Source organism: Hippoglossus stenolepis, chromosome 3, assembly GCF_022539355.2.
Source record: "Hippoglossus stenolepis isolate QCI-W04-F060 chromosome 3, HSTE1.2, whole genome shotgun sequence".
Taxonomy (NCBI): domain Eukaryota; kingdom Metazoa; phylum Chordata; class Actinopteri; order Pleuronectiformes; family Pleuronectidae; genus Hippoglossus; species Hippoglossus stenolepis.
In genome coordinates, this window is record NC_061485.1 from 7,950,579 (window position 1) to 8,020,925 (window position 70,347).

The 70,347-nt window shown below is 40.8% G+C and overlaps 6 protein-coding genes and 1 long non-coding RNA gene across 15 annotated transcripts; 3 read left to right on the plus strand and 4 right to left on the minus strand.

Annotated features, from left to right (window-relative positions):
* Nucleotides 1-2,137: 2,137 nt before the first annotated feature.
* Nucleotides 2,138-35,064, minus strand: LOC118104830 (tubby-related protein 1). 7 transcript variants are annotated; one of them, XM_035152052.2, is made up of 17 exons: nt 34,965-35,064; nt 14,584-14,625; nt 14,358-14,450; nt 14,153-14,231; nt 13,518-13,575; nt 10,676-10,808; nt 10,434-10,550; nt 10,167-10,295; nt 6,534-6,653; nt 6,233-6,397; nt 6,069-6,151; nt 5,782-5,946; nt 5,460-5,572; nt 5,238-5,346; nt 5,014-5,112; nt 3,869-4,040; nt 2,138-3,149 (listed from the first exon to the last, which is right to left on the minus strand). In XM_035152052.2, exons 4-17 carry the CDS (start codon nt 14,197-14,199, stop codon nt 3,016-3,018), a joined length of 1,644 nt encoding a protein of 547 aa, XP_035007943.2. In that variant the 5' UTR covers nt 14,200-14,231; nt 14,358-14,450; nt 14,584-14,625; nt 34,965-35,064; the 3' UTR covers nt 2,138-3,015. The 7 variants fall into 7 exon arrangements, with proteins under 7 accessions (XP_035007943.2, XP_047195302.1, XP_035007942.2 ...); XM_047339346.1 differs by having other exon boundaries at nt 10,676-10,805; nt 14,153-14,236; XM_035152051.2 differs by having other exon boundaries at nt 14,153-14,236.
* Nucleotides 21,835-29,489, plus strand: LOC118104833. The gene is made up of 2 exons (XR_004695073.2): nt 21,835-22,301; nt 28,577-29,489. It is a non-coding gene; the product is annotated as an uncharacterized LOC118104833 (long non-coding RNA).
* On the minus strand, nt 30,858-33,175 carry LOC118104831 (adenosine receptor A1). The gene is made up of 2 exons (XM_035152056.2): nt 32,656-33,175; nt 30,858-32,034 (listed from the first exon to the last, which is right to left on the minus strand). Exons 1-2 carry the CDS (start codon nt 33,024-33,026, stop codon nt 31,377-31,379), a joined length of 1,029 nt encoding a protein of 342 aa, XP_035007947.1. The 5' UTR covers nt 33,027-33,175; the 3' UTR covers nt 30,858-31,376.
* LOC118104832 (adenosine receptor A1) lies at nt 33,314-43,183 on the plus strand. Of its 2 annotated transcripts, XM_047339349.1 has the most exons (4): nt 33,314-34,867; nt 34,988-38,767; nt 39,712-42,506; nt 42,627-43,183. In XM_047339349.1, the coding sequence occupies exons 2-3, from the start codon at nt 38,412-38,414 to the stop codon at nt 40,346-40,348; spliced, it is 993 nt and encodes a 330-aa protein (XP_047195305.1). In that variant the 5' UTR covers nt 33,314-34,867; nt 34,988-38,411; the 3' UTR covers nt 40,349-42,506; nt 42,627-43,183. The 2 variants fall into 2 exon arrangements, with proteins under 2 accessions (XP_047195305.1, XP_047195304.1); XM_047339348.1 differs by lacking the exons at nt 33,314-34,867; nt 34,988-38,767 and having other exon boundaries at nt 38,793-42,506; nt 42,608-43,183.
* Nucleotides 43,184-44,621: 1,438 nt separating this feature from the next.
* On the plus strand, nt 44,622-47,301 carry rplp2 (ribosomal protein, large P2). 2 transcript variants are annotated; one of them, XM_035153075.2, is made up of 6 exons: nt 44,671-44,774; nt 46,054-46,105; nt 46,206-46,329; nt 46,437-46,485; nt 46,576-46,692; nt 47,173-47,301. In XM_035153075.2, the coding sequence occupies exons 3-6, from the start codon at nt 46,207-46,209 to the stop codon at nt 47,247-47,249; spliced, it is 366 nt and encodes a 121-aa protein (XP_035008966.1). In that variant the 5' UTR covers nt 44,671-44,774; nt 46,054-46,105; nt 46,206; the 3' UTR covers nt 47,250-47,301. The 2 variants fall into 2 exon arrangements, with proteins under 2 accessions (XP_035008965.1, XP_035008966.1); XM_035153074.2 differs by lacking the exon at nt 46,054-46,105 and having other exon boundaries at nt 44,622-44,774.
* A 3,130-nt stretch (nt 47,302-50,431) lies between these two features.
* LOC118103018 lies at nt 50,432-55,306 on the minus strand. The gene is made up of 6 exons (XM_035149673.1): nt 55,028-55,306; nt 53,152-53,765; nt 52,915-53,025; nt 52,557-52,618; nt 51,378-51,638; nt 50,432-51,055 (listed from the first exon to the last, which is right to left on the minus strand). The coding sequence occupies exons 1-6, from the start codon at nt 55,039-55,041 to the stop codon at nt 51,017-51,019; spliced, it is 1,101 nt and encodes a 366-aa protein (XP_035005564.1). The 5' UTR covers nt 55,042-55,306; the 3' UTR covers nt 50,432-51,016.
* Nucleotides 55,307-60,345: 5,039 nt separating this feature from the next.
* On the minus strand, nt 60,346-64,945 carry LOC118104920 (potassium voltage-gated channel subfamily A member 10). Its single transcript, XM_035152217.2, has 2 exons — nt 64,665-64,945; nt 60,346-63,685 (listed from the first exon to the last, which is right to left on the minus strand). Exon 2 carries the CDS (start codon nt 63,526-63,528, stop codon nt 61,840-61,842), a length of 1,689 nt encoding a protein of 562 aa, XP_035008108.2. The 5' UTR covers nt 63,529-63,685; nt 64,665-64,945; the 3' UTR covers nt 60,346-61,839.
* Between the last annotated feature and the right edge of the window lie 5,402 nt (nt 64,946-70,347).

A 70,347-nucleotide genomic window follows, 5' to 3' on the forward strand; every position in this document is an offset into this window, starting at 1 on the left:
CATATATAGTCTGATGATATACAGTCTAGAGTCTATAGTCTGGTTATAGTCCATAGTCTGATCATATACAGTCTATAGTCTGATTATATATGGTCTATGATATACAGTCTATAGTCTGATTATATACAGTCTATAGTCTGATCACATGTGCATGTTTGAATTTAGTCCGGAGAAAACAGGCTGCAGCTCTGTGTGATGATACTTTACATGTTGTCTGCTTCACTTTACTAATAAAGTTTTCATGTGGTAAACAAAGAGAAGGATTTCAAGAGAATGTTACAAATGAGAGAAAGTATCCAGAATTCAGAAGTGTTTTGTTGTTGTAATGTGTTTTAGTTATGCTGAAGTTCAAAAGGTTACATTGTATTTATTCTCTTTACACTGTATATATTATTTTTACATTGTATATACTGTTAACACTGTAATAATTCTGTGTTAATTGTATATATTGTGTTTATATTGTATATATTTCTATTTCTTTGTGTTTATATTGCATGTTTATTTATTTTTTTACTGACGTTTCTTATTTTTACTATCCTCTGTCTTGGGAACAGCTCCTCCTGTTGGTCAAGAGCATGGTTGCAACTTTTCCACATCACATATATTCATCCACCACTGGGACACAGAAGCAGAACCACTTTACAAACAGAAAATGTGTGAAGAAGACTCTCACTGATTGTTTCGTGGATTTCAGAAAGACAACAGCAGCCTCAGCAGTTTATTGATCAGGAATCACATCAGAGAAGGAGACAGTGCAGGGGGAAGAGGAACTCACCTCTCAGCATCTGTCCAGAGGAGCTGCCAGCGTCAAGCTTCATTGAACCTGCGAGTTTGGACAACTGCCTGAGCAGGTTCAGGCAGAATTCACACCTCTCACTCGCTGTCGAGCCTCAAACAGGTTTGTCTTCCTGAGCGAAGCCTCTCTCGACATGTAAGGAAACGACCAGAGAAAAGGCGTGGGTGTCTCCCAAACTCGCAACTGGCCAGGATCTTTGTGATTGTCTGCCAGCTGCCTGTACGTAGATGATAATGTCAAAAACACAAACCTATAACAAATTATCAAACCCACAGTGAGGGATTTTTACAACTGGGGGGGGGAGACGACCCACTGACTGTCTGCAAAATACATTTTCTTTTTTTAAAGGTTTACTTTTTGGCAATTTGTTTTTATTTGATCTTGATATGTAATATAATATAAAGGACATTCAGGGGAATAGAGTGAGGGGGAGAGGGAAGTATAACGAATGTCCGTGGCCGGAACAAAAGCGGAGAACGTTGTGGTAATGTGGCATCTGTCTTTACCACTTGAACATCCAAATCCATTCATTTCTAGTATACTGTAGCATTTTAAACCACAGGCACTAAACAGCTACTGAGTAAGAAACAAGGAAAGTTTGAATTTACACAACTAGAATGGCCCTCAGTAGAACGCACACCTCCGCCAAGGCCCAACAGTCCTTCACATGATTGTCTAGTTCTTAGAAATAGGTAAAAAAAAAAAAGGTTTGATGAGCTTAATGATTTATTTGACATAAAGCATAGTCCTCAACTGTGGAAAATCAAGATCTGTGCAAAAATCTCTGAAAATCTCTATAGACTTAAAGAAAGTGAAAAAAGCTTTTCTCCATATCAAAAATATAAGGTTCTCTTTCCAGGCCCAGGCCTCCACCAAGTTTACTGGACATCCATGTTGTGGTTTTAATGTAATTCTGCTAACAAATGCACCAACAAACAAACTACAATGACCCTCAGCCAAAGCACAACACAAATTGTACACACTCAAAGATATACTAGTCCTCAAATGTTCAAGATCCATGAATTATCTATTGGGAAATCGGTGAAAATGTAAAAAAAAAAAAGAAAAACGATTAAAAAACGCCACTGAAAATTGTGCTAAAAACTGTGTAAAGAAATTCCTGGATTGAACCCCTGATCCGGAACTGCACCAAAATGTAAAAGGGTTTTCACTGAACTGCACCACATCCTGCCACCAATGTCCCTGGTCATCCATCCAGTTGTTTTTGTGTAATCCTGCTTACAAACACACAAACACACAAACAAACACACAAACAAACCAGCAAACAAACGGACAGTGGTGAAAAAATAACCTCCTTGGTGGAGAGAGTAAATGCTGATGGTGTTTTGAAGGAAATTTAATTCACATGCTTTATTTAATCACATTAACACAATAATCCTAACAATGCAACAAAGGCAGTGTTCAGGAAAATAAAAATATAAAAATCTACACGAGCAGAACTAGACATTCCTATTCAAGGTATTCAACTTCTACATATGTTACTCTAACAACATCTAGAACTGATTAAGTCACTAAAATAGGGACGGTCTGTTGTGTGTGACCACTGTCATGACATTAAATAGCTTCAAATGAATGAATCTTATTTTTGTCACTCGTTTAGATTTTTAATATCTCATATCTCGAGATTTGTGCCTTTAAGAAATTCTATATTCTCATTGTGATTAAAGTTTTTGCAGTGTGTTTGCATTTAAAAGTCACATTTGACACAAGAGTGTGACCTCTTGATATTGTAAATAAAGCCCAGTACAATTCAAAACAGCACAACAAAACCATATGATAACACTTTTTTAACATCTTTTAATAATGTTAGTAATCTTTGAAACACCTTCGCCATCAAGGTGCACCGGTAACTCCTTAAAAAAAATACTGTCCGGTCACAGAAGTCTTTTCAAATAGTGTAAAAACCTTGTGTGATTCGTTGAGTTACTGGGACAAAAAAAACAGGACTCTCCAGTGTCAAGATGGAACGATAAAACGAGGGCAATTTTTTTTGTTTCTTGCTCCTGCTGGGACTCACACGCCCAGAAAACATGACGGCACGGCAGCAGCCACATTCAAGGAACCATTCTTCATTATCAGTGCCCATCACAGGAAGTGTTGAAGGCAACGTCCACAGACATGGGGTTGGCCGGGTGTCAGCGTGGGCGTGTTGCACAGTGGTTTCAGTGTGTGAGTGTGTGTGTGTGTGATACTGGGAGTTATTCACAGGCAATTTTGCCGTCGAAGCTGGAGAGCGCAATGGCAAAGGCCTGCACAGCGCACAGCGGGTAGCTGAAGTCCAGTGTGAAAATGTCATCGGCTATCCGTCCAAACTGCATCACAATGTAGTCCACTGGAAAAGACAGGGAACAGTTTAGATAGACAGACATACACATGACCCCTGGATATATACATACGGCCTAATATATACTGTATATAACATGGTAAGATGGAGCAGCAGATTCTCCGGGTCACAACAACAGGAGAATGTCCGGAACATTCAAGTGAAGGGTGATGAAGAGCAGCAGGGGGCAAGACATAGAGTATAAAATCTACCGTGGATATCAAGTTATTGTTTTACGACACTACAGGACATTTAAAGAAAGAAAACCTAAATTAATGACCGTCATGGACACAAGGGACGATTAAGCTCCACTTTTACTGAGAGTTCTAATAAATCGTTCAAATGTGACGCCAAGACCACTCTCCTAACAAACATAGAATTAGCTCATTCACAACGTTTCTTATATACATGAATCATATTTCTTCAAAGCTGCATTTATATATTTTGAGCAAATGAAAGGAGACCTGCTCAAGATATTTATTGAAGTAATCTAAAAGGACAAATCTAAATCACAACATGCGTTTAAGTATTTAAATCACACTTGTGTTCAAAGTGAGAAATGTTGTTCAGGGCTCTTCCAACATCTCTCTCCATACTTCTCTCCATCTATTTCTCTTTCTCTCTGTATCGATCTCTCTCTCTCCATCTCTATCTATCTTTCTCTCTCTCTAGCCATCCATCCATCTACCCATCTATCTTCCCCCCACTCCCTCCCTCCCTCCACTCACAGTCTTTGCTGTGGACGATCTGGAAGTTCTTGATGGAGGCCTGGGTGACGCGGCCGTTGAAGTTGAGCACGTGAGACGCCGTTTCTTCGTTCCACACTGGCGTCTTGTTGTGAAGCTCGATCAGATTTTCCATCCTTCTATTCTGGTGTCTTATCAACAGGCCGTCAAATTCCTGTGAAGAAAACACAAGTCACTTAACACCGACAAAGAGCAACGCGATTTTACACACTGGCCTTGTGTTGCTCCTCATAATGAACACACAGCATTCCATAAATCAAGCTGTGGGCAGTATGGATATCATTGATGGAGTCATCTGATGGCCTCGGCCTCACGCACACCAACCGACAAGTCACAGTTAGTAAGTGTGTGTCTGATAATCCCAACAACACACACTTTGTCTGCTAAAAGAGGTTTATTCCTTTCTTTCTAAAGCACTGTACTCTTTACCTCTGCCAAGGAGGTCGGGTTTTTGCCCCTGACCATTCGTTTTTATTTCAGCAGGATTACGCACAAAATCTACTGAATGGATTTCCACAAAACTCGGAAGGATGGGACATGGGCCAAGAGTCCAGAGCAGATCCAGGAAGTATTTATCACTTTCTTAAACTTTGTGAGAGTGAGTGTTTATAGACATTTTCACCAGTTTCCAAATTCATGAATAAAAGCAGGCATATTTATGGAACAGATATGTTAAGCTGTTTTCAGACATGCAATGAACTCTGGATCTTCTCCGGAGGTTATCTGAAGGGGCTGCAAATGTCAGGGTGAGTTGCTCTGGACTTTCGCTGGAGTTTAACTGTAAACGTAGAAGATGCCAAAGAAGAATATTTCAACTTGGAAAGACAATGACGCCACGCCGCCACGCTGAGAGCCATTCGAGTTACATATTACCATGATATATCTGTGAAGAAGAGGAAGACTGGTGTTTGGAGTTATGTTCTGTTTGTTTGTTTGTGTGTGTATTAAGGACATGTGTTTTCTCTGTTACACTTAACCAACCCTATAATTTAACAAATTACAGTATGTGTCGCTCCTCATGTTCTAGTCTGTTCTATTACATGACACATTCATTTTGCTGTCTGTTCTATTCAAGGCACTATGAATACAAAGATACAAATAGAGCAACAAAACAAAAGTTATCTTACATTTCTTGGTCGGAGCGGTACTCGCTCATTGTCCTTGTTCATTCCTGGAACGATGATCGACATCCTTCTGGGTCCTTTCATGCCTAAAACATTTGTTTCCTGAATACAGAAATGAGTAAAATTATACATATATCAATACATTTATGTGTGTGTGTATATGTACATATATGTATATATAATATACGTACAGTACATGATTAAGAGGGAGCCGTTAGACGACTTACATAGATGATTCCTGCTAACTCCTGCCGTGCGTTGGACATGTCGGGAAGAGCTCTCTCTGGATTCAGAGCGTTGTCGAACACCGTGAACTTAGTCCCCATTAAATTGGACCTGAGAAATGTATAAAAGAAAACTCACAGCAATGAGATTAGTAGAGCAGATAATACACTTTTTCCAGGCAGCATTTGAATGAATTAAATTGTTTTTTCCAAAGCACTGTGTACCTCAGCTTTCCAACAAAATTATCTCCACCTCTTGATAAATCTGTGGTGTCGATGGAAATGAGGTAATTTGAAGTTGCACATTTCTTTCTTTTCCTGCCGGCCAACAGGAACGTCTGCAAAGAAACAGACAAGGAGACATTTCAGAATAATAAAACAAAGAAAATGAAATTATTTACACACGTCCCTAAAGCTGTGAGACATCAAATAATAATAGGACTACTGACAGGAGTGCTCTCTGGGTGATATTTACATGAGACCTGCTCATTTGCATCACGATAAAACATGCAAACTGTCAAACTCGTAACACAGATCACTTCCTGACCTTTTTTTCATTGTCTAGATGAAGGTAGTACAGAGGGTAGAGGCTCTTGTCCATCCCTCTCTGGTCTCGAGTCACGCGGCATTTGATGGTCACGCCCTGCGGAGCCGGCAGCATCACGAAATTCTCCAGGTTGTCGAACTCGATCTCAGGCGACGGAGATCTCTCCTGATCGAGAAGCAGAAATAGGTTAACGTGGATTAAAACCCCCGATGTTTTCAGCGTGGTCCATTTGATTTTAAATTATTTGACTGCCTGTAAATAAATGGATCTATTTTGTGGGAATTCACCTTTTTCTTCTTCCCTTTGCCCTTTTTCTTCTTGGATTTTTCTTCTTTTCCAGAGTCAGAATCCTCACTCTCCTCTGCCTTTGCTGAAACACACAACAGACATGTTGTTTACTTGTCGGTGACTCAAACAGAGGAACAGAGGACTACATAACTTATAAACTTGCCTTTCTTCTTTGTCTTCTTGTTTTTGTCCTTGTCTTTGTCCTTGTCTTTGTCCTTGTCCTTGTCTCCTGATGTTTGAAACAGGGACGTAGACCCAGCAGTGGATTTCTTCTTCGATTTGGTCGACTTTGTCTCTTCTTCGCTGTCGTCACTGTCCGATTTAGCAGCTGCTCGATGGGACGAGGCGTAAAAGATTTTCCGTTTTAGTTAAACTTAGAGTCAACATTTTGTCATTTCAGCACCACACTACATGTAAAGTCTCACATCCAGTAAAATGGGATGACTGAAACTGTTTAGCATCACCTTTCTTCTTGCTTTTTGTTTCCTTCTCTCCGTTTATCTGGAACATTGAAGCTGGCTCCTTCTTCTTCTCCTTCTCCTTCGACTTGGACTTCTTTTCTTTTCCATCGGAATCTTTGTCGTCTGAAAATTATGACAAAAGCAACATTTTGTAAAACATGTTATCAATTCTTTGATGCCAAAAGACTGGAGAATCATGTGCGTGAATCTCCCTCCTTCATGTACTGTACTCGACACGGAAAATGTGTCTTAATTGTAGTGAGCAAGCTAAGGTTGACATTTGAAATCTGCTCTTACTGTTTCTTGTAGCTCAGATTCTGAGCAGTTAAGATGGTGAGAAGGATTTTGGCTTCACCAGGACTTGCCTCTACTCTGGCTGTTAGGTCAGGGTCGTACTTTTTTAGTGTAAGTGATTAAGACCAAGAACTTCCCTCTTTTTTCTCCTCTGTCCTCATACAATGGATTCAAGCTAAAACCTAGAGTTCCTAACTCGGAAGACGTCCTGGAGAAAAGAGGCCAAATTCCTCACTCAGATCTAGTGGCGCAAGTGCTGTGTCCTCAGACCTGGATTACACTCAGAATACTGTCAGCGCTCACTCTTAAAACTTGTCCCAACACGTCCTCACACCTCGACTTGCTGACTGATTGCTGCTGCACGCCGTTTCTGCCGCCTGTATAGTTCCAGCATCAATGAACGGTGGGGATTGAAAGCACATGGTTAAATATCTGCTGAGGTAAGCACTTCATCAGAAGAGCTCTGGTGAATATTGATTTGACCAGTTAGGTTAAATGTCTTCTTCAAACCCTGTAACATCTAAGGTTTAATCTATGTCTACATATGACCGTATTCAAACGATATACGACAGATGAATGATGGTCTGGGTTGGTTACTTGGAGGCAACATGTTTTTAAACACAACATGGACAAAAAGTATTTTCCCCTTTTAAGTTTATATCTTGAATTGCTGCCAGTTCTTGTCATTAATTTATAGTATCAGTTATTTCTGTCCACTCCAGTTTCAGCCCTGTTTCAGTGTAGTCACCAACTCCAGAGGGAAACATCTGGCTCTTCAGCTGCCAAGTGCCCTGACATTTGGTCTGTTTTCTTCTTTCAGAGCTTTTTAGCTCAAAATAACTACTTGCTGGAAAACGACAACGATAAAAGTGAAACGCAACACTAACGTTGCATTTGGAAAACCAAACAATTAGCTGAAAGACTAAATAACGTAACTAAATAGTCATGTGATCCATTTTTAATACAAACATAGTGATTATATCCGTTTTAGGAACAAACCAAAGTGTCTTTTGGTTAATGAATATTATAAAAGAAATTTAAAAAGGTGTTCATGGTTCTCATGGTGCTCACAACTCTGGTTCCCAAACCAGACACACTTGAAATTCCTTTTCCTAACATGTTTGTTTGTTCCTGTTCGTACACAAACCTATTTACCCAGTTTCTAAATTGTTACCGTCACCAAGGAGGTTATGTTTTCATGTGAGTCTGTTAGTTGGCAGGATTATGCAGAAACTACAGGACAGATTATCATGAAACCTGGTGGAAAGATGTGGGTCAGGGAAGAGAGTTCAAGACAGCTCGACAACCAATGAAATGTTAACTGAACCCAGACTTAATATACGTGGGGTCATTCAGACACAAAATCTTACTGTAAAATTTACAATTCTATAAATTGCATCAGTATAGTACAGCAGACAGCTTCCAACAGTAGCTATAAAAATATACAGCTTAAATCAGGCTTCTGCTTGAACTTAATCTATTGTATTTCCATGGTTACTTTAAACAGAACAGCTGTCTTTCCTTCACATTACTCAAGGAGCTCGAGCCACAAACACAAGTTAGTGCAGGTATTTCTAAAATGACTGAAGGCCGATCAAAGGAAGAGAGGAAGGTTAAGTTAAGCTCACAGGCAGGAGTTCTGCAGATGATACAACCAACGCTCCGGGCTACATTATACAATCATTTCAACCGGGAAGAGATAACTAGCTCAATTTCCAGTAAAAAAGGTCCATCTCTACTGATACTTATCTCGAGATAGCAAAAACTTTTAACTGCACACTGTAACATTCTTGAGAAGAAGGTGTGTCGGAATATTAATTTTATTCCAAAGAAAGGATTTGAGAGCTCAGTGCCGAACATGCTTTGCCGAATAACTGAAATATCTGCAGTTGTATCGATGGTAGAACTGGTTTGGTGAATTTAACGGTGAGCGTGCTAACACGACTTGGGTCTGTAAATGCTAACGCTGCTGATGGAAATAAGACATAATGTTTACCTTAGTTTTAATCTAGCGTGTTAGCATGCTTATATTTGCAAATATTATTATTATTAAAGTATTGCAATAAAATACTTGGCTTAAGAAGGGTGTGAGATTAAAAAAGGGATCAACAAAGTAAATACTATTCTGTCTGTACCAAACGTCTTATTTCTGAGATGTTTTGCTAAATGCTACAAATGCCAACATTAGAACGTGTGCTGCCATCTTGCACTTTTGACGTCATTTAGAACCATATTCTGCACAGCAGTGATCGTCAGGTGGAGCCGCGGTATCACGGACTCATAGCGTATATACACTCTTGACCTATTTTGTCTCAGCTGCCAATCATGATGTTTCATCCGATTTTTAAAGCATCTAATAACTAATTAAAACCAAATTCAGCAGAAAATGAAAGCTTGAAATGACAGAAATCATCTTTGATGTCATCATCGCTGACTTTTTAGTTTGGGCAATGTCCAAACTACCCAAGTGAAGGCGTTGGGGTTTATGACCTACAGCCACTAAGATAACTGGCCCAAGATTGGCTTCATTTTTGTGTAGTTGTCATGTCGTCCATCTTGTATACTGTCTATACATGCAGCTATGGGGGCACACAACTGTCTTTCTACCAAAACCTCCACTCAACTGTTAAAATGAACTCCAAGTGACTTCTATAACTAATAACTGAACCTGAATACACGCCCCCTTATACATCTCTTTCATTTCAGTTTTCAAGGGGCTAAAATATCCGCGTTCACGTTCCCACGTACACGCCCTACACACTGCACACACTGCCCACACACTCTTGCCCAAGGCTACGCGAGGGGCGCACGGTAGCATCGCTTCTTCTTTGAAGATGACGTTGAATGATGACGCTTCGAGACGAATTTTGAACGTTGGGGCTTACTGACACTTGGATGACACCACAGGAGCAGAATGGAGGAATGTTTGAAGACGCCATTTACTTCAATTGTATTGGATTTGGCTGCAACTCTGTTTACCCCTGAAACTTGTCAGTATTGTCAACAGGTTCAAAAACCCAGTTAATCAGTGTTTTCTAATTATTTTGTCTGCAGGATTAAGCAAAAACTACTGAACAGATTTCCACGAATTTTTGTGGAAGAATGGGACAAGGGCCAAGAAAGAATCCAAGATAAATGTTTTTGTTTACATTTTCCACATTCATCACTAAAGGGCAAGTTACTCACTTAAACCTTTTATTCTGTTGCCTCTGCGACCAAGTGAGTGTTTCCGCTCTCTCACCATTACACAACAAATCATCTAATCCTCTCAACAACAGTAGTCTGGTCTCGTAACTGTTGTGTAATAGTTTCAGAAAAGTGTTTTCCTGCTTCTTGTCATACCTTTAGATTTAGATTTCTTGTCTTTGGTGGAACTTGCTGACGGAGAGCTGTCCTTCGTCGTCTTTTTCTTAGTTTTCTTCTTGGGGGTGTCCTCTCCGTCATTATCATCATCGTCATCTGTGCCTGATCCTGTGAAAGATGGCAAACTTTTTTAAATCAAAAATATTTCTGGTCTTTTCAGGGAAAATTGCCTAAATACTGTATATTTGTATCCATTTGGTTTAATTAAGGTCTTTTTACACCAGTTTCAATGTGAACACGACTCACCTTTCTTCTTTTTTGGTACACTTTTAACTTTCTTTTTTGGTTCCTTCTCTTTCACTTTGTCCTTTTCTGGGTCGTCCTTGTCTTTTTCTGGTTTCTTTTTCTTCACCTTTTTTCCGTCTATAATGTTGATAAGGAAACATCGATGTAACCAACGTGGTTAGATTATAGTACATGTTAAATGTCGTGATTATATATAACATGTTAAACACTCAAAATATCAGCCTTTATTCAGTGTCTCTCACTTTGGATGGCTGGATTGTCCTCTTCTGAAGCATCCTCATTTTTCTTGGTCTTTGTTTTCTTGGGTTTGGCTTCGGTTCCGTTCGACTTGGCATCTGTTGGGACGTTGGCCTCTTCTCTTTTCTTTTTTGGCTTCTATGAAAGACTTGTGAAACAATGCGAGGAGAAGAAAGAAAAGCTGACCTTCAATTTGGGGAAAACATTTTGTTTTGGAGGATAAACTAACTCTTAATTGATAATAAAAACTCACCATTGCAAAGACAGATGTGAAGGGCGGCGTGGGGGGGAAAAAAATGATAACGTTACCTTTGTAGAATTTAATTATGTGAAACCATTATGAAATAGCATCTCTTCATTCTATGTTCCATCATTCACATTAGTTTTTAAGATAAATACTCGTACTCCAATAACAAAAGCAAACATTAATATATTTAGCTTCTGGCAAGGTTGTACTTTAAGCTATAAATGCCCGCTTGTATTTTTTACAAGTAAACTGACATGTTTAGTTACAGCTGGTCAGTGAAGTACCACGACACGAGGTGATTACAGGGATAACTTTCTAGAACTGATTAATCTATTCATATTTTTAATAATACAGTTTTCATAATAGAAAAAAAGAAATAAACAAGTTCTGTGACCATTTTACATAACTTGCTCAGGCCTCCTCCTGAGTACCACGAAATGCTAATATATAAACAACATGGTTGCAAATCGCAAACACAGACATAAGACTTCAAGTCAATGACTTTATGAGGGTTAAAAAAAATGTACTGAACAAAAAGGAAAACTGCTGAGATGCCTGAGGAGAATATAATGCGACCCAGTAGTATTTAAATGTCAGTCTGTATGAAATATGTCCATATAAACTGTATTTTTTCCCAAAATGTAATTATAACTCCAGTTTGCGGTTCTTTCTTCATGGCCTGTAACACTGTCTTCCATCAGACCTGTCTAGACACACACTTAAGATAAAGTGTAAAGGGGGTTCAGACCTGTGACCCTTCACCCTCCCACACTACATCTACCCACCGATGCACTGGTCCGTGTGATGATTTCAATATACGATCATTTCTACTTGTATACAGTCATCTGTGATATAATGAAGTAAATGTGCTTCTTGAGGTTGCGGAGTAAGCGGTGGAGCGTTACAGTCCCATGCTACAGAAGGAGGTCAGTGTGATGGCGGCCAGCAGAGACAGTAAAGGTAATCCTATTACACGTAGATCCTACAACGATGGAGGTCTATTTGTGTCCACAGACAATCCACAAGTCAGAGTAATGGCAGATTTGGTGTTTGTCAAACTGGAATCAGTTGAATAAAAGTAGAGAAGGCCAGTATAATTAACAGGCTATAAGTTGCAATAATACTTCAACCTATGACAATGGCAAGTTATTTTTTAGTATTAAACTTCTTCGACAACAACAAATTGAAAACAGTAGATACCACTTGTGAAAGTGGCCTCAGACTTGAGGTGTGTGCATGAGAATATATGACTTGAGTATTTGTTTTTAAAATACTGTATCTGAAACTCTGCTAGTGACCCTTTTTAATTTGCTTTTTTAAAATACTGGAGGAGCTGACAGCATCATTCTGGGTAATTGTAGCTACAAAGAGGATTTAGATTTAATGAATCATCTTCAACATGGCATAAAAACAACACAAATGTTAATGTTCCTTCTGCATTTGGTGATGTCAGATTTGCTTGACCCCAGAAAATGATAATTGCTCAAATATATGATAATACATGATAAAAGAGGAAAAAAGCCTTAAAGGCCTTTAAGAAGGAAACAGCACAAAAATGGAAATGCTGTTGCAGGTGTCACCACAGTAGCACTGCTGAATGGTGGCTGGATTACATCAATCTCTCCTGCGTGCTTTTGCAGATGCGTTGCTCAGCATATGAGCTCCATACATTTAGACATCATCAACTGAGATGCAAGTCAATGGAGGATGAGAAGGAGAAGCTACAGTGGAGCTGCCTACAGAGATGATTTCCTGTTGAATGTCTGTAGAATGTCTCTGGTGGATAACCTGTCTTACTCTAAATGGAAAACCTCCCATGCTGGCATTTGTAACAGTTACCTCACATATGGGTCAGAGATTATTATCCACGTAATCGTTTTTCAGAATGTCTTCAGATTTAACTTTTAATGACCAAAGGATTCTATATCACAAATACAAATTTGAGATTTAAAGAAATTGATTGATAATGAGCACGCAATGAATGCACTGCACCTGATTGGAAACTCTGCATATGTTGAATATTGTTGTATGAAAAAGGCAAAGGGTGAATTGTCTTTAGTCATCCTTTAGGTCTCACTCTCAAAATATCATTAAATGCCATAACAGGCATCTAAATTAACACTGAGATGTGTTAAAACTCAATACAAAACATCCAGGACACCACAACGCGACTGTTTTACCTTCTCTGCAGACATTGTGTGGCCTTCGACTTCAGCTCTACCACTTCTCCTTTTTCACAGGTTAGAAAATTAAAAAAATACAGGCGTCTCACTGGAGATAATGAAAGAGCGAGAAAGCCCTGTAGTCACTGCGTCTCCATCAGCAGAAAGTTGTTAATAGGATTTATGTGTAAAGCCATCTGCTCTGTGGAAACACGTCAACGGGAGAAACCAACAAAGGCTCAGGAGGAGGGAGGAGAAGACTTGTTTATCACTATGTGTTGTCCTCACACCTAGAACGCAATGTGAGTTCTTGAGCTACAACAAAGCCGTCAACCAACAAGATGTTAGTCCATATTCACTTCCTTCACACATAAGAAGCGTCTGTGCTCCTCATTTCGGACGTCAACTGAGGGAGAGAGATTTTGTATTTCACTTTACCTGAACCTGCTGCTGCTGAAGGGAAGAATCAGAATCTGAATCTTCATCTTCCTGACTCCTGGGGCAAAATAAATTAGAAACATGTGATTACCCAAATGATGAGGATAACAACAACAACAAGACATTTTGAATGTGAGCCTCTTGCTTGCTGCCAGTCCAAGAGAGAGACATTAATAAAAACCTGCATGTTTATAACATCATCCAGGTTGGGGATTGAGAGACAAATTAGTTTTGTTTGACAGTCACACAAGGATATGGAATTAAATATTATAAAAATATGTATTATAAAATATGATTATCCATCGTGCCCAATTTTCGACAACCAGCAGCAATGACTGTGTAAAAAGCTTCTGATCTTCCCCTTCCCACAGGCAGAGAGCTCTGTGGAGTCATTTCTACATTAATAGGTCACACAGGGTATGGGAATCAGGCCCGAGCAGTTCTGCCTGACAGCGGCAACAAAGCTTTTCCTTGCTACTTATTGGTTTAGCACCACTTGGTTAGTTCCGAGGAAAGTGGGTGTGAAAGCAGGAATAACCATTCAGAAAACCACAGGGCCTCAGGTGGAAGGCACACGGAGGGTTGATGACACACATAGAAACAAATGCTTGCATGACAAATGTCTGTTGACGTACCTGTCCCGTGTCCAGGCCTCTTTGACGATGTGATTGTGGAATGGCATGGCTGGTGTGGAAAAAAGGTTACATCCCCATTCTGGTCTTAATGAACAAACAAAAGAAAGAGAGGATTCTGGCTGATGTATAACCAACACATTAAAACCATTTATGTAAAGGTACTTCATTGTGAACGTATAAAACATGCATGAACACAGTGTCTCACCAGACGGGGGTCTCGCCAGACAGGGGTCTCGTCAGGCAGCAGTCGGATTGACTCCATCCAGCTTGTGAATGCCCATAAGTCTCCATACACATCCTGCAGCCCAGAGACACAGTCACATGACACGACTTCTAAGAGGATTTTTAACAAAACAGGTCCCCCCCATCGACTCCCACACAACCAGGAAGCCCTGACCCTTCAAATAGGATTACTCTAATTAGCCACTCACCATCTGTGAGCATTTCCAGGGTTTCCAATGGAGAGAGTTTTCCTTAAAAAAAAAATGGTTCAGGTTAAAATATACTGTCATTATATTATATATATATAAATAACTGTCATTGCTGCGTCCTTCATCTCTGTCAGACTTTTTCTTTTGTACAAATACTGTAAAGATTGTATCCATGTATGTTAGAAACTGTCTTTTCTCATGATTATTGTAATTTTCTTCTGATACACGCTGCATCTATTGCACTTCTGTCCATCCTGGGAGAGGGATCCCTCACATGCGACTCTCTCCGAAGTTTCTACGTTGTTTTTTTCACTGCTTAAAAGGTTATTTTTGTAGTTTTCCTTACTCTTGCTGAGGGTTAAGGGCAGAGGATGTCCCACCTTGTTAAGCTCTATGAGGCTGATTATGGTTTGTGAAAAAGGGTACAAATAAAATTAGATTGATTGATCGATTTGATCAATAATCTACAGGAAAGTAAAACAGCTTCAGGCCAAACAAATACCATTAAAAACCACAATTCAAATTAAAAAAAGAGCCTAAAATTGGAGCAGGTGGTTCATGACAGGAACATCTTGCAATAGACAAGCTGAAGGAAAACAAAGGTGCGAAGGTAGAAAAGTGATAAAGGAGGGTTCTTCCCTTTAACAGCTACAGTTATGATGTCTTAAACATATAGTTTTACTCATTGGCCTGTGTTTGATCTGTGAACCAGGACGATGCTGAAAACATGTGAACTTCTCTAAATCAACGAGTCATAAGTGTCAATATGGTGAGTTAAGAGTGTGATTTCCTCACTCGGCCACCAGATGCTGCTGTTCCCCAAGAGACAAAACGCACGACGCAGGACAGCAGCTGTGAGGCACCAGGGGGCACATGGAAGTACTGAACGGTAATTTCATTTTACGCATATATGAAAAATGACTGACCAGGCCTCAGTAGCAGCGTTGGAAATGTATAATTATCCATGGGAATGGTGGTTTTCTATCTGAGTCCTGCGCCGGCTCAAAGAGTCTCAGAGCAGAGGGGAGGAGACTGATCACAGCTGAGGTGAACAGTAACACATGTGGCAGAAAATAAAGTAAGAAGTAAGGCGTCTGGTAGTTTTAAAAGGCCAGGCCCTTTGTCTCTCTGCATCGCTGTGCTGCTCACGCTGTCCAGTCTGCTGACTGATGAAAAGGGTCTAGACTAATGGCTTTGCTGGCATTTCTGCAAACGCTTGACAGTGACATTGCAGTTGGCAGGCGGCCTAAGGAAGGCCAGCGACCTCAAGGGAGCAGCAGTGAAGCCATCAAGATCTTAAAGAGACAGACACTGCAGAGCCTTTCTCACCGCACGCTGCGTTTCCAAATCATTTTCACGTCAGTTGTGTTTTATTGCCGCAAGCAAGAAAGTAAACAGAGCCGAGGCAGCGAGAGGCGGCGCAAGAGAGTGCCCCGTAGCAGAGAGGCTGTAAAACCAGCCCTTACTATACCGACAACTGTAACAACAAGCCGGAATGAAATGAAAACACGTTAATCAAAGTTGTGGCCAAACAGGGACCATTCAAAGCAGTTGTGCAAACACGAAGCCAAGAAGAATTATGTTAAATACACAAAAGGTACAGCTTCCAGTGGCAGTGACCGGTGTTTGAGGAGGGGCTCCGATGATGATATTTTAGTTCCCCCGTGGGTTTAGTGCTGAAACAGCACGTCGGTGAGGACGTGAACTCAGTGGCACTGTACAGGCCGGTGAATCATCAACTCAGAGAGGGCCCATATCTCAGGAAGGACAAACAATGAAGAAGAAACAGGAAAATCTGGGTTAAATGAGTCTATCCCCAAAGGAGGAACTGTAACAGGAATGCGGAGGGTTAAAAAAAAAAAAAAGGACAATGGCAGGAGGTCTCGTCCATTTATTACAAATGGAAAGATGCTATTCAGGGAGCGGAGGGTTGTGGGGTTGTAGATAGAAAGAACCTCACAGTCTCAACACTGAGTCCAAAAAGTCACACTGCCCCGTATGCCAATTTTAGAACTAGTTTATAAAAAGAACAAATAAATGACTGTCAATCCAGAGAGGAACTTTGGTCATATTGGGATCAAGCTCATGATCAAATTAAATCCACATCCATGAAAAACGGAAAGATCTGTATTTTCCCCCTCCAGAGCTGTGGAGTTGAATCCTGATTCAAATCTCAGTTTCTCAGAACTCTGAACCCGAGGCCCCCGCTTACAGAGAAAAAATAAATAAATAAAGTCATTACAGAATGAATGTATGAATGAAAGCTTTATTTCCCCTCTGGGAATATGCTTTGCACAAAGAGCATAACAAAATATATTTCTCATAAATGTCCGACAATGACATCATATAGAAAATAAGCATGTAAAAAGCTTAATTTAAGGGGATTAATAAAAGGACCATTATTGATAGTTCAACAAAGGTTTAAAATTCTATGTAGCTGAATGGGATGAATGATGTGATGCCTCTTTTAATCTTCACCCCAAAGATAAGATCTCACTTTCAGACTACAGAGGATCATTGGCTCTGTAGTAATCTTGTGAGTAAATTGATGGTGTGCTGGTCTGTCATATAAGTTATACTTAAATTATTCAGTCAGATAGTTACACAAAACTGACCAATTTTGTCTTGCTTTGCAAAGAGAAGCCCCCCCATCAAAAGGTCATTGTCAGCCTAGATCAGTCCACCTTAAAACTTTTACTTTTCCTTAAAGCTAGGGTGGGTAATCTTGGAAAAGCTAGCAAGAGCAGGCTACAGGTACAAGTAAAGTTACTTGTATGCTTTCAACGGTTGTGTTGTTTATAGTCACAGGTAGCAGAGTAGCTCTTCTAAAATTCATGATCAATTTAAAACCAGTGACTTGTCTTCACACCAGTTATCAAAGTGGTAAATCTCAGATCTATAACCCGTCTCATCGTCAGTTGAAAGGCCGTCGCTGCAGTTATCCTGGTGGATTCTGTTTTACCATATGAACAGCATAGGTGAGAAGACACAACCCTGTGGTGCCCCAGGCAGATGAAAGATAATTGTTCTCCACACATGTGATATAAACACATGTTCTGTTGCCTGTTGGGAAAGAAGCCGTGAATCCATCTTGTGAAGATATGATTTAAACCCAACTGCTTTATCAGATCTGCCTGGACAATATTAAAGGCAGATGATAAATCAGCAGACAGTTGGGGTTGAGATGGTCTATCAGACTCATCACGTGCATAAAGCAATGGAAGCCATTGGCAAACTGTGACGTTTGTCCAGAGCTCGTCTATAGTGAGTTGAAGCCAACCATTGTTTTGACTCCACGCCTCCCTATCGTTGTCCTCAAGTAGCTCCCTGCGTGCTCGGTTTACTGCGTGTCTGAATTAGTTCTCCTGTGCATCTGACATCTGACATTTAAAGCAAGTTCCAAGAAGCTTTTTATATCAGCAGCAACTGATTTAGTTTAGTATTTGCATATGTTTTTAGTTGTTTGCTGGGGATCACATGAAATACGAGGATATTAATATAACATGTGAACACTCTAGTGTGCTTGTCTATATCTGGCCTTTGAAACCTCTCCCAGTCTCTACATCAAAATAAATAGTTCAGATAACACACTCATCATTCCACACTGTCACTGATATTGATTTATGTTTTCAGCTTTACATTTTTGTCAGCAGGATGGCGGTAAAAACACAGGATCGTTGTCACATCCACATATCTGATTTGAAGATGGCGTCAATGATGCCGAAGCACAGATCCATGTTTTTGTTCAAACCTGGCTCAGTATTGAAAATTCCAAAATTAACTAATTAGCTAAAGCTAATGCTAACAATGCAAACAATGGTATGAACACATCTTTAAACAATTATTACATTATAAACAAACGTTAACATGATAGCATAGCAATGTTAGTAGAGTAGGTGATGCAGCAGCACTTGTGTTAGTGGCCTATCTGAAATGTGTTATTGCTTAAGTTTTAAAGTCTGTATAAAACAATGATGTGAAATAAACCTTCAAAAACCCGTAACTACATTTCAAAGGTTCTCTATGTAAACACAAAATTATTTTTATCTGGACTAGTTGAACTCGTAACTGTTGCTTCCGGGTGTTTGGCCCTCACGTCATTAATAGAAGTAATAATCCCTGGTATTATGGGCTAATTGATAAAGCAATGTGACCTGGACCCAGATAGTTGGTGAGTGTGTCAATTAATTACAAAATCTTTAATTTAAGTTAATTTGTAACATTTGTACTAAAATTGAGACTTGCCCCTTTTGAGTTGTTGAGCCTCCCAACTAATGTAGCTAGCAGCAAAGTTTACGACTAGTTTCATGGCCTAGACTGAAAGTCATGCTTCTACTATCACATTTGTAGTTTATAGCTATAACATCTGACCCACAAAAAAATTTTTTTAATACTTTTTAATAACTTTTAAGGCCTTTGCTGAGGGAAATTAATTCAATACAATTCAATGCTTTAACTCGGTGTATCTTATGACAACTTAATTTTCTCCTCCAGACTCCAGGATCTCAGATACCAGGTGTCTGTTCCTCTCAACACAAAGTTATCTCTGTATTTGTAGCGATAACCCGAGACAGTTTGGTGGGTTTGTTAGTTCGGTGAGAAGATAAGAGACAATGCTGAAACAAAAGTTCCCCGTGGAGGCTCAAGCAGCGACGTGCCAAATCTAATAAGGAGCAAATTGAAAACGCTCCTTCGCTCACAAGCCTCTCTGGTATCTCTTGTTGATAAATTCCTCCCAGCTAGATAACCGGGAGTCATATTATGACTACACAGCCCATTGTGCATTACTTGGCCTCAGTGACCCATAGAAGAGAAGAAGTGGGAGGTAAGTTATTTGAAATACACAATGATATACATGATGTACAGTCAGTAGGTGAGGACATTGATGCTTTATTATGAGGAGACTCCAAAATGGAATCGCAAATTAGAGGGGGGGGGGGAGTTCTTAGACTGTAGGGGCTGTATGTAAGAATGCAAATGTCAGAGTTAGTTGCTCCAGATATTTTCTGTAACTTTTCCTCCCAGCTCCATTATAAAAAACGAAATATGATACAGAGACACGTAGAAGAAGCTGAAGACGACGTCAACTTGGACAGACCATAAGATTCAAGAGCTTTTAAAGAAAAGAGTCAGCACCAGCGTTGATGCTCCTACATGCTCTACCCTTGCCTGAATGTTCAAGGTGTTTTCCTGTTGTTGAGAATGTGTGAGACCCACAAATCCGACTCCTGTTGCTTTCTTGATATGCGAAAGACTCAGGTTTCCGGATATTTTTCACAGTTCATGTCTGAAAACGGATATAGCGACTGGGGGAACAAACTTTTGTATGATATTCAGTGTTTCTGGCAGCTACCTGCATATCGCTGCTTACTGTAAATCCCAAAGACAACTGTGCTTTTAAAACCTCTGAGAAGAAGCAGTTGTTTCTCATTCACTTTTACAGCTCAGAGTCGGTTGTGTGATCTTTGACATGTTTCCCATCGCGGCGCCAGCTGTGTGAGGGGTCAGTGTGTTTCTAGAGCCCAGACAACAGTTCGGATAAATCCAGTCAGGAAGGTGAGAAGTTTTAGATAATTCTTGACTTGACTCCAGTTTGTATGAGGTGAAAAATTTTAAAATGAGTCCTGTCAAGATTGAATACATACGGAACAGCAGATTAGGAAAAACAGAAGTGGAAAAGAGAACTGTGAGAACAAGAGCTCACCCTTGGAAAATGACAATAGTGTTAGTAAAGGTTAAATTGCTATGTGACTCTAACATTGAGTGTATTAACATTTAATGCTCTTCCGTGTAGAAGTTGCATTGAAAAACAAGGTAAAAGAAAAAAATTTGGACGACTTCAAAATATCAAGAATGAAAGAATGTGAGACGTTAGACGAGAATCCCCGAGCAACTCAGAGCAGAAATAAAGGCAAAGCAGCCGGGAACCTTGTGTGAATTGTAACACAAGCAGCGCTGAGCCTCGTGAGAGTTTGACACACATCTGAAATGGAGGACAGAGGATCCAGGAAACAGTGCTGCAGCTTGCATTTCCTATTCTCTGGGCGTCTGTGATTGAGAGCTGCTGCCCCGGAGCGATCCAGACGACCGCGAATCTCTAACAGAAGAGCAGATGTCTTCATGACTGAGCTGGCACAAGCTGGCATCGCCCTGGGAGCAGAGAGTTAAAAAGTCCTGAGAGCGGTCACTGTCCCCCAAGAGAGGGAGAGAGAGAAAGAGAGAGGGGGGGAGTGAATGGGTGAGAGTGCAAAGAGCCAGCACTCCCCTTGCAGACTTGTCCCCTCCGTTTTTTCTGAAACAGGCAGTGCTCTTGAACCGGTGCCAGTGGAGGCTGGCCCAAGCCCCTTGCAGCTGAAACTTTTACAAGCTCGATGTTTGCGAGCAGGAAGAGAGGGACACAAAGTGAGATTTGTAAAAAGGGAGTTTGCAGCTCCCCTCGTCTTCTCTCCTCTCGTTCGACCCGCCTGAGATGCCAGCACAGTGATTCACGTTCGATACCCTCGTTGAAATCCTTGAAGAATATGCAGAGCATGTTTTGGAGAGAGGACTGCATGAGGAGGGAAACGGTTTGAACTGTATGTGAGGATATAATTGCTTCTTAAAAAAAAAAGAAAGAGTCAGTGACATCACACAGGAAGCTGTCTTGGATATTGCCTGAGGAAAGAAACTGATGAGTGTCCACGGCACTCGGTGACATACTTGTCCTGTGTCCTTTTCAGCACTTGTACATTGGATTAGATTGTTCCTGGACTCTTTGCCCTCATTTCCTCTTCTGCCCTCCTTACACTGTGTGTGACTTGAATATATATTGTGGTGAACATCCTAATCCAATTGTCTGTTATTTTGACAGCAAACGTCGGTTTATATTCGCTACTAAAGTCAAATTTAATCACAACCCCGGTGGATTTTGCATTTTTCGTCTGTCTGCTGTGCAACAAACCAGAGTGAAAACACAGGCAGGTGCAGAACAACTAAAAGACGTCCGGAATGACGACCGCAAATGTGAACCGTGAGGCATGTACTACCTGGGAATGTTGCCAACTGCTGACAAAAGGCTTTACTGCCTGGCTCTGAGAGGAGCTGTAAACTCATTTGCTCCGAAAGGCTGAAGCAATATCTGACAGTGACTTGTTTGGCCAACTGTAGATAAACCTATCAAACCTTTTGGCTTCGTGACAAGACAACATGTAAGTACTCACTTCTGAATACTTTACCCTCTCTCTCTCTCTCTTTCCCTCTTCCCTCCCAGCCCTCCAGTCAAGTGAGTGTCTATTTGATGGCACATAATCTACACTTCACGTGACTGCATTTCTTGAGTGTAGTCAACTCTGTGACTTCACCTCAACACCCAACTCTCTCTACTTCTATGCACACTCCCATGTGGATTCTGTATTTCTAATGGGAGTGTGGAGGCAACATTTTTTTTGACTTCATGATTTCTTTTCCTGTCTCCCTTTCTCCTCGCTGTCTCTCCTTCTTGGCAGCGGGGCAAAAGTGGGCAGGCAGAGAGGAGGGCATGGCCCAGAAACTGCTCTCAAGCCCCAGCCCCTGTTCGAGTGGGGTTCCTTGCTGGTATACTACTCAGCCTTTCCCTCGTCTTGCAGGCGAAAGAAAGGGATGTGGATGCATTCTTGTCTCCTTTCTAACCCGCCGTTTTTTTTGTTTCCACCATGGCCTTCTTTTACGGGCCTGACCTGAACTAGAAAAGTAACCTCCAGGTATTTCCGATTTTTGATTCTGCTTCTGTTTGGGCCTTGATACACGTCTGTGTACTCGAGGTTCCCTTTATTTGTGCTTGTTGCAATTGTTAACTTCTTTTACTGTTACACGTGGTGCAGATGTCTGCTCTGCTTGCACCGAACTCGATGCTTAGTTCTCCAGCGTTTTCGCTCGATTCTTGGGTTGAATACATTAAGAAATAATGACCGAATCGTCTGTATATTGTCTGTTTACGTAGCAGTGTTCGATAAAACTCGTGTCCTAGCTACAAATAACTTTTATGGTTGTGTGACTGTCTCATGAAGTAAATCAAGGTATAACTTGGGGTCAGGGCCTAAAGACACTGCAACTCCAGTGGCTCGAACAAATAAATGTCACCGCATCGACTGAGATTATTACCTTCAACCCTCAAACAGGGAACTCTGCGATAAGTCATTTAGCTCTTTTTATAACATATGTTTTGGTTTCTGTTTTTTCCAGATTTAGCTGCGAGACATCTGCAACCAGGTGCGACGTAAAATCTCCCCAAAGCTGTAGTGTGGCTTAACAGAATTTAAATATATATTTCAAATGGTGGAATAAGCATCTTAGAGTCATCTTAGAGTAAACTTAGTGTCCGTGTCATGCAAAACCGTGTTCCTCCTGAATTGTTTCTTGAATCCTGCTGTTTGATAGATGTGTTCAGAAACCAGTATGAACCAGATCTGTTTGTTGCAAGCATTGTTCTATACATGAAGGGGCTTGCGGCGTAAGATTGCTGGGTCTCGGTTTCAGATCGAGCTCGTTCGGTTCGTTTTGGGGTTTTTACAACCGTAAGAGGCACGGAGATTACAGAAACATTAACATTAAAATTAATTACATACATAAAAGCGACGGCTCTTTACCCCGAACGAATCGATCTCTCATAGAAAAACGCGTTCATTGCACACGGACACAGATGGACACATGCTGCGTGGTTAGCACTTCTTTGTGGTTTTGTTCGCGTGTAGTTAAGTGAGCTTTGGGGTTTGTGTAGTGAGTGTGTGATAGCGCCAGAGGAAGGCATACTGTACTGTACAGAAAGGGTGAATGGAGAAAAAAAGGGGGAGGGATTAGGGGGGGATGGGCAGGCAGGGAAACTGAACTTATTTCCTCCTCCCCCCCCACCCCCCTAAGTTCTCCTCAGATGAACTTGCTGTGCTGCTTGATGACATGTTGTTTGGAAAGCCATATCCTCTGCTATTTGCGTTGCTCTCCTCCCATGGTTAGAGTGACTCCGTGGTTACCAGGATCAAAGTCTCTCTTTTTTCTTTCTGTCGGCTGTTGATTTTATCAGGTCGCGCTGCATACACACATTCCGCTCTTCCTGTTTGTTCGCAAAAAAATGACTAGTGGGCTACAAAGTGCATTTGATGCGACTCTTTTGTCAACGCCATATCCCGTTGAAAACCAAATCAGTAAATGTTAATAAAAAAAGCTCTTTGTAAAAGCTATAAGAGAAAGACATCTTCAGAATATAACATCTGGATGGTCCAGATGTTCCACCAGTGTTTTTAACCTATGTGGGGATATTAGATTGGCAGGTTTCCCCGAGACAGGATAGAGCCACGTATGACACGAGCTCACTGAGTAAACTTTCACACGCTCTGCTGAGATCATCACACTTTCAGGCACTCACTGTATTAGCATTAAGTAACGCTGTCTAAAACAAACGAGAAGAAGAAGTTGTGAATGTTAGAATGTTATTGTTGCTATAAGATCCACCTGTTGTACTGTATATGACGTGCAGGCCCAAAGAGGAAATTACACAGCCCACACCAAACTTTTCACCACAAACTGCAGTTATCTCGCGCCATCACTGTTAGAACATCATGACATAAACCTACATCATCATTCAAATATATAAATAAAAAGTAAGATGTTAGCACCAGCCTCTGCATGCCAGCAACAACAGCAAATATTTTAGCACAGAATTAGATTAGATTTCAATTATCCCTCAGATGAAGTATTTATTGTTACAAAAATGTACTTAAAATAACGTAATAAAATAACGTTTAAACTAATAACCAGTGTGATTTAAAAATACTGTACTGTTGTACTTTCTGATACATTAGAAATTATTATTGATATAATAACATAACAAAAACAATAAAATAACAGCTATTAGCCTCAATACAATAATATAGGTGCACTAGCAGCAAAATTGTGCTGTATTGCTCATAAACACACAGAGGAGACAACTTATGCAGTTGAGTAGTAGCACCATTGCCAACAAATGTAGTTCAGCAATTCGAAAACCGGTTATGTATTGTTTCTTAAACGTGTCCTATAAGGGGTAGTAGCACGTGTGTTATCAGAGTCACATGGTAACTAAATAAAACACCACATGTACTTCCTGTGTAGACACATACTTTTTTAGATGTATGCTTCTTCTTCAATTTGTGGTTTGACCTTAAACTGCAGAACCAGTCTATTTAAAGATAATAAGAACCACTTATTGAGTTATGTAGCGCAGTGGGTCCCAGCCCCGGGTCTGGACACCCACAAGGGGTTGTGAGAACAACTCATTTTTTATTTATCCTTTATTTAAACAGGAAGATCAGATACAATATCTCGTCTGCAAGGGAGTCCTGGTACTAACGGGGTCGCAAGATGAGATAAAACTAAAATCGGGACTTATGGATCTTTCTTTAAAAATACTGCATACCAGTTCATACCAGTAAAATTACCAAAAACTAATAATCAAAGTAGAAGTTAGTCTTTAAGTTGACTTCACTCAGTCAAGCATACAGCCTGGGTTTTCAATAAGATGACAAACATATTGCTACCACTAGTCTAGACTAAAATACAACTTCTAACATTACAGATATGACAATATTTTGTAAGTGCTGGGCTGATATTTGAAAAGAAAGTGTAAGCATCAAAACAGGAAAATGGCAAAAACAAAGAAGGAACTTAAAACTAAAGAAATGACTCAGTGGAGCTCAGTGTCCATTGATTTTAAGTTTTCTTGCAACATTGGGTTTCTGCAAAAAATCCCCCCCCAAAAAATGGAACAAACTGTACTCATTCAGCAGTTAAAACACCTGACTTTACAGGAAAAATAACAATATGACAGCAATAAAATTATATATCAGAGCTCTCGTCATTGAAGTTACTGCCGATGTTGATCGGTCAATCAAGGACAGCTAAGTCACTTGATGCTTCACTGAAATTACACATCTTTCTGAAATGAGGATCTAAATAAAACCGTTACTGCCAGATGTAGATGTGTGTGTGTGTGTGTGTGGTTCCAGGTGGACGTAAGCTACCTGCTGAGCTGAGCTTATGAAACCGGATACATCACAGCTGATGAGATTCAACTGGAACCTCAGCCTCAAACAAAACGTAACCACTGGTCCGGCATATGGACAAAGTCTGCTTATGGAACAATGGACCTTTTCTCTGGACGTGTGAACACGTAGCTCATGTAGCACAAACACTGCACCGAGCATCTGTTAGCAACCGAACCCGACTGCGCAATGTCATACCCCCTTTTTTATTACATGGCATCCTCTCATTGCATTGGCTGCCAACACTCTCCTCCCCCCCCCTCAGTGGTGGATTCTGCCATGCAGCATCCACGACATCACCCCCTTTTTTTGTCTCATTCAGATTCAGCTTGGCACGCAGACAATGCCGATTTTCTTGGCACCAAATATTGGGAGAGCACCGCGTAAGAGAACCGCCCTCAGTCTTTTCCCTCACAACCGTCCCCAAAATTCCGCCGATCATCATGGATCACCGCCAACTTGTGATGGGTATATTTTTTTTTTGTGCCTTCATCTACTAGATTTTCATTTTGTCTTGAATAATGTTTTAACAACGTAAGATGAAGAAAGCAGCCAAGGGGGCGTTTCTATGTGAATTAACTGTGAATGAACAGTGTGAGCGATATGTTCATTGGCATGTTGTTTGTTCCAGAACCGGTTATTGTTGTTTATGGTGCTCTTCAACACAGCGGCCATTTTCCTATCACCAGCATCTGGGGGAGCATCCTGTGAAAGTCAAACCATTGGTTTCAGGTTTAAAGAAAAATGAATGCTGTTATTCTTGATTGGGATGTTAAGTAAATATAGTTTCTGTTAAAAAAGGTTGATGCACAATTACTTACAGGATATTTAGAGACAATCAAGGTAAGAATTTAAAAGAAAAAAAATCTAAATGTACCTGTTTGCAAACGTCTTCTTTCTAAAGTGATGGAAGAAGTTTAGATTGTTTACCTTCTCCAAGGAGGTTTTACTTTTATTGGCATAAAGTTTGTTTTAGCAGATTACCATGAAACCTGGTGGCAGGATGTGGTCTGGTTTAGGGAAGAACCCATAACATTTTAGTGCGGATACGGATGTATTAATAAATGGACTGTTGGGCATTTGACGGAGGTATGACTCAGTTTAAAATTGGACTGACCATTTAGAATGTAATGAAAGAATGTGAACACAAATGATGCAGTGTGGTGTTGTGTTCTGGCTAAATAGACCAGAGATTGAACTAAAAACTTGAAAAGCAGCTTTTCACCTGTTTTGCTTTTGTTCGTAACCTAAAGCTTTAAGTCACAGTTTGTGTCCAAGTGGCTACAAATTCCGTTTGTAGTTCACGCAACTTTGCGCAAATAAAAAGTTGAATGCCGTCCTGCTTTTGCTCCGTCCGCTCTGCGTTGGCCAGCCAGTTAGAGGAGTTTGATACCATTTACCATCTGATCAATTCAACATCTCAATTAAGGCCTCCCGCTCCCTGATGCCATGGTGCCTTTTCATTCTGCCCCGGTGAGCCCAGCCTGGCACCACCGCCGCACAGTCTGCCAAAACATTTCAATCACTGTCAGCATTAATTAGACCAAAGAGGAACTCAGAATGTTAATGAACTGCCCAGCCGCTTTTCAACCACCGTGGTTCACATGCTAATTTATGCAAAGCGCCCTCGCCTTTGCATGGGTTGACCATCGTCGTCTACAATAACAGTGTCTGGGCTCGGTCGGCTCAGCCAATGTGCAGGTCTGTCGGGGCCCAGACGACTCGGCCCAGCTTGTGTCCCAGACTCTGGCTGGCACAGTAAACAGTCTCCTTTTTTTCAACTGACATGAGGTGGCTTTTTACACTGAGCAAAAAGGGCAATTTTCTGAAGTCAATCCTTCAACTTCTCTACTAAAACATCTGAAGCACAATCAGAGAGCAGGAGCAGGATTCCTTGGTCTACCTTTTTGAATCAGCAGCTCCCATCTCTCGGAGTTGATTTGCGAACAAGCAATTCCGTTTAAAACTAGAGTGGCACCACCACCAAGGCTCAACAGCCCTTGTACCACATGTTGGGTACTGGTGCCAAACATCTCACTAAAATGGCCGAGGTTCTGCCATTTTCCATTCTCTTCCTTTGCACTAGTTTCTGGTCGAAGAGTCGGACGGGACCAAACGGAGACAAAAGGACGTTGGTGTAAACTGAACAACCTTTTTTCTGCCCGTTAGGAAGAAGGCACTGATTCTCGGCTCAGCTGCTGTTCATTATGTGCCAACTGTGACTCACATTTTCTGTTGTTAAAGAAATCTATTTTGACATTAATGTAGAAAAGTTGCATTTGTGTTGTACATCGCCAGTGTGCGCTAATGTCCATCACACACCTAACACTGACCGATGTAAGATATATGATGGAGCAAGCCTTTTTTTTCATTCTACAATGTGATGGAGTCTCTGAAGGGTTGGGGTTATTTGTTCCTGGAAGGTAAATCCTTCTGAAACTGTTACCTGACCACCTAACTCCATAATAGCGATTGTCATTTGAATAATGTGGTTTGATCATATGTACACGTGCATGTTTTAACTGATGTTCCTCGACCAAAAGGGTCTGTTTTCATCTGCATATGCAAAACAAATACCAACTCGAAGCACCTTTCTAGTTTTGTTTGAGATTGTAAAAGTTTACTGAAATGCAACGCAAATGCTCGAACTCTGATAAGAAATCCTTCGAAAGTCTACTTGGCAGGTTTTCTGTGATGTACTGCTTCTAAACACAATCGGAATTTTACTAGATGTAGTAAATCTTACGATCTTGCCTCTACGCAGAATAAAGATTACACTTTTCAATCGTTCTTTTGGATACTGATCATTTTCTCTCTCTTCATTTTCTCTCACAGTTTGACTGATGAGTTTCCACTGCTGCCTGCATACATCTCTGTCCTTAAGGCTGAGGTAGTAGATTGAATAGTTGTGGGGTTTGTGTCCTCCCTCTGAGATAACTATGCAATCTACTGTCTTTCCTAAGGAGACAGGCTGAGCTGCTGTGATGCACACGAGGAGCTCCATGGATGAAGGAACCCAAGGGCCAAGTACTCAACTCTGCTTTGTCTGCAATCTATTCAGGGGAGACTTTATTTCAAAGGTGCAGTTTGGGAACATGTTCTGAATTAAGCACGTATTGAGTGAGAACTCGTGTTTAAAGATGCTGTGCTTGAAGTTGAGCCTAGCAAGGTGAGGTAGTAGGTTGTATAGTTTGTGGGATGGAGTCAATCCTACTCAGGCGTTAACTATACAGTCAATTACCTTCCTTGAGAGGTACAATGAGTGCTTGGGCGGAAGCTACTGCTCTTATGGAGAAGGAGCCACTCTGATGCCATCTTGTGGCTAAAGACTATCATCACCCTGGAAATGATCTATTGTGTGTGTACGAGGAGATGTTTTCTGAAAACAACCTGAAGATGAACTCCTTTTGGTCTAAGAGTAATTCAGACTAGAAGTAGATCCTGAGAGATGTTAGAAGACCAGAAAACACAAACACCGGCTCACGGTCTGTAATCTTTTGTGAAAACAGAACAATAAAGAACATATTTAATGGCCGTTTCAATTTTCTCAACAATAAATCAAAAACAATCCAATAACTATGGAGTCGACTGATAGAATAAAGTCTACATGGTTGATGTTTGCAGTCTCGCAATCATTTGTCAAATCCAACACATTCAATAATCTGCAACAACTGCACTAATCCCAAATACGAAGGTAGTTGTATAACTGCTGAATTAAATCACCGACATAAGGTGAAGTACAACTGAATTTGTTAGTTTTTTTGCAATAAAAATATCACACGCCGACAGTATTTGGTGCCTCAAACAAAAGCCAATGTTTTCATTTGTTTCACATATGAATTAAGATGCAGTTTATAAAATATCAATTTGAAATCAGTCTGAATTCCATTTCATTTCTTTCTTACACTCTGGTCAAACACCAATTGTTGCAGTCATAAGGAGGAAGTTAACGAATATGTTGGTCTAACATTGAGGTCAATTCTACCACTTCTCTTTATTTACCTCTTCTCTTCCTTCCGTTTTAAAAGTAGCTCTCAGCGGCTTTAGGAATTGCTCTTGAGAGAAAAACCTATTTTGCAACTTTTAGCGCACATCTGAAGAATTTCGAACAGTAATATAGGGTGTTGTGTTAAATGCAGCCCTAAAATATGAAGCACACAACACAACCTAATTAGTTTTGACCAGGTTTTGATAGGGGTCTTTATTATAATTATAATTAAGGACAAAGAAAAGGCGGTATAAAAATTAGTTGTGTTGTTAAGAGGGATTTTTATCGAACGATGCACTGCTGAAAAAAAGCCATAAGTCTGTATGGTCCAGCGATGTGTCGTTAAATTCCAAAAATATGGATACCACAGATACTATTTCTCATTTCTAGCATTAATTTGATCGACAGCAGTTTCAGTTTGTCTCTTCTACTTCACATCTTTCGCCACTGCGGTTGCGGTGTTGTGTGTGAGCAAACCTCTCTTTGCAGCTGAGGCAACAAAACCTATGAGAAAAAAAACCTTAATAATAACCACAAGTAAGAGAAGAGGTGGTACAGAGAAGAAGAGAAGAGGAAGAGGAAAGAAACGCCTCAGACAGACGCTTAGCTTTGCGTCCCACACACACGCTTGAGTTGGGGATCAAACCCGGGTCTCACAGGTGACCGGTAGAAATTATACCACTCATTACGACGCTTTCTAACCTTTTGGCAAATTATTTAGTGGCAATTAAAATGATTTAAGATTTAGGCAATTGATGATGCACATACATTATAAATCATGGTTCACTGCTCTCCTCTAAATTAAGCTGCATTAAGCCACTAATTATCAGTATCAGCATTTTCTGGCCCTGAATCACAAGAGGATTCTGCAGCATCACACATTTCCTGTATGTTCTTGTAAAAGTCAGCAACTTAAACACTTCATGCAGCATTTTTTTTCATAAAGTGCCCTTTTGAAAATGTATTGCCATTTTGTAACTGCTGTAAAATTGCATCAGTAGAGAATTAGAGCCTGACCGATATATGGAATTTTGATGGCCGGTGCTGATAAGATATTAGGGAGCAATTATATCTGATACAGATATATTGGCTGATATATGTATTTTAAAAAATTGGGAGACTTGATATTTTACAGTTCAACCATAAACTTAAACCATAATTAACAATAAATAAAAATAAAACATGTATAGAACCTGAATTAATACAAAGTAAATCAAAAATCTGAATAAAATGTAAAGATAAATGGACATCTTTTCTGCATTCTGTAAAATAAGTTTATTTTGATATATATATATATTTTTGGTATAATTAATGCTCATGTATCATTTCCATACAGTTAGAGACAGTGAAGGTAATTTCCAAGAGTGAATATGAAGAACTGTAACTTGGAGGAAAACAGAAACAGAAAAACAAAAGTGATATGAAACTTGGTGTGAAAAACGAGAGCTTAAAAACAAGAGTTTTTAAAAGAAGCGGAAGTTCATATTCTTTCTCCTGTGCGGCAGGTTTTACAATACACAAACACCCACAGACACACACACTCTAACATAGATACACACACATTCCTGAACATCAGCAATAACAAATCTCAGTGCACACGCCTAAATATATTCATACTAATATATTGTTCAACAAAAAAACATAGCTTCCTGATTTTGATAAACTTCCATATAAAAAACTCAATACTGTCAATGACTTTCTTCACCTTTCACAAGTCAACAGTCCCTCAAACTTCGCCCTTAAGAACAGAGACTCACAAACAGTGAACTCTGCCTTTATTCGTCGTTGGTCACACTGTTGATGTTACTGCTGTGATTGTTGTTCTCAGCAGAACCTGACTGCGATCCTTTATTCTCATTCCCACATGCGATGAACCGTCTCCAGATCTGCAGGTACGCTCTCCTTATCTTTTGTATTTTGAAGGCATACACCACCGGGTTCACAGCCGAGTTTGCATGAGAGAGCAGGATGCCAACGTGAAAAGCAGTTACAGGTACCTTGCTAGAACCACTGAAGTAACTGATGCAGTTCATGATGTGGAGTGGGAGCCAGGACAGAGCAAACAGAGCCAGGACCAGAGACAGAGACCCGGCCAGCTGCTTCTCTTTCATTAGGTAGTTCAGAGATTGTTTCTTAACACTGTTGCCTGGTTTCTCTCTGAGGCTTCCTCGGATGATGTAAAACACCAGGCCGTACAAAATGGTCATAATCAACAGCGGGATCAAAGTGCAGAGAAAGAAGTCGAAGTAAACCAAGTATGCCATGGGGATAACGGACATAAACTTGCACTCGATTGGAGTGGAGTTGGTGGAATAAGGCCGGGTTTCATCGTCGTACCATCCGAGCATGGGAACAAAGCTTAGGGGTATTGCAACAAACCAACATGCTGCAACCACAAGCCACGAATGTTTCCGCCTTATTGTTCTTTTGTACCTAAGAAGAAAAAGACTAATGATGAATGCAGTTAACTGTGCATTCAAAACATGCACAGGGCAATCAGAAATTACATGGAAACATCATAAAGCCGTGTTATTGTAGTGAGGTACAGGAAATAGAAACATTTTGAGAGTAAAGTTGAAATGTCAAGACAAAAAAAGTTTGTGTTTCTGTACAGAAGCAGTTTTCAGCACAATACTTTAAAAGAGAGAAACAATTTCTTTGTTACTAAAAACTAGTTCTAGGGTACAAGTTCAACAGTTCACCTAAACAAGGCATTTTGTAGAGGCAGTCTTATGCATTAGTACATTAGAGGTTTTATACATTCAAATTTAAGGTTTAATCTCAAAATACTGACTTTATTTCGATATGCAAAATTTTTTAAACATATTTCTTCTCTGAATAGGTTTGACTTTATTTTCAATAAGCAAAATAAAAATATATATCACTCCTTTGATGTATTTCAACTTTACTATCGACATTTCAAATTATTTTTCTGAAAAAGTTTGAAATAAATCTTCGTCTTCCCATTGTTTCTTATACTTGGTCCTAAAACCTAATATTCTATAAGAGTTGGAGTTTAGATGAAAGTGGATATGAATGTAAAACTCAGCCTACCTGAGGGGGATATACACGCGGAGGTAACGGTCCAAAGCAATAGCCGCAAGACACAAAACTGAGACCGACATCAACAGGATGACCACGCAGCAGAGGAATTGACAAGCGAGAAATGAAGTCTCCACTCGTCCGTCCACCAGCACAGCCAGCGGTATGGCCACACAGCCCACCATGAAGTCGGCGGCTGCCAGAGAGACGATGAGGCAGAAGGTGGGCAGCTGAAGGCTCTTACTGGTCCACAGAGCCAAAATGACCAACATGTTTCCCAGGCAGCAGCTGACAGCGATGAGCACCTCCAACAACGTGTAGATCACTTTATCCAGGCTCATCGTGCTCTCTCTGTGGCTCAAGTTCAGGTTGTGGAGAAGCATCTCTGAATGCGAGTCTGACCATGCTGTGCAACTTATGACTCATCTCGATTCTTGTTAACTTTTGAGGAAGTCACATGTAGAGGAAACCAACCTACCAATCTATCTATCTGCTGCATTGAAAGTGGTGCAGACAATCAACCCTAATCATCACGCGACAGATTTGTTTGTAGATGTAGTTGGGTTTTTTCTTTCGGATGGATTTGGGTCTAAATAAGGAGCAGCGACAGCATTGCACAATATACCGATAAAGATCATTTCAGGAAACCAGCGAATTCTGAGCAGCAGAATTATTTTGCCCTGACTCATATTCTAGTAGTGTGAGTAGAGTGGTATTATACTGTGTATGTCCTTGTACAGGCTCAAAAGTCACCAATTTCACTTCCTTGAACGAAACCCCAGTATTTGTAAGCCACGAAAAAAAAGAGACAAGCAGAGGGACATAAATGGATCACATTACTAATAGAAAAGACAATCAAATGTGAAAGTATTAATAACCAGAGTACCACAAAGAACTATATGGCTGAAAATGTGTCATCGAGCAATTTGATACATGACATTGCTCGATAAAAAAGGGATGACATAATAAACTGTTATCAATGTAAAAAAAAAAAAATTGTAATGTAACTATTTACATCTAAAAATGGCATCATGCTGTTGTTAAGTGGGGAAATGTATGGTGCTTTAAAAATTTTGAAAAGAATTTGCCATCGTGTTCGTGACAATTGAGAACAGCAGACGGCTGTGGTTCCTGTTTGGTGGTTCGATCCCCAGTTCCTCCAGATGATGTCCTTGGGCAAGATACTGAACCCTGTGTTGTTGTTTGTGAATCATGTGAAACCACATTTAAATTCACTCGATCCACATTTTTATTTGGATTTATTTTATCCTGATCAGCGCCAAAATGTAATGGTGCAATCCTTCCTCAGCCATATCACATCCTTATAGCAAGTTTCATTCCAACCTGTGGTTTTTGTGGAATGCAGCTAACTTTCAAACAAACAAACATGGATGAAAACATATCCTCCAGTGGAAATTAAAAACAGCAGAATGACAACAACACGGCCAGAGTCATAAAGAACCATCCTGCTGTAGTCCTGCTGCCAATGGCCTGACCCCCACAGAGCCCTGATGTTTGGGACAATCCACCAACATGTCCCAAGTTCTCCAAGATGCTGGGGAACAGTATAAATATACCTCAACAAACTGAGCTCACATGCACACGACATAAGATACTTGGTGCCGATTTACAGGCAAAGGGTGATCACACCAAATATTGATTTATGTCAATTCCACTTTGAATGGAGTTTGCTGATGAATAAAAAAACAACAAATGACATTGTTGTTAAAGTAGGGCTGAGCAATAGGGCCAAAAGTTATATCCAGATGAAAACTTGATTAATAATATCAGTCCATAGAGAAATAAATGTCACATTAAAGACAGATATTTGCTCCTGAGTGAAGGTTGTGGGTTTAAATGATGAAACACTTGTTGAACAGCAAAAATATTTTATACACGGAAGGTGGATCAATACTTCCTCACTGTGCTGAACGATGTATAAGCAACATATCAATATATTTTGTCTGATAGTAATATATAAATATTGGTGTATTATCTGCAGATTGTCACATGTGGACAACAATAATATTACAGTCAATCAGGAGGCTTGTGAAGTGCATTTTGTCTCATAAAGAGGAAACACAACTGTGTATTTTACATAAAAAAATGATGTTTTTCTGCATGTGTGTGTGTTTGCATGATATTAGCAGTTAGCTTCCTAGCTGGAGTGAGCAGAACAAGCTTTGCCTCTGTTCGGACCACACGAGTTGTTGCCAGCGAACAAGTGAGCTAACGCCATAGACAAAAACACACCAAATCCAGCTAAATGTTAAGCTAACATTAATTAGCCGTGATAACACGTGAGCTACACAAACACTCACCTTGTGTGTGTTGATGTCCACAGGTGACGAGCAGCAGGTTGACACGTGGTTCAAACTTGTGAGTCCTCCAAGAACCCCCATGGTTCCTCTCATCGAGTTCACTTCTCACCATCCGCATGAACAAGTCCCGCACAACTACAGCAGGGGGCGCTATCTGCGTGACTGGTGCAGGTGAGCAGAGGGGAGCGGCCATGGACAATAACAACAATAATAATAATAATAATAATAATAACTTTATTTGTATAGCACTTATCTAAACAAGGTTAAAAGTGCTGTACAGGATATTCAATTCAAGTTAAATGCCAAATTATAACATATTACGGTCGAGACCTTGACATTTAAAGAGAAGCCCAACAGTTCCCACAATGAGCAGCACTTTGGTGACTGTGGAGATAAAACACTCATTAACTGACCGGATGGGGTGAGCAGAGAAAATGGGGAAAAGAGGAGAGAGAAAAGAGAGAGAGAGAGAGAGAGGGAGGAGAGGGAGACCAGGAACAGTTGTGTGACCATCATATATAAGTTCTGTCAGACTGGTTGTTACAATGACAATAATAAGGGAGACATGGAGATTCACAGTTAAAGCGACACTACTTTTAAACCTTAACTTCCGATTCATTTGTTAGTAAATAATAAATTAGTGCTCGTGCCCGTTAGGTGATTTCTGGATGTGCAGCTTTTTAGCAACATTTTTCAACAGGCAAACTCCCAAATCTATCTTTCTCTCTTTTTCCAAATTCCAAATAAAATCTTCATGTAGTAGTTCCCGTTTGCCATGGCCTGTATGGGACTAAATGAAAGATCACACCTTGTTTCAATCGTGCAGGAGCATGAAAAACCAACAGACAACATAAAAAAGCTCTCTGGCTGGTGCCACACAGACTTTATCTCATGGGCACCGTTTGCCGCTGCGGAGGCAATGGATCTGTACATTTACAGTAAAATTCAAAAGCACTTCCTGTTTATTTTTTGATTGCAAATGGATTTGGACACTTTTGGGAAGAAGATAAGCGGATATTAGAGAAACAAACAGACCATAGCAGTAGAATCAGGGTGAAATTATGTTTTAATTAAGCTGCGGTGGTTTGTGAGGACGTTGAAAATCATTTCCGCTAATGTGATCCGGTAATAGAAGCTTCGCCGTCGTGTAATCTCTGCGGCATATGCAGGAGCGGATCCCTGCAAGACTGTAATCAAATTCACTGCCATTCAATTGTCAGTTGGATGCTGACAAATGACAAACGTATTTTTGCACCATCAGTATCTCGGTTGTATTAAATCAACTGGGAAAATAAAACCACAATAACAACAATGTTTTTTTTTCACCACTGGATCAAGAGGGGAAGGGTTAAAGAAGGATAAAGAAATAGATAAAGTGCAACAGTATAACTTCATGACCCCTGATTTAATATGTTTCATACATAGGCTACTGCAGTATTATATTTGTTGAGACGTTTGATATTTACAGACACAATAATACATGTATTCTACCACTTGAGCTGATGAAATCATGCGGGATGACAGAGGCCCAATTTGACTGATTCAGCGTCTGCTCACGAACACTTGATGAATACACCACAGCCTGATAATATATATTGACAGTGTCTCAAAGCAACATCCTGACTCATTGCTTTCTTTAAAAAAATAAATTAAAAAAAGACTCAAGTGATCAGACTGAATATATTTACAGGCAGATCCTGAATATGCCTCCTCAAGTAAGTGCAGACCATTTCAGTGATTGCTTGCTCAGTGTTGCTCGCTGCCAAAGTTTTTTCATTCTCAGATGGACAATTACATTAAGTTTTTGTAAGTAAGTGAACCTTTGGAAGCCGTCTGCAGCTAAAACAGCAGAGAGAGAGGCTGGATTTAAAATGTGTAGAGAACAATGAGAAGAATAAATGTGCCTTTCAAATTAAATGCAAGCCGGTGAGATAGATAATAAACATTCATTGATTATATTTCTTTAAAAAAAAAGATGTGAAAATGTGTAAATTAAAACAGAAATGATAAAAAACGATTATGTTTTCGCACCATATGGACAGATTCATAATTAAAAGCTTGGATTTAAAATGCTGCGGTGTAATTTGTTGCTACTGATGGTAATGGTTGGAAAAAATGATGAATTACACCGAGGCTATACCGGCGAGTCTGTCGTTACACAACTCCAATCAGCCCTTGGTCTTTCAGGTATTGATGTAGCATTATTGAAGTAGTTTGGTTGATCCATGTAAAAAAGGAGAGACACTGGAGTCACATAAAAGATGATGAATTCCAACAATAATCGACCTGCGCATGACACAGGCTCGAGGGCAAAGAGATGGAACCGAAATTCATTGTAGCAGTAAAATCGATATATATAGTAATGTGGTGTATTATACAGGTTGGGCACATTAAAGTAAGCACTTGCAGAACCTCTAAAACTGACAGCATGTCATGTCTTCTTTGTTTAATCTGCACAAAAACAAGACAAAGAATGTTAATCCTTTAAATTTGCCTGATTTTTTTCGTCATGGTGACAGTCAATGCGTTATTCCCTGGGAAATCAGTTAAAATGTAAAAAAAAACTAAACAAACAAACAACGTTATAGAAAGTGATAAAAAAAAATTGTGTTCTCTCTTGGCCCAAGTTCTTAGTTGACAAACAAGCCAACCAAAAAACAAACGGGGCAAATAATAATCTCCTTGGTGGTTGTATACATGACAAGCTGTGGTTTTATTTTATATGTGAGTGCACAGGAAACAAACGTTTTATCAGCATCCCTTTATCTTTGGTGATAGATTTGTGAGAAGATACACGTGCATGTGCAGTTTTCTGTATATTGTGTGGTTGAGTGGTTGATTAAGCTTGTCAGTGCTGTGTGATGGACTAACACTATTTCTCAAACACAACTGAAGCCTTGCACTTTCATCGACTCAACAACACGCTGATGCTGAAATATTTGCAATAGGATCCAATCAGCTCTGTATTCCCATGTTCTGTTGAACACGTGTTATATTTAACATCCGTATAGCAAACACCAGCATGCTATCAGTCATTAACTAAATAAAAACCACAATTAACACTTAAAGACTTAACAGCGATGCAAATATTCTGAATAGGAATAGAAGTGCTGCTGCAGGGTGCTGCAGAAAGCAGAGTCCCTCCCCTCGATTTTATGACTTGCTCATTACAGAGTAGAGAGGGAGTGAAAAACAGAGAGAATGTCATGCTCTGGTATCTAGTCTTGTGCGGAGCCTGAGCATATGGAGGATTCGTTCAGCATCCTGAAGTGGCACTCGTTGTGTACACGTGTGTAAAGAATACACTTCTTTCAGCTGAATCTACACACAATGGAGGATGTTTCTGATCTGAGGCAAAACCCAAAGTGGAGTCAAGAAGTTTCAACAACCAATTTCAATTTTTTTCACAATCTGACCAAAGGTAAGTGAGACCTGCGAACAGTGAGAATGTCGCTCCCTCCTGGCATCAAGGCTCGGGAGCATGTGGACATGATGTACATCTCCATAGAGTCGGCTATTGCCCTGGCCTCTGTGCTGGGGAACGTGCTGGTGGTGCTGGTGGTGTGTGTGAACCGGGATCTCCGCGACACCACGTTCTCCTTCATCGTGTCTCTGGCGGTGGCTGACATCGCCGTGGGAGCTCTGGTCATCCCGCTGGCCATCATCATCAGCCTGGGATTAAACACTGAGTTTTACACATGCCTCTTCCTCTCCTGCCTGCTGCTCATCATCACCCAGAGCTCCATCCTCTCGCTGCTGGCCATCGCCATCGACAGATATCTCAGAGTCAAGATTCCCATCAGGTGAGGAATTGTCTTAAAAAGAATAAGTTGGACTTTGAATAATGTCATTTAGCTTTACGCAGGTTTTTAACATGAACCAAAGAAAAGAGAGGATTTGTTTGTTCTGTGTTGTTTGATGGATGATGTATTGACATCGAAGTATCGGGAACAATAAAATATTCATAACTGATAGCTGTAACATAACCTCTTGCCGGTGATGATTGCTTCCAGTCAATTTGAGGCTCCTTTAATGCTCCACGCTCTGCATTGTGTTATTGACATATATCCATTTGCCTCGTTTTACAATAAATCAATTGGTAATGCGACACAAAATCTTGAAAATTTCGTAGTATTCCCTCAGAATAAAGACATTGTAGTCGCTTAGATTAATGACAAAACCCCTGAATTTTATGATGAAGCTGCTTTCTAAAGTTGCCCCAATAAAATTATAGAACAACAGATAGTAGTAGTAGTAGTGGTAGTAGTAGTAGTAGTAGTAGTAGTAGTAGTAGTAGTAGTAATAGTACAGAAATTCTCACCTCACTCCTTCATTGGCCGTAGTATCATAAGTGTTAATGCACATTTTATCCTCCAGCGAGTAAATCAACAGGAGGCGGTTCTAGCGTTGATGCCTGACATGGCACAATATATTATTGCCTGGTTTAAAGTAAATCGATGGGCTGCCCATCAAAAGCTTTTAAGCAAATGAAATTGTTCCTTTCTGCCTCGATTCCTGACATAGGCACAGATTGTGCAGGGATCTGGCAGCTGCCCATGCAACTTTGTGTTTATCCGTTGGAACCTGACGTCTACAGCTTGCACGCAAGAAAAAAACGCTTCTGAAGAAAAATCAAGGGACTGGCATTTGTTCAAGGAAAACAATTACAGTTGTATGTATATGTGCATTAAGGTAATTAAAAGGTATTTCTTTCTTTCCCATTCGACATGTGGTCTGTTTTCTCCAGGTACAACACCATCGTGACCCAGGGGAGAGCCTATGTGGCAGTCTGTCTGTGTTGGATCCTCTCCGTCCTCACTGGATTGGTTCCAATGATTGGCTGGAATATGCGTGAAGCTCAAGGGAACCTCAGCGACTCCAGCCAAATTGTGTGCAAGTTCACCACGGTCATGAGGATGGACTACATGGTGTACTTCAATTTCTTTGGCTGGGTGGTGGTACCGCTGACCATAATGATCGCTCTGTATGCCGAGATCTTCCGGGTGATCCGGCAGCAGCTTAACCGACGTGCAGAGGCCACGTGCGATGGAGAGCGGTACTATCGGAAGGAGCTGAGGCTGGCCAAATCACTGGCCTTGGTGGTCTTCCTCTTTGCCGTGTGTTGGCTGCCGATACACATTATGAACTGCATCAACTTCTTCTGCCCAAAGTGTTACATACCCAAGTTTGCCATGTACGTGGGGATTTTCATGTCCCACGTGAACTCAGCCCTCAACCCAATGGTGTATGCGTTCAGGATAAAGCGGTTCCGAATTACACTGGTGCGGATCACTAGCCGCTGCATGTTATGTAAACCTGCAGAGCCCACCCTGTGCCCCAACAGCACACCAGCCCCGACGAAGAAAGTGGATGTAAACCTGTAACGAGGACTGGAGGTTTTCTGAGTTCATCACTCACAGTGAGGCGGTGCAGTGATCTTGGGATTATGTGATATTTGGGATATCAACCCATTAGCAGAGACACCAAAGCACTCAGCTGAGTCATGAAACAAATTAATTTCTGACTCATTCCCATTTGTCTGAGAAAATGATTGTGCCATCAAGGAAAACAAAAAATCCCCCCATCGTTCTGCATTAATTAGTTTTCTCTCAAAGTCTTCTTAATCGATTCATATTGAATTATAATATGTATGTAAACATAAGTAATACGACAAGCATTTCATGTTCAAAAAGCTTGTCAGTAAGTTCTACTGAATAAACTACTTAATTTATATGCAAATCTTACATTTATTATTTCACATTTACAACACTTTCAATACATTTTGAACAAGTCTGCAGCCAAGGCAACAACTCTGTCCTTGAGTTAAATGCTAACATGCTCACAATGACAATGCTAAGTAGGTGTCAAACTTACTAAGTTTCTTGCTATGTTAGCATGCTAACATTTGATAATTAGCACCAATCAACTTTAGTTTTGCTGGTTTGTAAAAGCAAATCTTTGCAATCATTTCACGGCAACTTAAAAAACAGTTGTTAAGATATTTCAGTCGGGCTCAAAGTGTTGGAGTGGCTGAGCAACAGGGTTCTGTCATGAATAAAAATAAGATGAGATTTAGCGTATTGAGTTAGTTTGCAGAAGCAAAAGCATCATCAGAATAAACATGCATTGCTGCTCCATTTACGAGGCTAATCTTCATTATTTCACATTCACAAAAGTTTGAATACATTTTAAAAGATGGAGTCTAAACATTAAAACATTGCAAATATATGGAGGGATCCTAAGAAACTTTTTACGGCAACTCCATCACACAATTGTTGAGAAATTTTGGTCAGAACCGACAGTGGTGAATTGACTGACCGACAGGGTGCTAGCATGGCTAAAAATGATATTAGATTTTTTGCGCACCGAATTAGTTTGCAAAAGTAAACCATAAGCATCAGAGTCAGAATGGGAAGATGCATTGGTTACAAAGATCAATAGAGAGAAGGTGAAAGGCTTTTCTTGGAGAGCATATTCACAGTGAAGTTACTGAACCCAATGAAACAAGACACTGGTAACATCAAAGCAGTTCAGCCGTCAGTCCTAATCACAGGATGCAGGCACCTCTTCAGCTAATTCAGATTGTTTCTGCCATATTTCAATAGCTGTGGCAGAGTGATGAAAAAAGGGCTCTGAGGCATTTGGTGTAAATTACCCACAGAGCATTAGGGCTGACGTGATTTATTCATCCTCTAAACTCCAAAGCTTCTGCTAAAGCTGTGCAAGTTCTGCTTTGTCATCGGTTTGACTTCTGCCTGGTTTCACTCACACTACTTCCAATCACATACATAAAGGCACTCAGTGGAGCGCAAACCTCTGCAAAGGCCCAACAGTCCCCTTATATTCAATCAAGCTGCACCAAATTGCACACACTCCTTTATATTAGTCCCACGATTGATGCATTTTGCATTATAAAAATGGTGAAAATAAAAACAACAAGAAGAAAAGACACCTTATCTCGTATTGTTAAAGAAAGTAATTAAAAACTCTGGATTATTTTAAATGATTGTTCTTTCTTGGCTCATGCACCTTACACCAAGTTTTGTGGAAATCCATTCAGCCATTTTTTGCATAACCCCGCTGACAAACAAAGAAATGGACTTGAGTGAAAACATAATCTCCTCGGTGGAGGTGAAAGGGGTCAAATCTGGTTTAGGAGATTGATGTTTAAATGTCTTTCGATGTGTTTAAAACCACCAGGTTTGTGTATTTCCTGACAGCTCCACAATATTTGTTAAATTCTGTGCACCCCCCTTTCTCTCTGTCTGTCCCTGCCACACAAATACATCAATGCGTATTTTACCATCTGTCACCTTCATCCTGGCTGAGGGATTTGAAACTGCTGAGTGTGGTCTAATCCTCAGCCCTCGTCTTAGTGAGGTAGGTGCCACCAAACTGATCTGGCATTTACTACCTCTACCTGTGGCTGGTGGCCTACCGAATTCTGAAGAGGCACAAGCATGATGTAGGTGTGGAGACCAAAGCCAGGAGTCTCTATTTTTGTCTTGTTCCTATCGTCATCCTAAACTAATCTGCTCTGAGGTAAGACCTTTCATTTTCATCCCCAGACAACTCCAACCAATTTGTGACATTTTAGAAAAGACACAAAAGCAATTATGCTTTGATGATTTGAATATTCTCAGAGGAAACTTTAATTTGCAGCACCAAACCACAATAACATGGCCGATTCAGATGAAGCAGAGGCTGGCCAAGACCTGGAGGCTCCAGAGGAAGAGATGGACGACGAGGAGCGACTCCTGCTACACTTCAACGCGTACACCGAATCTCGGCGTGCGAAACCTTGGGAGCAGTGGACCTTCAGAGAGAAAGCAAACTATTACATTGACCGCACCTTCCTTGGGATATTAGTCATTTTCATGCTTATGCTGGTGGCAGAGCTTGGCTTTAAAATGTGGTACGTGACGGACGTGGCGAAGATTGTAGAGTTTGTGACGGATTCATTGGTCTTTGTGTTCGACTGGCTCTTCACGCAGGAGAGACAGGAGGAGCGGGCTGAACTGTAGTGAGAAAATACATTTGTCTGTGGGATGATCCCAGTTGTGTTTTCTGTGATGTTTTCAGGGGATGTGGTTTTTTAAAGGCCCAGATAATAATCAATGTATAACCACATCTCAACTAAAGAGAGAGTGATGCAAAAATCGTTTATCAACTTTACTTTTGTCACTGACTGAATTGAAATAAATAATGTATGCAATTAACTGAGTTATTTTTCTGTCCATCTGTACACTTAACCAAAGATTTGTGGCATCTCCACTTCCACTTGTGCTTCTTTGTGCTTCTTTGTGCATGTTATGGTACTTTTAGAAATGTTTCATACATTTTTCTCTATTAAATACAATTTAATTTCAAATTAGTATCAGAGCAGGTCGAGAATGTCAGTTAGTTACAGCATGTGATGCAAAAGGTTTTCCATGTGAATGGACAATAGAGTGTTAACTTAAAGGGGAAATACAATGTTTTACCAAACTCAATCAACTTTAATCATTAACCACACACTTTTAATGTATTTTGATTATTTTTATTACGTGCTTCACTTCAACTTTATTTTTGAGCGACGTGGTTCTTACTAGATATCATTTACTTAAGCACATGAAAGCACAACAGCCCATCAGTCACACTGGATTATTTTACTGGTCTCTGAGTTACTGATAAACTTAATCATATATTGATCAAACTTGTCCAATGTCTTTTTTTGCCATTTGAGACATTTTTATGAAAATAGTTAAAACAGATTATTTTCTGTCCATATGATAATTGATTTATCCCGATCTTCATCATGATATTTCATGCAAATATTAATTGTGACAAATTAAAGTTGAAATATTCATATTCATATTGCTCGAAAACTCCCAAAACAACAGGGAAAAAAGCAACTTCCCATTAGCTTAATGATGATTTGAAAATGACCTCAGTAATGCGATTAAGCCTGAAACATTAGGCCTCAAATAATTTATTCATTATTTCCACTTGAATTGATGGAATTAAGATGTGTGAGATGTCCTCAATGTCTGGTGCAAGTGAGGCCTTCTTTAGTTGTTTGTGAACAAATGAAAATCCTCTAAATTGAGACTCTGTTGTTGTTTTATTTATTTATCTGTTATAAATCCAAAAACGATTGGTAAATTTCCTCAAATTTATATCCTGAGTTATAGGGGATTGAGAATATTTGAACATTCGTGTTTAGTATTTCAAAAAATAATCAGTTGGACAATAAATCCACCAAATCCTACCGAACTTTACTGAGGTCAACACATGAATAATATGTGGCACTACAATGTTTGCTAATAACAATAACAATAAGCTTTATTTGTGGAGTACTTTTTCAATTAAGTTACAAAGTGCTTCACGAAATGATAAAACAATAAATGAAGTGAAATGTAGGTTTTGCATATTAATAGATGATAAAGAAGAAGAAAAACAACATGTAGTTGATGTTTTTTTTAATGTATTTCTTTTCTTATATTTGGGGTCACTTAGTGTTGACACTCTACACAGTCATCATCAGTAACATATGGTGTTTCTTTGACTTAAGTGCTCAACTAGAATAAATAAAATTATATAAATGTCCCAGATAATATATATATAACTTTCTTGGATGTTGATGTTTTTATGGCACAACAAAATAAAAGCCTGGTTGCTGAAGTGATGACGTAGGCGCCTGTCACCCCCCCGAACGGACCAATGAAATCGCAGCTCTCCGTTCTTCTTTCTACACTTTCCTGGCACCGCCCCCTTCCTTCTCCCACAGTTCCTGGCGTGACCCACGTTTCGTGTCTGTTTAGACTTAAAGTAAGTGAACGAGAAAAAAAACCCACGCGTGTCTCCATTATTCTGTTATTCACGTTGTTTACGATGCGACACGAGCTGCTGTGCGGGTTTTTTTACTGGGAGTGACGCAGCCGGAGCCGAGGAGCCTTAATGGCGGACACACGGGCAGACTGACAGCGGCCGCCATGCTGCCTCTGTCGGCCCCGATGTGTCACCGCTAACCGGGTGTGTCTCTGCTGGAGGAGCCGCCGCTTCATCGTCCGCACACCGTTAAATACAAACACGTACCCTCATATCATCGTCTTCAGGTCCGCGTGGGACCGAAGTTTAACATCGTCTCGTCCACAGACAACCACAGCTAACGCTAGCGAAGGCTAACTGTCTCCTCCCAAGCTAACGCTAGCTAAGGCTAAATGTGTCCTCCCTGCAAGATCAACACAGTAGTTTGATAGTACTCATCATAGTAATACTTGTGTATAACAGTGTGTACTCGGTGTGTGTGTGTACATCACATTGTTATTATGTGATGGTTGAAGGTAAACAACAAACCTGCTAAAATGGACAAGCAGTTGTCAACCCCCCCTAGTGGTGATTGTGGACATTTGCGAATGACAGGATGTTTTATATGGAGTCCTTCAGATACTATAAATAGATATGTTAAAAACTCCTATGCTCTTGTCGATACCACATTTAGAGCTGAAATTATTTCATTAAATAAAATATTGTTTTGCAGAAACCTAATCTCCGTTCACATTTCTATTTTTTAACAGTTGTTTTCTGTTGTTGCACAAAACAAATGGTGTGAATTTGTTTTTTTACGTGAATAGTTATTAGCTGAGTAAATTAAAAGAATCGCCCTCCCCAGCAACTAAAATGCATATCGCTGCTGCTAAACATAAGTTATTGTTGAATTATATTGTCAGAAAATGTTGAAAAACGCTTGAATATACTTTCATGTGGTACATGTTAAAGGAAAGCATCTTTTTTTTAAAATTAATATCTGACAAAATCATTTAAATAAATTAATCTTCTTCTCACTGATTATTAATATCATCTTTTTGCTTCATTAAAGTGTCCAGAAACATTTTCATGATGCTTGTTGACTTTATCCAAGACTCAAAAACCCAAAGATATTCAGGTTAGAAATAGATTAGCAGCTAATCCTTGTTATTTAAGTGATTTGAAAAGTGGGGAGTGGCAACGTGACAATTTAGCCCTTGAAAATCATTAATTGATTATCAATACGGCTGCTGATTAATATCAGATGCTCAACTAATAATTATGGACATATTTATTTTAGACGCTGGTAAACTCAGCCTGAACTTAAAGACTGAAAAACAAGGCTCCTGAAGGTTAAAACACAAAAGTTGAGACGTGTGGCATCATTCTGTCTTTTCATTTTTGCAGTCACACATTATTCACCTGTCCCCTGTTTCTCTTCTGTCGATGCAGAATGCGTTACGTGGCCGCTTACCTCCTGGCTGTGCTCGGTGGAAACACCAGCCCCTCCGCAAAGGACATCAAGGCCATCTTGGGCAGCGTGGGAATCGAAGCCGATGATCAACGCTTGAACAAGGTACATCAGTCAAAATTATATTTAAGCAGTTTTTTAAAAATCCGGACTGATTCTTGTACAGTGAAGATGTTCTGTATCTGAAGTTATACTTGTATTTTTGTCGGCAGGTCATTACTGAGCTCAATGGAAAAGATCTCAATGAAGTCATGAACTCAGGTAAAAGACCCTGAATTAAAACGGCTAAAGATTTCAAGTTTTTGTAAATTGAAGATGACTAAAAAATGTATTTCTCTCCTTTTTCCACAGGCCTCTCAAAGTTAGCCTCTGTACCAGCAGGTGGTGCTACGGCGGCTCCGGCTGCTGCTGCCACTGCCGCTGCCGCTGCCACCGGGGCCCCCGGAGCTGGGGCTGCGCCTGCTGTTGGTAAGAATATATATATACTGTATATTACATTCTCAGCTTAAATTCATGTTTTTCAGCTCCTGTAGGATTATTTGACATAGTTAATTTCAGTATTACACATTATGATGATGCGCTCTCAAATTATTTAATTTAGTCAGCTGCCCTGAGCCAAATGTCCTTTTTAGTTTAGTTTTAGTTGACTAAAGGTTTGGGCTTTTTATTTTTTATCTTCAAAGAAAGATATAATTATTAAGTCTAGTTTTAGGCAATGAAAACTTAAAATTTAAGAAAAAGATATTCAAAACAAATTATATTCAATATATATATATATGTTGTTGGGGTTAAATGACATTAATGCTGTCTTGTCTTAAGCTATGAAAAAAAGATTTTTTGAGAATGAGTTTTTGATAACAAGATAAAACTGAATATCGTCGCTCCTGAAAAGTGCTGCTGCTGTTTTCTGGAGTATTGACTCTTTTCTTTTTCTGCCTTGTTTTCCAGTGGAAGAGAAAAAGGAAGAGAAGAAAGAGGAATCTGAAGAGTCAGATGAAGACATGGGCTTTGGACTCTTTGATTAAACTGCCTTCTCCGCGTTTAAAAAGCAATAAAAATGTAAAAGGTTTACACAAATCACGTTGTGTTTTTGTCCTTTTTATTGGTTTTAAGTAGATCTTACAAATTATGACTGTGCATAAGTGAAATACACTCGGTGAAATTACCAGTAAGTGTTCTAGAAATAAACCTGTCTGGCCCTCAGTGCCGAGATGTTGAAAGCTCGTTGCTAGAAATAGTCCAGACAGGACAACCCGTCACGATTGGGCAATCCAGACCCAGCATGTGGTCAGTCTGTCCTGCTGCTGCTCAGATTCCTGAGTCACATGATGCCACGGGCTTAAAGGGGCAAAGCAATGATCCAAACACAAAGGAAGACTCATCGCCAAACCTGAAAACAGATTTGGAACCTGCCGTCACTTCACACTTGACTGAGTGTCAGCTGTTACTTCATGTAGTGAACAACCTCAGTAAAGGTTTGGTAGTTGTGGTAACGGTCTGTATTTTTATGTGACCTGAAAACACGTTAAACCCGGCCTATATTTGAATGGTTTTTAGATTTCTCTACTTGAATCTTTTACAGTTGTGTCGGTAAATGCTAACATCTCGCTGTCAGTTCACAGAATCAGATGTTCCCAGCCTTTCGAAGAAAAATGTCTATTGACAAAGAGGTCACAGTTTTTTAGACGAGGGTTTATGAAAGTTTGACCCAGATAAACCTGTTTATCTGGTCCACATTTTTACCAAGTGTTAATGTTTGCCATGTGCAATCCTGGTGTTTACAGAGACTTTAGGGTGAAACAGAACTTTTTATGTGAAGGATCCAGATCTACTCAAATATTACTTTTACTGTCATCATTAAACTACTACTCATTAAACTGGTGCTGCATTATTCTTGCTACTATCATTACTAACATCATTACATCTATAACCACCACTATTATCGTTCTCATTATACCTGACGGTGCTTTAATACGATGGTTATGCAACACTTCCTGTTCTTTCCCTCTTCTCTCCCCTTTCTTTTTCTCACTGAGACCTGTTGAGTTCCTCTTGCCAGTATTGCCCGGCTTCGACGTCACTGTGTAAAGTGCTCTGACATAATGTATGTTGTGATGCGGTGCTAAACAAACGCCTTGAATAGATTGACTCCTGTGCTTTTCTGCAGTGAGTCAGGACTGTGTGTCAGTCTGAAGCTGACTCAGTGTTTGTACATTGAGACGTGACTCATCAATCAAATCACAATTCATCTTTTGTAATTTCATTTGAATTCAGCTCTGATTTCCCAGCAGCTCGTTTAATCACCGAACCCTTCGTTGGTAATCCTCAAAACAAACCCGACCTGATTTGTTTCCTGCCACCCAGCACTGTGGGTTGGGACCAATGAGCAAGTGCTTTAGACGTCACCCCCACTCAGAGGAAAATTAATTAAGAGAATATTTTACCTCCACCAAGCTGTCAGTGTGTTGGGATGGTTTGTAAGAAAGATGACACAAGATCTACTGGACTTTTCCATTGATGCCTCTGAGAATAATTCCCCATATTTTAGGGGACAGATATTTATGAATGTGTGCGATTTGTCGCAGATTTAAATAGAATCCGTTTCTAGTGAATTTAAAAGTGGTTTCATAAGGGGTCTGTTGGGCCTTGGCTGAGGTTTGTGCTCTACTGTGTCATTCTCGTTTTCTTTTCTGGAATGATTTGGTTTCTCGGTTCAACTTGTTCTGTTTTAAGATTCTGTTTTATGTAAAGACCCTTGAGCTGCGTTCTATGCTGTGAAAAGGACCATTTACATTCAGTGTATTATTATTATTGTTATTATTTACACCAGTCAGATTAACTGGCCTGCTGTGATCATTAACTGGTTTCCTCTGCCTGCCTCTTCTCACTGGTTCAATGAGTGTATGTGTTGTGTTGCATTGCACCGCGCTGCACAAAGATCCTGTGTGAACACATTAGATCTGATAAGACCTTCAGGCGGTCCTGTGTCTAGTCTGAAAGGTCCCCTGCCCGCAGAGAAACCTGTTCCACAGGTGAGACACACTGTCACATTCCATCCCATAGTTATCTGTCAGCCTTGACACCAGGAGTCTATTATATAAGTTGTTCACAACGCCCGCAATATTCTAAATGCATGTGAATGATGCCATTTTTACTTCATGTCCTCTATTTATTTCAAAACACTGATCAACACACAATCTGCATGTGGTTGCATGGCTTAATGATTTCAGTGGAAGTTCTTGCATGGATGTACTTTCTCGTGCTGCAGGCTGTTGTCTGTGCTTGTCAGGATGAACGCTCCAAGACGACAGGGGTGTGGCAGAACCATAGTTGTGTTAACTGCTCTAATATCTCCACGCCCGGTTTCCTACCTATTTCTAAAATAGCAGCGTTTCCTAACCTTTAAGGTGCTTACGTCTTAAAACTATGCTCGGGTGGTTTGTGAGCCCTGGTACTAGTTACAGAATTCTACCAGAAAACATGACGCAAACTAGAATTACCACCCTGCGGTTGGGTGCCTCCACCAACCAGTGCAGTGACAGTCCACATTATTTTTTTGAGACTCATGTGATGCCACCATGACCCCTGAACACAGAAATCTACTCAGATCATCCGTGAGTCTAAGTGAACATTTGAAAGGATTCTCTGAAAGCATTCCTGAGATGTTGAGTTCAAATGACCAAAAGCTTGTTGCACATAACTTCACTGTGACTTTGACCACTAAATTCAAATCAGTTCATAATTGAGTCCAACTGAATGTTTGAACCAAATTTGATGAAATTCCCTCAAGGGGTTCTTCAGATATTGCGTTCAAAATACACATGGACGTAAAACATATGCAGCAATTAACCAAGAAAAGAGAAAAATTGAGGGAAAAGTTTTTGGTTTTATGAGCTTTGAAATGTATCTTGCAAACCATGGTGGGGGGTCCTGACCTCAGATAAGGACACATTTTACTTTCGAGCTCCAGAAAGCTTTGGATTCTGAACAAGTCCAAACCCCAGATTCGCCTTCAGCTGTCTGACACCACTCATTCCATTAGATAACATCTTCTCTTCGATTTCTGGAGAATAAAGATTGCGCTTTTATCTGATGAGGTGAGGATGAGATATTGCATCACTGAGGCCTGTGTTAAGAAGTTCACCACGGGTATGGAGAGGAAAAGTTCAATTACCAAAGAATAAAGTGTGACAAGGAGGACAAAAAGTAAATTTACACTAAAAGCTATTGTTTAATATGAATGCCAGCACTCATATCAACAAACATTAACAGTTATTTCACATTGTAGTTGAGCTTAATTAAATACACTTTACCTAAATCCTAGAAATGTAAAAACATATTGCACAGACGGGTCCAGCTTATGTACATGAACAGTTCTCAAATTGCTCATTTGGATGATCACGAAATCAATGTGCAGAAACTTATTGTTATTGAATGTTTGATTTGAGCATCACATCTTTAGTGTCATTACAGAAGAACCGTGTTCCTCCGTGATGGGGAAATACTGCAGCGTGTTCTGGGACAGAGCCGACAGGTGGAAGCTTTGAGTCAACACTTCTTCATCTTGGAAAAACACAAGCTGAAATGTTCCAAAGCCGCTCAACTGCTTGTTGCGTAAGGGTTGTCACGTACAAAAACAGTTTCAGTTTGAAAACGGAAAGTATTTGCGCTTGTGCGTGGATTCAAAAGTTTTGCCAAGAGGCTCTTCTTTTTTTAAAAAGTTTGTAAAGGGAAGTGATGCTTGCAACACGTCCTCGAGCCACGAGCTGAAGTGTGGTTATGTTCTTGAGTTTCAGTCGTCAGTGTCGGACCATGGATGATCTGTACACGCCTGCAAAAAGAGAACAAGAGTTTTAATACCTCCTCTGCGACTGGTCACATGGGTTAGAGGGGAATTCTGGTATTTTTCACCCTTGGCCTGATGCCTATAAATGTGTGTGAATGAATCCGTCCAGTAGATTGTGGCTACTATTTATTCAACTGTGACTCCACGAAATGTGTTGTGATTAAGAACCATTCATTTACACATAGGGCTCAGATTGACAAATACTGGATGTCCTCTTTGAAAAAATATCAAAACATCATTACAGTTATCTACTTTCTAATGTTTAGCTTCGTCCTCTCCTCCATTTCCTTACATCTCAGACTCTCACCTGATTGTATTCGAATCTGTCCTGTAGATAGCGGTTCCCCAGTCTTGTAATGTAACTTGTGTCCTGTCTGGAGAGCCCGGCCACCATGGCCGTGAAGTCGAGCGTGAAGGCCAGGTTGATCAGCTCGGGCGCTGTCGGCAGCAGGGTGGGAGGACTGTGGGTGGGCGTTGTCTCCTTCTTCAGATAAGCGTCGGCCAGTATCTGGAAGGAAGAATAGGACATCCCCTGGAAGAAGTTGTTCAGGGTGGGGTTATCCCTCATCTGGAGGAGGTGAGGGGAACACAGCCGTCAGTAAATCCAGCATATTGCCACTGCTCATAAACATTTATGGTGAGAGTAAAAACATTATTGTGCCTGTAAAGTTTTGTAATTTTTCCAGTAGTAAACAGGTTAAATGAAGATGATGACTCATCACATGACACCAAGAACATTCCAGCTCAATGCTTCAATGATGTTTGTCAGCACTTTGCAGCAGCATTTCACAATCATACATTTAAATACGCCAATAACATGCTTTTTCTTTCACTATTGATCAATCTGCAGATCTTTTTTTCATAATTAATATATCTATGGTGAAAAATCTATTAAATCCCAAGAGGATGTCATCAAATTGATTGTTTTGTCCTCTGCCAAGGAGGTTTTTATCTGCATTTGTTAGTAGGATTACGCAAAAACTGACAGATGACCATGAAATTTAGTGGAAGGATAAAGTGTGGGGTCAAGAAAGAATAAATACAACTTTGTTGTGGATCGGGACCAGGTTGCAGATTTGTGATTTTTTTGTAACTTGGTGCAGACACGTATATTCAGTTTTGATAAAATATTAAATTTTCAAAAGTTGTTGGTTCTGTGTTGACAAATTGTTGCAGCCTCACAGTTGTTTTAACAGGGATGAATGCAGAGCAGCAGTCACATGACATGCTGTGTTTGGTTTTGCACAGCAGCACTTTCAGTTTTCCTCTCTTAACCTTTTCACATGCTCTTTTTAAAACTTTCACTTCTGTTATTACTACAGCAAACTGTTTTCCTGGAGCTTTGCAAGATGCTTAGAAAACTGTTAAAAATACATGAGACCTAACTTTGATCTGATTAATTTATTAAAAGCATTATTTTACAAACAACCAGACAATAAGAACTTATAAACCTGCAGTTAACTCAACAACAGAAGCGTGTACCAACCTTGTTGTCTATGGCGTCACCCTCCTCCTTTGTCAAAGCAATGATCCTGTTGATCACTTCCTCTGAGACAAAACAGAGGGAGGAGAAAGTGTAATTAACGTTTAGAACAACTCATGATACCAGAATCTATTGTTATAATAAAGTTTTAGCTATGTAATTAAATTAATGAGTGGATATTCATCTAATTTTGAGGGAGAATAATGTGCAACCTGCAAAAATGCAAATCAGAGTGAAGACAGGAGGATAAGAAATTCCACAAAACTGTCACAAACTAAATCAAGCAGAGGAACTAGTTGATTGTGACATTTTCCACACTTTACTGGTGGTTTCATGAGAGTAAAGAGAAACAGTTTCTCACCATTTGACAGAGCCCGATCTTCCTCTTTGTCTTTCACCTCCAGGACAATCTTTTCCAGTTCCTCCGACACCTTCTCGTAGTACGATTCCGTCGGCTCCACGCTCGTCACAGCTGCAAAGCAACACTCAGTTATTCATCCCAGATTTCTTCTAATCCCCAAAACACTGATGAGTAAAATTAGTCTTTTCTTCTATCAAACACAAACAGTTCATTTATCCATTGAATCCTGAAGTTTACCTTCAAAGTCACTGATGTCAGCAGCGATGAGATCTTTCCCAGGCCTGTTTGGTTTTATCAGAGACATGCGCCTCCTCGAGAACCTTCTTCTTAAGGACTTTGTCCTTGAGGACTTCTTCAGTGAAGCAGCTGGAGCTGTGGGCAGGCAGGTGATCGCAGCCTCGGAGGCCGGCTCCAGCATGGAGTCCCTGGACGGCTCTGTAGCGCTCTCCTGCTCCTCATCTTTATCCTCGCTGTTCTTCCCAGAAAAAAAGCCCACTATGTTTTTCCAAAACGAGGATTTCTTGTTCTTCTTTGACCTTTTCTTCCGTTTCTCTGGTTCTTTGGGAAACGTGTCAGGCAGAGCGGTGAAGGGTCCGACTGGAGAAAAGGTCCCAATTTTGCTAAATCCGTCGGCCGAGTGAAGGGACGGGTCGCTGGAGTGCCGTCTCTCTTTTTTTGTCACCCACTTTTCTTTCCTCTGATTCCTCTTACTCGACAGCGACCCATCGTTGACGCTGAGGCTGCGCTTGACGAAAACCTCCAGCAGACGGATCGTGTCCTTGTGAGGCACAAAGATCAGCTGGCCGTTATTGAGCCCTTGTTTGTATGTATGTGTTTCCATGGTGGGGAGACTGTGGAAGAAGGAAACAACATCACACACAATAGTTTCTTAGTTATCATTCATTAAGTTCCTGCTGTGTTTGGTCCAGTTGACCACAACAACTACATTGTTTTGCATTGAACTTCTGGCACTTTCAGTCATAATTCTGTAGGAGGTCTTCAGCTCTGTAACAGTCGATTTATCGCTCAGTCAAACAACAGAAAATGTCTGAGTTATTCTATAAAACACAACTTTCAACTATGCTTATGCTTCCGTCCTCCGTTATAAAGATTTACTGCTTTTCACTCATCGCCGTTTGTTTAATTAAACAAAGAAACATTTCCACGGCGGGAGGGTGGGACATTGGTCAAGAAAGGTTTACACTTTCTGTAACATTGCGTTTTTAAAAATGTACACTGCTGCCCGAGGGAATAATTCATGGATCTTGATTAAGCAATCTCTCATATTTAATTGATATTTATGAGTGTGTGCAATTTGGACTGTTGGGCCTTGGCAGAGACTGCTCGCTTTTATTGTCTTAAAATAAACTGAACTGAACTTTGGGTGTTAGAGGGTTGGTTGCCATAAATAAGAATTAAGGTTTTTGAAAAGAGCAATGGGCATTTTTCACTATTCTTGTACAACTTGTACATTCAATTGTACAAGATTAGTTATTAAAGAAGATTCTTGTCAGTTTATTCAGTTCGGAAAAAAACATTAGACGCAGCCCTAAGCTTAATCAGGTATTAATTATTTCCCATAACCTATTATTTACTTTTAATCAAATCAATAACATCATTTAACTTAACTTAAACTATTATATACATGTAAACAGTGAATAACATTCATCACAAAATGTCCGAAACCTATGTTGACCTATTCAAATGACTTGTTTGCCTTCAACAGTCACACACGATATTGAAATGACTCAGTAAACCACCAAAACATGTAACATTTCACAAGCAGGAAACCAACAAATCATTTTTTTTAACAAGTAATCAGTTTTCAAATCATTAAAACAGTTGATTCTCTGTCCATTTATGGATAAACATCTCATGTTTGAGTTACATAATAGAGGTAAATAAATAAATATTGAGTCAACTTGACTTATTTACCTTTATTCTATTCTAATACTAAGACTATGAAGCTGTCCCTGCAGAAAAGTAGAGACGTTTTCTAACGCTGTAAAAAGTCAAAAGGGAAAAAGAGGAACAGTAAAAACAAGAGGGCGTCATGGCGACGGCTGTTGTTCGGTCCACTTAAAGCTGCAGAATGAGGATAAAGTGAACTCACCTGGTCTCAGTCATGGTCAGAGATGTGGTAGAGATCCGTGTCAGTAGTCACAGAGGTGAAGCACACTGTGTGGGACTGTCAGCAGCTCGAGGTTCATATGAAAGGTGTCGTCTCTGTTCTGGAGTGAAGCTCCACTGTGAACAAACCTGCTCACCATGTAAGGACACGCAGCCTGATCCGTACCTGCAGGCAGAGAAAGGGGGAGGAGGGTGCGGGGAAGCATTACACCTGTCTTCCTGCTTTCTGTGGGACTCTGACGTGACTTGTTTGTGGTTTCACTCTTACTGCTCTGAATGTAGAGGAAGTAAAAAAGGGTTTCCTATCAGAGTGGAAACATGTGACCAACGCCTTTTTTAGTATTTTAGGTTGTGGGAAAAAAATGTAGACAGAGGTTATCATCAAAACACTTACTCTTTTTTAATTTATATATAGTATTTATTGCAATAATTTAAGAAACACGAAAAAGGTTAAAAAATGATCCAGGAATGTTTTAAACAAGAATTATTAAAAAGTTTGAATTTATTTCTCTTTTATCTCCTTAAATTATCTTGAGAACCTTTTGTGGGACCCAGGTTGTACGTGCAGTACACAGGTGTGTAATAATACAGGGACGTGAGGTAATGCAGTAGCCTACATACTGCAGGGACTAATGATACACATGTCCAATTCCAACAGTTTAAAAGTTCTTCAGGCGTCAGGTGACGTCTTCATATTTGTTTTTTCACAACCAGCACGTCCACAACCCAGACACGTTCAGTTTACTGTGGATTTCCCCTCATTTGGAGCTCATAACTCCGCTCTGCTATCAGTAGTTTCATGTTTTCTATAAAGCAAAGGTTAAAAGCCCTTATTAATAAACCATATCAGTTCATCAGTGTCTTCACCTTTAAAGTTGTTAATCATTTACCACACACACACACACACACACACACACATACCTGTCTGAGCTCCACCTTGCAGAGTTTCCTCTGTTTTGTCATCACTATGTTTTCTCTCCAGGTCGCAGACGTGTGTGAGGCGGGACTGGCCTGCGTGTGTGTGTGTGTGTGTGTGAAAAATTTCCCGGAAATGATTGTAGAAAAATTCATTTGATTTCCATTCAATAACAAAAGCTTATTTCTTAATGGACAAGTGTCTTTTAATCGTGGAGCATGAAACTTGATGAGTCATCTCCTATTTGGCCTGTTTAGAAGAAACATGAAACCTTCTCTGTAACTTAGACTTTCTGTCACATTACTGGTCGTCTGCCTGTTGGTGGAACTGGTTTTAAAGCAGCTTCCTCTGTTCTTCCTGCAGCAGTAGATGGCCATTTGATTTGTATCAGGATCCAGTTATCCTGAAACTGTAACACCTCACCATCCCATCACAGGACTTTCAATAGGGAAAGGTTAATTCTCCTGAGTTTCAGTATTTGTGTAGTACCACATGAAAGCCACAGAGTGTCAGACTAAACACTGATATAGTTTCTGATGCTCCCTCTATGGTACCAAATATTTCAGATTGTGAGATTATATGTTTGTTTCCTGTCGGCAGAGGTGATATGTAACTAAGTACATTAGATTACAAGATACTATTCTTGAGTATTTCCATTCACATGCAACTGTTTTTACAAATTAACTCCACAATAAATTAGCTGGGAAAGATTGAACTTTTACTCCATCGCAATGTATTCAACAGCTTTAGTTACTTTAGAAATCAAGATCTTACATTAAAAAAAAACACAAGAACCACCCGGTGTTTATAAAACACAATTAAAACTGAGGAGTTATTGTCAGTAAAGGTGGATTGTGAGTAGGCGTATTGTGTGTCAAGCAGTTTTGTTGTGATCAAAGTCCACGACCAGCTGCCACCACGACCATGATCCACAATCCACCACCATGATCCAGTCCAATATCCATCCATCCAAAAACGTCAAGTCAGTATTGATGAGACATTAAAGCGATAAAGAGGGAGATGGGGAAGAGAAGACCCATGTGTCATGTGTGCCCCCGATACTCTGGACCTATAGCATCAAAATGATTCTCTGTGTTATGAGTCTCAATTACTTTTAACTTATTTGGCATCATTTACTTAATGTACATGTTTTTAAATACCTTGTCCACCACTGACTTAATTTGACTTTGTCTGTCAAACTTTTACAGGAGCTGAACACAATGAGGCCGATTCGTTTCAACTTCGTTCCAGCTGCACAAAGGAAGTATCCGTACAAGAAGTTTAGTATTTTATCAAGAAATACAAAAACTAGCAAAGTTCTAAAGAAAGTAAACTATAATAGATAATAACAGACCAACGGGGAGAATAGTAAGAACACAAGCACAAAGTTGTGATGTACCCAGTTGAATTGTATTTGCTGTATCAGCTCTCATTGGTTAATGTGAGAGTCTCTTCCATTGTCTAAATAATTTAGATTTAGAATCATCTTGGTATGAGTCAACAGCTGGATGAGCATTATTCACTGCACATTAAAACTCCCCTCTCTTCTCGGTCAGTGTTAAAATGTTCTAAATGTCCCAGAGGTGAAAATGGGCCTGTGGTCACCTGCAGGCAGCGTGTCGCCTGCCGTCTGATCCCGGGTGATACTTCAGGTCACCTTCTTCATTTTTTATTAGCGCTAAGCAGGACAAATGTGAGACTCGCGTTTCGTCCCACAAGGTCTGGTCGTTGACCTCCAGGCCGACGCGCTGCAGCAGAACAGTCACCTGTCGTAAATCTTTATCTCCCCCGAATCATCTCTCCCCCAGTCAAGGGGCCTCTGCTTCTCTTCACATGATAGATGGGAATCAATGCACCCAGGTGGAGCTGAACGGAGCAAACTGAGCAGGTACCAGAGAACAGAAAGGCTCCATTATTACCTGTACATCCAAAAGTATGAATTACTTGTACGTACAGTTTACCTATGATATTGATTATAAGGGCGTATTTGATCATATACAGGGAGCTGCGCATTTCTCAAGCCACTCCCAAATATTAAGTTAGATCAAAATGTCAAAGGGAATAAACTGAACAAACTTAAACTCAACTCATTTGTATCTTTAGGTCAATTAAAGTTTTTAATTTGACCATATTATCATAATTTTACCTCCAGCTGTTTTTGTTAAAATTGGTTAATTTGTTTTTAATATGATTAATTTGCTTTAAATTAGATGTATGCAGTGTATTTATTACTAAGGCTTTTGCTTTTTTGCAAACTTGACATGTTTTTCTTGGTTTGTTGGAATTTTCTGTTTATTTTCTGTTCTCAGCGATGTATTGTAAATCTCTACCTCAGTGTATTCCTGAGTTCAAATAAAGGCTGAATAATATAAACAATATTGTAATAATAGAAATGATAAAACCCTAGCTCTCAGTGCAAAGACAGAATCTGTTAATGTGTCACACAGTTTTATATTTTCTCTAAAAGTCTGAAACACTAACACGAGGGAGGAGTGTGTTATGACCCTGAGCCTCCATCACTTCCAGTAAAAAGCCGAGTGTGGGACAGCACATGATACAATAAATTCTACCTTCTGACTTAATCACATTCGCTCTGCGTGTAGTCAATAAAGAAGTTCTGAAAGTGATGCAGAGGCCATGTCTGGACATTCCCGGGTCAGCAGAGTCAGTGCCTGTGGGTGAACTCAAATCAATAAACACCTTCATGTGCTCCAAAGTTCCGATAGTGTTCCTTCTTTGATATAAAAAGATTCACAAGGTCACAGCAGCGGTGAAGCAGCCTGATACGCTCCGCCCTGCGTCCAGCAGAGTTACTGAAGCCGGAGAAACTGGACACTTCAGAGGGTTTCAGCACAAACACAAGACGCCCAGCTCCAGGTGACTTTGCCCTCTGGAGGGCGTGAACCATGAACAGGCTGCTGTCTGTGCAGCTCTGGAAATGGACTTAGAACGTGTCTGCTGACAAAACTGTAACTCAATCCACAGATCAGCGACTCACTGTCTGAGCTTTGGGCGTGAGATCCGTCCTTTTGTTTCCCCTCCAGCAGTGGGACACAGTTTGTCGCCGACTTGCAGAGTAAAGAACACGCAGAGCAGAGGTGATATTTTTAGATGCATTAGGGGCTGCGGCTCAGTCTGCTGTGTCACAGTGATTGGACCCTACGTGCTGCTCTGTGAATGGATTTCTTGGAGGGGTGAATCTTTATCAAAGCCTCGGATGGATGTGATCCCTTCATGGAGCACTCGATGAATTATAGATGACACACTCACATTGGCTGTGACCTTGCAGAGCCACCTGTCTGTTAAATGCCAAATGTTCTCGGGCCTGGTCTTTGGGATATCACACAGGGATCAGTGATCGTCAGGGCAGAGTGGCGGCGTGCCGGCCTGTCAGTTAACCAGTGATTAGAGTTAACAGGCCTGTGAAGAGTCTGTAAAGACACATCCGGGGGGTATCAGTTGGGTAGGACGTCAACAGGGGGAGGAAACCAGCTCAGAAAACAAAAAATCACAAGTATCACACATACAAAACACACTCAGGTCAAACAAGATGTAATGTTCGAACACTGGCTGAGAGCAATGCCCTTGATGTGTCTGTACAGGAGAGTGGAGCATCAAGTGAAAGAGCCAGTTCCCAGCCTCAGAGGCTAAGATAGATAATCCTATAAAAGATTCATTTAGTCTGCATATTTAATTTGGTGCTTTTGCTTTTGAAGCTATCCCTGTCAAAGACATTGTCGAGCTCACAGCAGCAGAGCAGAGTGTTATTCAGGAGAGAAACCGCTAATGGTGGGTTTTTATTCTACTAGTGTCAAAAACTCCTCAAAAACTCCTACTCAACCGATTTCCATAAAATTTTGTGTGGATTTTTCTTTTTTCCTTTCCAAAAATCGGACTTTATGACCCCTGATTTAGAAAATGTCCTAGATCCGGCACTGGACTGTTGTGCCACGGTGGAAGTGTGCACGTCTAGTTTTCTTCAATAGAAACAGAGTTGTTGCAGAACACACATCTGCTGTCACTCGGCCATCTGCACCCCCACACCACATTTACATGCACACCCAGTATCAGAACGGAAGAGACATGATATCAGTCCTGAGAACCAGCAGTGAGACGGCGTTAAGAACAGCAAACATGAGGCGATAATGAGGATTCAGCTACTTGAACTGCAAAAACACGTGAAAATAAAAAAAAAGTTTCAGAAACTATAAATCTGCCTGATGTCACGAGAAATGAAATCATCCGCGGGAAACTTCACACAGTTTGGATACGTGTTTAATGAAAGGCACTCTTTACAGGGTTAAATAAAACATATGACGCTGTATACTGCACAATGTTGACACACACACAGTAACAGTCCTCCAACATGAAGTGCTTCTCGCCGTAGTAAAGTGCAGAGTAACCACGTGACTAACTGACGTCACCTTATTGCATTTTCATTTTTTTAAACACAGGTATATTGCTCTTTCCCGCGAGTGTAGGCTACAGCGCTTGTTCTCCACCCGCATGTCATCATTATTGCATATTGGGGGGGTTATAAGAAAGGCATTCCTTGAGTTACAACTACATCCAGTGTCATTTCAATACAAGCTGAATTTTATATATATCACAAGATTGTAACGTGGCATGCATATAGTATATAGTACCGATTCCAGATGAGACACAAAAGCCTTCATCGTTTCACAAATCCAGTTGGAGTATTGGCTTTCCCTATCACATGGACTTAATAATTATCACAATATGATTAAAATACTATAATATATTTAGCTTCAATAAATATGTCAAACTCCGGTTACTGATATTAAGAGTTTGTTCTTATTTCGGCACACTATGCCATGCAATATTAACGAGAGCGAGATAAAGTAAATGGAGAACGTTTTTTTCCGTTCGTTTTCTCCTCCGTATTCTCAGTCCGATCACAAATATACATCTCGTCTCACATTTCTTTACACTCTAATGATAAATGCTAGTTTTTCCTGCCAACAGCTGATGGTGTAAAGCTCCGAAAAGTGCTCGAGAGATACGTGAAAAAAAAAGAAAACTCTCAGTGTAATTCATTGATGTGCTTTTTAAAAGGGTCAACCCACATTATTAGCCTGTTACACGTCTGCTTAATCTAGTGCAAAATGCCAAATAATACAGATAAAACAATAAGTGAAACTGCTGAACGCACGTGTCATAGTACAACCATTGCGAAGCAGTTTCCCCAACGCGCTAACGTGCCAGCCACTCATCACGGAGATATAGTTACGCTGTGTCAGATGGAGAAGTGCCGGCGCTGAGCATTCGCAGCTATAGATTTGCTGATAAGACAACGAGTGCGTTGAAGTCCTCTTGCCTTACACTGGACCCGTCCTTGAAAATCATGACAAGCAACATCTAGATTTTCGCTGAACGTGACGGAATGAAGACTAAGCGTGGAGCCGTGATGGAATATGAGCTCTGAGTATACATTCAGCTTTACATGCTTCTTTTCTTTGTGTGTGGGATAAACTTTCACCATTTTTACAAACCAGAAGGATGTTTTACAACTTGCTTTTCCTTTCGCATCTATATTCACTCCTTTCAAGGTCAAACATTTGTCTGTAGCACAAATGAACCGTCAAGTTTTTCTTCAAACTGCAGTGGAGGATATATAATCGTACCCCTCAGGTCCTGTCCTCAAAGGTAACTGACATAGTAGCTGCTGAGTTGTGTTAATTGCACTTTGACACATCCACAAGTTTACAGACAACTTGTGTAAAGGCTGTCTCACCACCACACAGTGCCTATTAATACTGTAATAATGCACGAATGCTGACATGTTTGAAGTACAAAAGTGAGAGAAACTTATCAGCGTATCGGACTTTCATGCCATAAATAATACTTGAGTTTGTCCATCAGTGCATGCCGTTCTTCTCATTCTGCCACGTGCCGTTACTTTTGTTCAGTGAAGGCGTGCTTCCATACTTAGCCGCTGCCATTTTCTGGGCAGCCTCTGTTGCCGCATCTATCATCTGCTTCTCCTCCTGCTCAGTCTCCCGGTGGTAAAAATAGTTAAAGTTGGAGACGATGACGGGGACGGGCAAGGCGATGGTCAGGACACCGGAAATGGCGCAGAGGGTGCCGACCATTTTGCCTCCAATGGTGATGGGGCACATGTCTCCGTATCCCACCGTGGTCATGGTCACCACGGCCCACCAGAAGCCGTCGGGGATGCTCACAAACTGTGTGTGGGGCTCATCCACTTCTGCAAAGTAGATGGCACTTGAGAACAGGATGACTCCTATGAAGAGGAAGAAAATGAGCAGTCCCAGTTCCCTCATACTGGCTTTCAATGTCTGACCCAGGATCTGAAGGCCTTTCGAGTGTCGGGAGAGCTTGAAAATTCGGAAGACTCTCACCAGTCGTATGATTCGTAGGATCGCCAGCGACATGTTCTGACTGGAGTTCATATCGTCGTCAGGGGTCGTAGCCAGCTCCGTACCCAGGGTGACGAAGTAGGGAATTATCGAGACTATGTCAATGATATTCATGATGTTATTGAAGAAATCACTCTTGCTGGGGCAGACCACAAAGCGGACACCGACTTCAAAGCAGAACCAAATGATGCAAATAGTCTCCACTATGAAAAAGGGGTCCGTGATATAAGCCATGATGTCTTTAGTGGCGGGATGAGGAGCCGAACTGTCTCTGGAGCCGTTGATGAGTTGGGTTAAACTGGGGATAACGTCATGGTCGTCCCTGAACTCCGGCAGAGTCTCCAGGCAGAAGATGAAGATGGAGATGACGATGACGAACACAGAAACCAGGGCCACGGATCTGGCTGCGCTGGAGCTCTCTGGGTATTCAAACAAGAGCCAGAACTGTCGCTGGAGTTCGTTGGTGGGCAAGAGGACCTCTGGCTCTTTGACAAACCCCTCGTCCTCACGGAACTGCTCCATCGCATCGTGGCCCAACTCGTAAAACACGATTTCGCTCGCAAAAACGTCTAAGGGGACGTTGGCTGGTCTGCGGATTCTGCCCCCGGACTGGTAGAAGTACAGGATCCCATCGAACGACGGACGGTTTCTGTCAAAGAAGTATTCGTTTTTCATCGGGTCGAAGAAATTCACCCGCTTCATGGGGTTACCAAGCACGGTGTCTGGAAACTTATTCAAGGTGCTGAGCTGGGTCTCAAACATCAGCCCTGAAATATTGATGACGACTTTCTCATCTCTTTCTTCCACGCAGTGCCTCTCAAACAAGTCTTCGCTCTCGTAGCAATCCTTTGGCATCTTACTGAAGACGCTGCCGCTGGGAGACTTGCTGTTGATGAGGAGCTTTAGGTTAGAGATCAGGCTGCCGCTGCTGGAGTTCGCTTTTGGGGTGACGGTCGGCGGGGAGGACGGCGACAGCCCCTCTTGACCGGACTGATACCTGCGTCGTCCTCTGTGTGGCGACGGGTGCGGAGAAGTCACACGTTGGGTCAACAGATTCTGATCGGGGGCCTCGGAGGTGGGTGTAGTCGGGTACCCGGAGTCACTCGGGTCACCGAGGTTGATACCGACTTCGTCCATGTTCTCAAAGTTAACAAGGGGCACCTCCATCGCCGGTCTTGTCCGTTACCATACGATTCCGTCTGTCAGCCTGGTTCGAGTGCAGGAGACACCACCAGCAGTGCCGCGCCGATCCCTGCAGGACCCCTCTCCTCCTGGATCATTCAGGCAGTCGTTCCCTATGTTTGGAATCGGCTCTTTGTGTAATCTGTTAAAGAGGTGGAAAAGCAAACTGGGTATTATATTTTCTTAAATGGTGCAATAACAGTTTTGTTGGTAAAGAGATTTTTCTGTCAGCTCCTGTTTGCACCAGCAGAGAAGCTGCCATCTGATACTGTTTCTTTCCCGTCAAATCTCTCCCATGATCGAAAGGAAAACACCCACTCTGCAGGTTCGGCTGTGAGAGTGCTTACAAGGAGTATGGATAGTGCTATTGCTGATCATGTGCTACAAACCAGAGCGTGGTTCAATTCCTTATGGAAAAGCATCTGAGCCTTCACTTATGACTGAGAGCGAAAAACTCATCGAAACCGAAAGCACACAAACACATTTCTCTCAATATTTTCAACCACTGACGCGGTTCCTCCAAACCCGATCCTGCTCGGTGCAGTCTGTCAGCGTCACGTTTGCTCTATCTCTAAGTAGCTGTTTATCAGTCCACTTGTCTGATTTGCACCAGTAACCAAATCCTGACACATGCGTTTAAGCGGCGACCTCTGTGTCCACTTGACACCGAGGGCCCTGCGCACTCAGAGCGACTCATCTGGCTCTCTTTCCACTTGCGTTGTAGCCGATACCGTAACACTCTAGGACATAGAGTTGAATCTTCTTATGTAAGGATACCATTAGTCGGGCTCATGCAAACAATAAGTGTATCGATTGTGCCATGTCAGCAAAGAGCGGTCAGAAAAGGACGAGTGCAGAGGCAGAGAAGAGAAAAGTGCAGCGAGATTCACATCCTCTCATCTCAGACACTTGTTTCTAAAAGCAACTTCTTGCTTTAAAATCTCACAACTGAATGAACTTTTGCTCGTCTCACATTGAGCTGACATTGACAAAGACAACACGGCGTCAGCTACATCACAGCCCCTCGTTACATCTGAACATCTGAATCCTCACAAACACATGCAAATAATCAAAGGTGTGAAGTTTAAATCCAGCTGTGTGCAGATGTCCGCACCACTCACCCGTGTCCCCGGCTCTGCAGAAGTTGCTGTGCCCTCGCTCCCCTGCCTGGCAGCTCTGCTGCTCCGCTCCCCCCTTCCTTCCTTCACCCTCTTTCTCTTCCAGACTCACAATCAAGACTGCCTCCAGCTCTATTAAAGCTCCCATTGAGTAATCTGACACCCGATCTGAAACCAGAGATGCCAGAGGTACCCACACACGCACACAAACATACACATGTGCCCACACGTGTACACAAGACGCAAACACACACACACACACTCACTCACACACACTCAGTCACACTCATATGCAAGTCACTGTATTTTGAATGTGGGGGTCACCTGGCTTTATTCTCCCTGCTCCCTCCTCCGTCACCGGGATAAGCGAGCACGCTATAGGAGGCTCTCTGATAGGAGATTTACTTTGCTGGAGCCAATCACTGTCTGATGTGGCAAAGGGAGAGTTGGGACCCGCTCTTTCCCCCCCAGTTTCTGCAGAATAAGCATCCACATGCAGGATGATCCAATCCACCCTCACCTTGGGGATTAGACTGTATTCTTCCCCATGTTGTCATGTAGCTCTCAGTACCTGCAGCAGTGCACATCTGCCTGGGGGGGGGGGTTCTCTTGTTTACATCCTCAGCAACACATGCTGACGTGAGCTGTTGTTTCATCTGACATTGATGAAGGTCTTTTATTGAAACTGTAATAACTGTTTCCACACATCTTCAGATGACTTTTCTTTTCATTTTGGAATAGTCCTGTCTGTTAGTTCTGATGCAAATCTACCAAGAATTAGGAACTTTAATACAGAATGAACAGAATCAATAAATACTTGAATGAATTCCCCTAAATGTTCTAAATGGTCTATTAAGGGATTTTTTGTAGCTTTACAGCTGCTGCAGATTTTTCAGAGTAATAAAGCTGAATTAATAACAGGCCTAATTAAAAGGTTAAATTCAAATTGGAGACTATAATTCCTTTTTTTTAGCTCTGCTGAATTCTGTCATGGAGCAGAAACTTTAATCAAAGTTAATTTTGTACTTCTCCAGGAGGGCGGCCAATTTGGCAACATGGGTTGAATATCGTGTTACCTGATAGAGGACCAGTTGCCTGAAGTCAGAATCCGTTCCCTCATCTCACTGTCGTCCTGCTGCTGCTGCAGCCAGGACTTGGCTGTGTGCTGGTCCTCTGTAACATTGCGGCGTGAGCGGCACCACTGCAGGCAAGGACACACTGCTTCAAGGTCACAGAGAACTGTTTCAAGGCTTTACACTCTCTGCTTTGCTATACATCATCACACACCAGCCCTGAATCTCATTATGTGTGCTCATGGGAACATCATGCAGACGTGCATCCATGAATTTAAACTTGACATGTATGTACCGGAGATATACATTCAAGGGATGGCCGTGCATATAAAGTACAGGGACGCAGGGACGTACACGTGCACACACACACAAACATCACACCGACTCAACATCCTCAATATATGTTGATCTGTTTTCTTGTGTGATCCTGCACGGTCCTGGACATGTCATTGATAAAGCAGTCGGCTGAAGCCCGACCTGCCACTTAAACACTTGGTAATAGGATTTGCTGCAGGCAGAGGGAGACAGGAAGATGGACAGTGAAGAGGACGACCACAGACTGCACTCAGACGTCACACTGAGAGGGGAAATAATCGATCCACTCCCCCGCCCAACGATTTGTGTCAGTAAAAGTGGGAAACAGGAGGAGAATGGTTGAGCTATGAACTACATGATGAGGTGGACGGCAGCTGCTGCAGTTTCCCCCGTCTCACGAGTCCTGACGGGGGATAAAGTCCCTCCCTCCCTCCGTCCTTCCACACAGCCCTCGATCCATCATACGTCCCTCCTCCGTCCCTCTGTCCAGCCCAGCCCCCTCCCCCCCCTGGTGACACCCTCACCTAACCCGTTAACAGGCTGAGTTGACAAAGCAATTTCTCCATCAGCATGTCTAAACTGAAGTGACTCTAGGTGCAAACACCTACTGCAAACCTCTGACCCTCGGATGCCTGGTATCAACATCTGCTGAGAAAACAAATCATATCCACACTGAAGTAACTGAGGTTCATTGGTGAAGGAAGTATTTCTACTTTTAAAATGCTGCGAAAGCAAAAGTAAATGTAATGATGACCTGTATGATTTATTTTTACTAATATCAATATTCTCTTCTCTTTTAATATGGCTCCACACCTTTATATAAATGATTTTAATAACTTCAATAACATTTGTCCATGAACTACAGATCCATAGAGCAATGCTTATCAATAAACCAATGAATAAATACAATTATCAAAGTGGAATCAGTCTAAATAAATACAATTAACAATAAATAAAAGTACCACAATAAAAGCATTATTTACACCCCAATATAATTTTTATTTAACTTGATTATTATTACTAATACATGAATGTTGAATGCACATTGTGGTTAGTAAAGGTGGAGCTAATTGTGCGTAAGTGCTTTAATAATACTGAAACAGTAAAATAGGAATGTCTGTTTTTATGTGTTTGCTTAAATTGAGTAAATTCGGTATCATCCATCGGTACTGCTCTTATTTTGAAGTTACAAAAATATGTCAAACTTTGCACTAATAAGAAATGAAGACATGAAAAATGTATTTTAAATACACTAGTCTGTCGATGGAGGTGACAAAAGCTTTAAGTGACTCATCTTGTGCACACGATCACATTCAAGGTGCATGTCAGGTAGCACGGATTAGATATTCCATCCTAGTAATCTTATAGCTGTTGTAAAGGCAGCCGGTTATTCCAGTCTAGTATTGCGGCAGCAGTTTCTCTCATTGTAAATAACATATCAGGTTGGGTCAGGAGCACACAAGGGCATCAACAGCTGCAGTACATACCCCCAATATGGCTGAAAACAGGTAAGATAAAGTGGCTCGTCCATTCAAATCCTCCCAGTATCGTCACCAGTTCATGTGTTAGAAGCTCTCAAGGGTTAATTATCATGTCTACTTCATTCTTGTCGAGCTTCTTCTTTGGTCTTGAGTAGAATAGAAACGATAGCTACAGAGACATCGTAGTGGACTGAGGGTTAAATAATTGCCCAACTAGTGACCATACAGCTGCATTGACAGATGTTTTTTCCTTTAATTAGACAAACATCAAAAGAAGGCGTCAAAATAAATCTGAAATTCCATTTTAAAATCACAGAAATAACATAATCTAAGAGCTGTTTTGAAACCAGCTGTCACATGCTATCCTTCCTCTCCCTTCATGTCCTGTCTTTTCTTTACAGTCACTATGAAATAAAGTTAAATACAATGATTAAATTCATGTGACAAAGCTGAATAATCTATTATAAGAAACATGTCCGACTGCCTGAGTTTAACAGGCTCTTTAACAACATTGACACCTGTCAATGGTTCACTACTATCACATGATATGATATCACAGCTTGTCACATACAGTATTACACATCCTTAAAGGGGACATGCTATAAAACAGATTGAATATTCTAGTATGATTAATATTTTCTGTTTGATATAAAATGTGTATATTAAATTGCTGGTTACATCTTTTTCCATCCAACACTTAAAGTAAAATGTCCTCGTGATATTAACCCTTTAAAATGTGTAGTGGGACACTTATGACAGAGTTAAGATTTCGCACAACTTTGACAAATTAATTACACAATCAAGTTTCCTTTTTTATGCCAAACAAAAACAGATGAGACATATATGCTCTAACTGGAGCTCTTCTCATTCACTTTGAAAGGGAGGCGACATCATGCGTTGCCCAACTGCATTGTGGTGCCGTTGTGTTGCATTGCTCGCCCAGCCAATCAAAGTCTAATCACATTGTATCTTCATCTGGTTGTGGATTTTATTTCTCATGCGCGTCTCTTTAGAGAGCTAGCATGGTACGTTAGCTTAAAAGCTGGCTACAGTGTGTGTGTGTGTCCCATGAAACTCTAATTGTTGTTGTCACGACGCTGACACCAGAACCAAGAGTCAGACACGCCCACCGCCAAGTGCAATGTGTACTAACTGGCCAGCGGTGAACTTTTCCTTCGTCATACGTCCTTTGTCCCAGAAGTTATAGCAGAGAGAGCTTCATCTCAAATGATGCAATTTAAGGACGACCAAAAGGAATTCCTGCACAAGATTTCTCTGGTTTGAACATTGTTGTAAATATTTGGGATGATGCAAATCAATAAAATATATAACACAGGTCGAGTCATTCTTAGACATGTTAATAAAGGGTACATGTTATATCTTTAAATCCACCCGTCTTTAATATGTCTCACCTACAGAGAAAGTTTTCTGTCGTCTGTTTGCTTCCTCTCATTGTTTGGACTGAGGATTTGGCTCGTGCCTGACTCTGAGCACCGTTTGCCCACTAAGGAGATTATGCAACGCAGGAGATCAGCCCGGAGAATCACCCCTCGCACAGATGAACAGTGTGGACTAAATACTACAGACTTAATTGAAATGTCAGGATTGTTTCCAGCCCCACTAATCAAAAGACAGGCGCTAATCTTGGCTGACTCCTTGGACCCGACGCAGCGGGAGAGGAGTGTTCAAGACAAACCAATCAGAGTGCGGCGTTTCTTATGCAAGCTAACCCGTCTTTGGTTGTATTTTATTTTTGAAGTGATGAACTCATAACACACTGCAGATTCCTACAAAGCCCCAACACACAAAGAGGAAAGAGTCGAACAGGGAGGATGTGACGGATCAGCTGCTTCTGCTCACCTTCGGAGAGGGAGGGTCCATTTCTGCAGAGGCTCCAGGCTCGTCCACAGCTTCTTGAGTTTCCTCCTCACGTTCCCTTAGGGCCTGGTGTAGAGTCCTAAGCTTCACAAAGAGATATATTCACATATAAGCATCGTAATCCTCGAGGGGTCAATAGCTTATGGCTATTTAAACATTAACATGTTTTCTACTATTCTCATCATTTATTTATTAAGTCTGAATAGTGAAAGCATTAAATGGTGTTTACCTCATTATCCAGTGGTGGGAGAAGTGTGTCTACACACACTCACGCATCCTCTCAGATTAAGCATCTGACCTGGCGGTGGCAGAGTCTTAAGGAGCGGCTGGAAATCTCTCTGAAGCGCGAGGTTTTGACAGAAGGGCAGCGATTAATGGGTTAAATGAAGAAGACAGATGTTTTGAATTGGAACGACTACATGGTTTCAATCGATCTTTCACGCTACTTCCTGTTCTCATTTATTTGAGCTTTTCACGTGATGACCCTTTGAACCTTTAGGGACTGTAACACACGAATGTTGCAGCAGCAGCAACGAAATCAATGCAACCTTCACACAAGGTCAGTAGATGTCACTTGAAACCATGAAGTTCTTGTTCTTTTTCTCTCTCTGTCTGTCCATCTGTCCTCCTTCAGCGTAACCAAGCCAGAAACCGAACTGAACTTTTGTTCGAGCAGCACGGCTCATTTTTCTCACTGCTGCTAAAGTCCTGAACCCGTCCATCTGCCTGCCAGGTGCTCCCGCTTGGCTCTCTATCATATTTCACACCCGTGTGTGGGATTCACTGGTCTCACGCCAGTTTTCTGTCTCTGTGTTTCACCTCTGTCGCCCTCTCTCTTGTCCATTTGGTCTTTTTTCTGACAGTCAGTTGCAGTTGACAGATTAAAGAGAGAGACGGTTTTACACTGACACAGCTGCTTTCTGCAATACACGTCATCAT

Excerpts from the sequence above, each read along its gene's own strand:
- LOC118104830 (XM_035152052.2), bottom strand. The coding sequence starts at position 14,199 with ATGCCATTCCACAATCACATCGTCAAAGAGGCCTGGACACGGGACAG. Across the intron at positions 13,576-14,152 it reads GAGGCCTGGACACGGGACAG|GAGTCAGGAAGATGAAGATT; the intron begins GTACGTCAACAG and ends ATTTTGCCCCAG. Across the intron at positions 6,398-6,533 it reads AACAAAAAGCAAGAAGAAAG|CTGCTAAATCGGACAGTGAC; the intron begins GTGATGCTAAAC and ends CCCATCGAGCAG.
- LOC118104831 (XM_035152056.2), bottom strand. The coding sequence starts at position 33,026 with ATGCTTCTCCACAACCTGAACTTGAGCCACAGAGAGAGCACGATGAGC. Across the intron at positions 32,035-32,655 it reads CGCGTGTATATCCCCCTCAG|GTACAAAAGAACAATAAGGC; the intron begins GTAGGCTGAGTT and ends TTTTCTTCTTAG.
- LOC118104832 (XM_047339349.1), top strand. The coding sequence starts at position 38,412 with ATGTCGCTCCCTCCTGGCATCAAGGCTCGGGAGCATGTGGACATGATG. Across the intron at positions 38,768-39,711 it reads AGAGTCAAGATTCCCATCAG|GTACAACACCATCGTGACCC; the intron begins GTGAGGAATTGT and ends TGTTTTCTCCAG.
- rplp2 (XM_035153074.2), top strand. The coding sequence starts at position 46,207 with ATGCGTTACGTGGCCGCTTACCTCCTGGCTGTGCTCGGTGGAAACACC. Across the intron at positions 46,330-46,436 it reads ATGATCAACGCTTGAACAAG|GTCATTACTGAGCTCAATGG; the intron begins GTACATCAGTCA and ends TTTTGTCGGCAG. Across the intron at positions 46,693-47,172 it reads TGGGGCTGCGCCTGCTGTTG|TGGAAGAGAAAAAGGAAGAG; the intron begins GTAAGAATATAT and ends CTTGTTTTCCAG.
- LOC118103018 (XM_035149673.1), bottom strand. Across the intron at positions 52,619-52,914 it reads AGATCGGGCTCTGTCAAATG|AGGAAGTGATCAACAGGATC; the intron begins GTGAGAAACTGT and ends GTTTTGTCTCAG. Across the intron at positions 51,056-51,377 it reads ACAGATTCGAATACAATCAG|GCGTGTACAGATCATCCATG; the intron begins GTGAGAGTCTGA and ends CTCTTTTTGCAG.
- LOC118104920 (XM_035152217.2), bottom strand. The coding sequence starts at position 63,528 with ATGGAGGTGCCCCTTGTTAACTTTGAGAACATGGACGAAGTCGGTATC.